This window comes from Phaseolus vulgaris, chromosome 9 (assembly GCF_000499845.2).
Source record: "Phaseolus vulgaris cultivar G19833 chromosome 9, P. vulgaris v2.0, whole genome shotgun sequence".
NCBI lineage: Eukaryota > Viridiplantae > Streptophyta > Magnoliopsida > Fabales > Fabaceae > Phaseolus > Phaseolus vulgaris.
The window spans coordinates 212,691-284,779 of record NC_023751.2 but is presented as its reverse complement, the minus strand read 5'-3'; the positions used below and the strand labels follow the sequence as shown (position 1 = coordinate 284,779).

Genomic DNA, 72,089 nt, shown 5'->3' with positions numbered 1-72,089 from the left:
AGTCTATCCAGGCCTTTTGCCTTATCTATGATGTATTTCGTCTTTCTCCTACTCCTTCGACTTTTCTTAGTTATTATACTTCTCATCCGACCAAGCTGGCCTTGTGGCATTCGTTAGTTGGTCGTTTGGGCAACGTGCTCTTTGGCTCCTTTACCACTTCTTATAAGAATTTTAAAGAAAAATTTCTTAAGGTTTTCGTTCGTCCTGAGGGTATGATAATTTGCTTATTCTCGGTCAATTTTGGTCTGTTTTCTTTGCTTGGGTGATTGTTTGGTGATTTTAACTTGTCTTAGCTGACTTTTGCAGAAACCATGAGCTGAGAGGTGTCGCAGACCAAGAGCCTTGTGAATGCTTTTCGTGCAAAGGCACTCGAGCGGGGAAAAGGTCGCCTGAGCATTGATACCACAACTGGGGGTATCCATGTGGCTGGTGATGGGGGTCCTTCGATCCCTCCTGCTAGAGGTAAGAAAAGGCAACGGGACGGGGGCCAACACTGTGACCACCTTTTGGTCTCCGGGGTCCCTACCGACACCTCCTCCTCTGCGTCCCTCTCCTATCCGGGTGGACTCGCCGCCAAGTAATGATTTCGATCGTCCAATTGACACCGCTATTGTCGGGGTCGCTGGCGGATTGCTGTTGAAGCGCCTAAGTCACTAAGAATGTTGTTGAGGGCTGATGTGCATTTTTCCAAAGGAGTGAAGGTGGGTATTGACTCTTCTTCACGTGCCATGGTGACGGCTATCGCGAAGGAAGACCTGTTGGACAGTGGCTTGGAGTTATTCTGTCGTGGCCTTGTCTTAACTCGCCTGGGTGCTGATGCCTAGGTTCAACGTAAGAAGGAGATTGCCCGGTTGAAGCATGAGTTGGCCGAGGACAATTACAACCTCAAGCAGGCCAATGAAGCCAACTCATCTTATGGGGATAGGTTGGTTCAGTCAGAGGCTGACCGTGAGTTTGCTGAGGCCCAAGTGGCCGAGCTGGAGAAGGAACAGGAGACGGCGGCTGAGAACACCAAGCTGAAGGAAACCCTTGAAAGGTATGCTAGCTGAGTCTCTTTGCTGGAGGCCGAGAATCAGGATCTGCAGGCACCAAAGACATTAGTCAAGTGCGAGCTTGATAAAAACATAGATGAGACCTTAGTCGTGCTAGGCCAAAGCTTTGATCAGGCCGTCCAACAGGCCCACCTTCTCTATGGCGGCCCTCCTCCATCTGCGAACTTTGATGTTGAGATGGATGTGTAAGATGGCCAAATGTTGCCTTGTGGGGAGGTGGAGTCCTTGAAGGCTGCTACTGAGGAGACTGTTGTTGCTGCCGAAGATGAAGATTCTTAGGCTTCTAGGTTTTTATTCTTGAACTTTTGGTTGGATTGTGGCCCTTTTGTATTTCTTAAATGCTACTTATGCGAGCCATCAAATAAAAATTTCACAAGTTAAACCATCGGTCGGTTATACGAGTCTTTGAATTAATGAATTAAACAGGCGATCGACGTTTGCTTTTGTAATTCCTTTTGGTTTGTAATTAACGAGACATTGCGTTACATAGTGTCGGCAAAAGGAGGTGTCGGTAGGGTATGCCTGTTAAGGCTTCCTCCAGACCGAATCATGTTAATCGGTGTCAGCAGGGTATGCCGGTTAAGGCTTCATCCAGACCGAATTATGTTAATTGGTGTCGGTAGGGTATGTCGGTTAAGGCTTCATCCAGACCGAACCGAGCGTCAAAGGTATTGGTAGGGTATGTTGGTTAAGGCTACATCCATACCAAACCAAGTTAAGCGGTGTCAGCAGGGTATGCTGGTTAAGGCTTCATCCAAAATGAATTGAGCGTTAGAGGTATTGGCAAGGTATGCCTGTTAAGGCTACATCCAGACCAAACCAAGTTAAGCGGTGTCGGCAGGGTATGTTAGTTAAGGCTTCGTCCAGACCGAACCGAGAAATGCGAGCAGGACACATTGAAGAGAATTGCCTATTTAAAACCTCCCTGATTGACATGGCTGGGCGAGGAAAGAGGGCGTAAACTTTATTTCTTTAGTTGTAATAAAACTTGAGATGCGTGGCATTCCACGTCCTCGGTACAATTTTTTCCGAAAGTCATTCTAAATTATATGCTCCCCCAGCTGCTACTTCTTGGACTCTGAATGGTCCTTCCCAGTTGGACGAGAACTTCCCTTCACTTCTTCTTGCATCGCTCCGCATTCTCCAGACGAGGTCTCCCTTGTGGAAGCTCCTCGGTCGAACCTTGGTGTTGTAGCGTCTCACTGCTCAAAGCTTGCGTGCTGCCTATTGGATTTTGCTTTTGTCTCGAAGTTCGTTTACCAGGTCGAGGTTGACCGATAGGCTTTTCTCATTGAGGGTAAGGTCGAATATTTACCTTCAGACGGTAGGCTTGCCCACCTCAACTGGGATCATTGCTTCAGTCCCATATGTCAAGCTGTATGGTGTCTCTAGAGTGGTTTTTTGGGGGGTGCATATGTATGCCTATAAGACTTCTATTAGCTCTTTTGTCCATCGGCCCTTCGCCTTGCTAATAACTATCGTTTAGCAGTCAAATTAAATGTGATTCTAGTGTAGATTTGTCTAAAACTAGAGAGATGATAATATAATTGTGGTCAAATAACCCCAAGTCGTCTCCTAACAAATCCAATAATAAAATCAGTAGATCAGTGTTTAGAATCTATCTGCAAGCAATAAAAGTTAGCAATAACAATAATAATAAAAATGGGATTGAGATAGTTATGCAGAAAATATAAAAGAGATTTGAAACAACAAATAAAAAGCGATTGATCCCCAAGTTCTTCCACCATTGAATTCTTCACAGGTTCTTTAAAGATTACTCTTTTCTCAATCCTCCAACAGAGTTAAACCAGATTGAACATGCGCTAATCTAATTCAACTGAAACTCGCCAGTAAAACATGCGTCTACTGGTTTAATCAATACCCACTTTGTTTCATGCGTATACTCCATGGGAATTCTTACCTCCTCTCTCTTGAATCATGCGCCTAAGAAATTAATTAGAACAATGCGAACTAACTAAGAAACCAAAGTTTAAGATAAGGAAGACTCTCAATCATGCGTTCAAGTACAACCTCTCACAAAAACCATTTTTCCAGGAGATTAGACTATTAAAACAACTGCTATAGAGAATTAAAAATCGAAACTTTTATTAAACAAAACCTCAGAACTCAATGGGAAATTACAAAAGAACCAACCAAAAAGGTTTAGCCTTCCATGCGGAGGCAAAACAAAAGAATTACTAAGAAGAAAATAAACTAAGAAAACCCTATGAAGCTCCCTTTTTCTCCTTGATGCTTGTGTCCTTTTATAGGTTTTTCTGCTCCAAGGATCTTTGGAAAATATTGTAGTTTATATTTTGTTAATAGTTTCCAAGTTTCCAGAATTCTTGTATTTTGCAGAAGATTTGCTTCCAATTCTGTTTAAGATATTATAGATTTTATTTTCTCTTTCTTCCCCTTAGAATTTGTTTTCTGTTTTGGTTTAAGAAGCAACTTGGACTTTTGTATATTTGGCCCATTCACAAAGGTAGATGCTTCCTCCATATAATTTACTCTAAACACACAAAATTAACAAAAATAATAGTTAATGCCCAAAGAAACCCAATTATATGAATCTGAATTAAAACAATGGATTTATTTATTATTATATTCCAATAATTCATGATTAAAGCTATTGAGTGTGAATAAATATATGCTCCTCACTTGTCGAGACGCTTCTTCAACTCCGTCAGGATTACCTTATTGGCAACCTCGGCCTACCCATTGGTCTGAGGATGCTCGACCGAGGCTATTATGAATTTGATGTCGAGGTCGACATAAAAGGACTGAAGCCCTTGGTCGATGAACTGCCGACCATTGTATGTTATTATCGTGTTTGGTATGCCGAACCGACACACGATACTTCGCCACAAGAAGTTTTGCACATTCTTGGGGGAAATGGATGCGAGTGGTTTGACCTTGATCCATTTTGTAAAGTAATCGACTCCAACAAGGAGGAACTTGGTCTGCCCCTTCCCTGGTGCGAAGGGGTCGATGATGTCCATTTCCCAAAATGGCGAACGGGCATGGGCACGTGTGGCTGTGCAACATTCTTGGTTTAGCATGGTGGAGGGGGCCAAATTCTTGGCATTTGGCGCATTTCTTCACATACTCGGCCTAGTCTCCTTGAACGGTTGACCAATAATAGTCGGCTCTAAGGATCTTATCAGCCATCGTTCGTGCCCCCGAGTGGTTGTCGCACACTCCCTCATGTATCTCGGTGAGGACATACTCGTCCTGCTCTCTGGTGATGCACTTAAGCAGGGGGGGCGAGTAGCCTCTTCGGTACAGATCTTCATTTATCATGGTGTACCGTACACACTGTTGCTTCATCGTTTTTTCTTCTTTTGGCTTGTATGTGTCATGCTTAAGGTACTAGATGACAAGGGTCATCCAATTATCGGTTTTGGTCTCGACTATTGCCAGACATTCGATTTCTGACACACTGGGGTATCTTAGCCATATTTGCAAGACTGATCGCTGATGACTTTTCTTTTTCGTGACCGAGAGCCGAGACAAGGCGTCGACCCTTTTGTTCTCCTATCTCGGTATGTGCTCCAAAGGTTCCTTGTGGAAGCAGGCGATGCTATTTCAGGTGGCATGGTAATACTGTTGCAGTATGCCAGTAGGGGTTCTTTTACCTCAAACTCTCCCTTGATATGACCGACCATAACCTGGGAATCACTTTTGCATGTAACTTCGCGAGCTCCCATGTTGTAGGCTAAGTTTAACCCAACGAGTAGGGCCTCGTACTCGGTCTGGTTGTTAGTCACTTTGAACCCGAACTAGAGTGCTTGCTCCAAGAGGAGGCCGCCTGGTCCCTCTAGGACGACTCCTGCTCCGCACGCTGTTTTGTTGGAGGAGCCATCCACGGAGAGCATCCACCCAACAAAGAGGTCTGATAACGGGGTGAGCTCGACCGAGAAGTCAGCCAGGCATTGGGACTTGTTGGCGCCTCTCGTTTGGTATTTGATGTTGAATTTGAAGAGTTCGACCGACCATCCTATCATCCGACCTACAAGATCGGGTTTAGATAAAATTTTAAAGATGGGATAGTCGGTCCTTACCGTGATGGAGTGGTTTTGGAAGTACGGACGCATTTGTTTTGCTGTTAAGACAAGGGCGAGGGCTACTTTTTCAATCATTTGGTACCTCGTCTCAGTTGCATGGAGCGTCTGGATGACAAAGTATACTAGTTCCAGTTCTTGTACCAACGCAACGCTAACTGTCTCCTCCGAGACCACTAGGTATAGCAAGATGGGCTGGTCCGTCATCGATTTCTGGATGATTGTCGGGGAGGCCAAAAAATCTTTCAGTTGCTTGAAGATTTCTTCACATCAGTCGTCCCAACTGAACTTGGCCGCCTTTCGGAGTAGTTGCACCATCGGTCTGGTCTACTCGGTCAGGCGGGGGATGAACCTTGAGATGGTTGTTAGGCGCCCTAAGAGTTATTGCACCTCCTTGATGTTCTTCGGGCTCCGCATATCAGTGATGGCCCGACATTTGTCAGGATTAGCCTCTATCCCCCTGTGGGTCAGCATGAAACCCAGAAACTTTCCTCCCTCGACCTCGAATGTGCACTTTTCAGGGTTGAGCTTCATGTTAGCTCCCCTGATGGCCTTGAACACCTCCTCAATGTCCTCTATATGTCGGCCAAAAGATTTAGACTTCACGACGATGTCGTCCACGTAAACCTCTACGCACCGACCGATCAACCCCTGAAAGATCTTGTCCATGAGGCATTGGTAAGTTGCTTCGGCATTCTTGAGGCCGAACGACATGACCTCAGAATAGTAGTTGGCATCGATCGTCATGAAGGTCGTCTTCTCTTTATCCTTGGGGTGAATACTTATCTGGTTATGACCAGAGTAAGCATCTAGGAAGCTAAGGATCCTATGGCCAGATGCCCCATCTACTAGGCGGTCGATGTTGGGTAGAGGGTAGGAGTCTTTCGGGAAGGCACTGTTGAGATTCCTGTAGTCGACACACATCCTCCAGTAACCGTTCGGCTTGGTAACCATGACGACGTTGGCCAGCCAAGTTGTATATCGAGCCTCGCGTATAAACCTGGTTGATAGAAGTTTCTCGGCCTCTACTTTTGTCGCTAGGCATTTTTCATCGCTGTAATCTCTCTTCTTCTGGGCGATCGGTTGTGCTTCCTTAAACACTGCCAACCTGTGTGTAATGATGTCTAGGCTTATGCTTAGCATGTCGGATGGCGTCCACGCGAATAGATCTACGTTCTTCTTAAGCGTGACATGTATTACCTCAGCCTCAGCAGCCGCCATGGTCGTCCCAACACAAGTACTACGATCCTTATCCAGGAGTGGTACTCGTCACAACTCTTCTCTGGCCTCCAGCCTATCCTTGGTCGTTCGTGGGTTGAGGTCTACTAGAGCGACCATGGATTCAACTGGCATTGGCTGGTCCTCTCGGGGTGATCGATCTCTTCGAGAGGACTTGCGTCTAGGAGACTGGTCGTTCCTTAGAGGCTCTACCCTGAGGCTTTCAACATAGCATTTCCTTGCCTCCTTCTGGTCAACATGGACCGTGAGAATGTCTCCTGACGATGAGGGAAATTTCATCGCCAAGTGGGGTATTGATACGATCGCCATCAGTCTATTGATGGACGGCCGTCCGAGGAGGATGTTGTAAGAGGTATTCGTGTCGATTACCAAATACCAGATCTTGATCGTCTTACAGCTCTTCTCCTCACTGAAGGTGGTGTAGAGCTCAATGTAGCCCTTGGTCCCCACCCTTTCGCCCGAGAAGCTGATTACATGGTCGTCGTAAGGCACCATCTCCGCCTCGGTATCCTCATGGCCTTGAATGTCTTCCAGTAGAGGATGCCTATTGAGCTCCCTTGGTCTACCAAAGTCTTCCTGATGGTGAATCGGTCTATATCGACTGATATCACCATCAGGTCGTCTTGTCGATAGTTGAAGCCTTTGAAGTCGTCATATGTGAAGGTGATGAGTGGTATCCTCGGCCGGAATGTAACCGCATTCTCCTGGTGTACAACCCGAAGATGCTTCTTTCGGGTGTTGTTTGTGCTTCCCCCTCTAGAGAAACCGCCGGCTATCTTTCAGCCTCCCGAGGATGGTTATCCCTCCGTGGAGGGTCATCTCTTATGGGTCGTCCGTCGTCCCTGAAGTCTCGATCGTCCCTGGCTCTTGGGGGTGAACGCCTTCTTTTGGTGGGATCATCTCTGCGAGGGGAGTGCGTCGTGTCTCGACCGCCCCTGATAAACCGGCGTAGGTGACCGACTTGGATGAGCTCTTCAATCTTATCCGTCAGTGCTTGGTACTCTTTGGTAGAATGCCCGCTGTTCTGGTGGTATCGACACTGCTTTCTTCGATCGGCGTTGCTCGGACTGGCTACCCTCCTGGGAGGAGGAATCAACTTGGCGTTGAGTGCTTCATCCAGAATTATCCCCTCTTCGACCGTTAGGGGGGTGTACCTTGAGAACCTAATTCCCCGATCTTCTCGGTTGTCCCTGCGTCTATCGCCACGCTGGCCCGATCAGCCTTGGCGATCCTTCTCGTCCTTATTTTTCTCCTCACAGGCCTCTACTCGAGCCTGGTTGCAGAATTCCTTGAGTTCCTCTAGCTGCATGAACTTAGCTGCTCTTTTCCTAAGTTCGTCAAGGCTGGTGGTCGACTGCATACTCAGGTTATCAGCAAACAGTCCCGGTCGCAGGGCTGTCAGCATATGGTGTATGGCCACGTCCGGGCTGAGATTCTGAATGCTCATGGCCACCCTTTTGAACCTGTCAACGAAGGTTCTGAGCGACTCTCCCTTATCCTGGCGAATGCCCACTAGGGCGATAAAGGTTAGGTGATGCGCTCTGCTAGTGGCGAACTGAGCCTTGAACTTCGACACCAGTGTGGTGAAGCTGTCAATGAAGTTAGGTGGGAGCTTGGTGAACCAGCTGAGGGATGCTCCTTTCAGGGATGTAGGAAACACTCGACGGATCGTTCGAGGTGCAAAGACTCGTGTGGGTGGTATAGGCGTCCATATGCTCGTCCGGGTGGTGGAGTCATCGTACCGATCCCTGTTGAATCCTTTCCACTTGTCTGGTAGTGGAACTTCGATGACAACATCGTCAGGCCGAATCCAGCGTGACAGTCGTCCTGATTGACTTGTTAACGTTAGAATATATGGCCTTAAACGAGAGGGGGGTGAATTGTTTAAGAAGGATTTTTGCAAACTTTTAACCTTAGAATGAAAATTCTTTGAAAGAACCTTGATTAAGGATTCAGTTTTTCCAAAACAAACAGCAAAAGCACAAAGCTGGAAAAACAATCGGTTGTTTTAGCGAAACAATCTGTTGTTTATACCAGTTCCAAAATATCAAAACTGAATTAAAGAGATAGGGATAGAGAAATTGTACACAGTTGTTTATACTGGTTCACTCCAAACAAGAGCTACATCCAGTCTTCTCAGAAACCCTGAGGATATCCACTAAGCAATCACCACTTGATCACTTACACCACAACCAATAGAATGACCTTGAACACCTCAAGAAACACACTCTCCTTGGCCAACACTAAGATTGCTGATCTTGAACACCTCAAGAACACACAGCCAATCTCAGCAAAACACACACACGAATTGTTCAGCAGTTTACAAAGATTACACTTGTTACAGATGAATATCTGAAATCAATACAAGTAGAATCCTATTCAACACCTTGATCAATCTCTCAACTCTTAAGCAATCTCAGAACTCTTTGAAAAACTCTTAGATCAAAACTTTGTTTCAAGATTCTTAAAACATAAAACAGTTTTTCAGAATATATCTAAGAATATAGTTTGTTATCAAATCTTAACAAACTCTTAATTGCATTTAAAACAGATTGGTCAAACCATTTAATGACTGGAGCGTATTCAGTTAAAGCATTTAAAGCTCAGTCAAAGAAAACAGTTTTTCTGTTATGGTTTCAAAACAAACAATCGATTGTTTCCTCGAATCAATCGGTTGTTTTGTTACTTAACAAAATTCACCATTCAAAAACATTTTTCAAACTTTCTCAAAACACCTAAGTGTAAACAATCGGTTGTTTCGACAAAACAATCGGTTGTTTCAACTTAGTTTGAAAAACATTTTACTTTGTTAAAATTGAGATGCTAATTGCTTTGAGATTTAATCTAAGGGTTGATTACAACATTAAACTACCCCAGAACAAAGCTTAAACCAGCACAGCAGCATCAAGCAAAGCAGAGGCTTCATCATCCTTCAAATGATTTGGATTCTTCAAAACATTGAACACCACTTGGTTCAACAGTTAAGACAGGATTTGCCATCCATCTCATGGGTGGGAGCCTTGTCCCTCGTCTCCTTAACCGGCCTCGAGTTGGAAGGGGAGGTGTAGGACCTGCCGACAATATTGGTCGGTCCTACATATGGTCCTCCCTCCATCAGCTTCTTCTTCATCTCTTCATTCTTCTTTCGGAGAGCCTGTATCTCCTGCTCATTCTTTTTAGTGACCTTTTCAGTCTTCCTCTTCATCTTGACCATCTCTCTGCAGAGATAGCAACAACATCACCTGATCGGTTTCGGTCATCCTCTCCATGCTTTGAGTTGATACCATCTACTTTTGTTCTTCAGCTAGTTTCTCTCGGCCTCACGATGGGGGCCAATTGTTCCTGCTATGGAGATGAGACCTAGAGAACTGTTGGTTGACTTCGTCTCCTCCTCTCTTGTCGGGCAGTTGACTTGTTCCTGAAGCTCGCTCCTCCTCCTCTTGTACTGCTTCTTCAGGTCTCGGATTAATGCCGAACGTGGGGTACCTGCAGAAGGCACTCCGACGCTCAAGTCAGCAAAAAGGGGTGTTCAACACTCAAAAGTGTACTGTCATTAATGACGTACCTGCTCCTTAGAATACGTACTATTTATATTACCTGTAGTGGGCCAGGTTAAGGTGTGAGTATGTGTTAAGGATTGTATTACCTAGTTGATAACCACAAATTAACTTTGTTTAGTACGTTTAGGTGTAGTAAGGTTTATACCATCGGTCAACCCACTAGAACTGGACCCTAGGTCGATCGGTCTGTGATGAGCCAAAACTCTGATTAGTCGCTCGGTCCATACCAGTATAATATATAATTAACATTTATAAGAAAATGTTCTACATATGGATTACATTATAATTGAAAATTATAATAAATAAATACCATCCTTCAATATAGTTATTATAATTAAAAAAAAATATTCTGTAGCAGAAAAATATGATATGTTTCTAAAAAGCTTCTTCATAACAATTTCTAAAATATATTAACTTCTATATGAACCAAAATGATTTAAATACAAAATAAAAAATAGATAAATTATGAATAAACCTTTTTGATTTATGAAAAAGTTAATTTCAATTTTCTTTTTCCTATAATTCCACAAAAAAAAAGCTTATCCACACATACATATACCTATTATATTAACTTTGATAACAACTATATTAGAAATCACAAAAATTATTTTTTTAATTAGTTAACAATATAAACTATTTTACAAGCAATGATGTACATCTATTGCATTGTGTTATAATTTACTAAATATATTTCCTTTTAAAAAATTTCTAATATAATATTAATCCTTCCAAAATTCCATCTTATTTTTTCTCATTAATTTTGAAATACTATAACTTTGTTTTTCGCCAACTTAAAAAAAAAACACTTGAGAAACAAAAGTAGAAAAAAAATGAAAACTATTTGAAAAATTTATTGGGCGAAAATAAAATCATATTTTTTTTATATATACATATATATTATTGACTGTGGGGAACAGAGATAGAAGAGAAAAGTCGGAGGAATCTGCAACAATAGTCATGGCTGCGCTTGGAGACCAATCAGATGCTCCTTCTGCTTCTGACCAGCAAGCCATGGCTGCCTTGAACAAACCCATTTCTAACATCGTCATCATCGTTGGTACCTACGATGTTATGTTATCTTCTATTTTCTATTCTATTTGATCGTACTAATGTTAATGTTGTATGGAATGAATAACAGCTATGCAGACGGAGGCACTTCCCGTTGTCAACAGGTTTCAGCTCACCGAGGATCCTAACTCTCCGTATGTATCTCTCTTTCTCTCTTTTATTTTCTTAGGTTTTAAGATTTCTTACTCTAATTTGTTAATCACCTTTTTTTTTTTATTGTAGCTAACCTTGCTTGAAATGAAATATTGTATCATGATATGTTGCTTACAAATTATTTTTTAGTTTCGTGCAGCATCTTAGAATTGCTTGGACGAGTTTTTTGTTATTTTTTTCAATTAATTATTGATTTATTTGTTACTGAGGGGGTTGAAGTAAAGTGGACCTTTACTTTTCACGTATTTTACATTGATCGAAGTGTCTGTCTGTGCACAATGGTGCAGGTTTCCACAAGGGGTTCCTTGGGTCCGTTATCATGGGACATACAAAGATCTCAGTATAAGCTTGATCTGGCCCGGAAAAGATCCTGTTTTAGGTAAGGATGTTTGTTCTTTTCAATTTGATTGCTTGGAAGAAATGTGATGAGATGGGAATAATGAAAGGGTTGCTATGATGCTTACCCCAATCCAAACTTCTAGGAGCAAATATAAAAACAGGATTTCTTTCCACTTTTATGAAACCTGGATTTTGTTTCCTGATTGTGTTTCATGGGCTGTAGTTTGAATGTCTGTCGGTGTAACTACAACATGCCCCATTGCCATGTCTTCAAGGAAGATAATGAAAGCGGCAATTTTGTTTTGACTGCTAGTTTTCATTTGACGAGTTATGATGTATTTCTTTCAGGGGTTGATAGCGTAGGCACAATATCATCTGCTCTTGTAACATATGCTGCTATTCAAGCATTACAACCAGACTTGATCATCAATGCAGGAACTGCTGGTGGCTTCAAGGTAAGCACTGTCTTCCCCTGAGCAGTAGCCTTAGGGTTGCTGATTTTCTAGTTTTATACCCCCAAAAATGTCTGTATCTTGTGTTATTTGTTGTTCTCTTCTTAGTTTAGCTAGCTTTGATCCTCCTTCCTGTGAAATTGTAGTCATATTCATTTTCAATATATGAATTAGTTATCTGTTGCAATATTTTCCCTTTTTTTTACCCTGGTGGCGTAGTTGATATAACTGTTTTTTTGTTACAGGAAATCGTTGTAACTGTATATGTTTTTTTGTCTTCTAAAAAATGTTTTTATAACTTACAATAAGTGATCAAACAGAGCTAAACTAAAATATTATTTGCAATCAATAATCGCCATTGATTGTGTTATATAATTTTGTATGTAAATTGTTTTGTAATCAAGAAATGAATTGAACTAAAATGTATGACTATTTTAAGTGGATTGACTGACCATATGATTGTAATGGTAACTCTTTATAGTAAATTAAAATCTTATAATGATCATGTATGTAGTTAAAAATATTATGGAGCAGTCACAGATAAATGGATTTGTAAATGCATGAACATATTTACCTAAGTAGTGTTCATTACTGGATGCTTTCAGGCCAAAGGAGCTAGTGTTGGTGATGTGTTCATTGTATCAGATTCTGCTTTTCACGACAGAAGAATACCCATACCCGTAAGTTTTTTGTTATTCCTCTTGGTATCTCTAGATAGCTTTGTCTTTGCCCCCCTTCTCTACTTGAAGTATGGTTGACTATGTCAAGTTCATATTTAATACTGCAATGAATATAATATATTGTTTGACCTATCAATATCATTAATTTTGACATATTAACCTAGCGGCTTAAATGCTATGCTTTCTTTTATAATTTTCAATTGGTCCAGTTAAGAATCTTGAATAGAAACTATTTGCAGAGTTACGGTAACATATTTTAATATTTTTCATTGATACTTTGTTTCATGCTTGCAATGTAGTGCGGCAGAAATCTAGACATCAACACCAATAATATGTGTGATGTCTTTTGCAGGTTTTTGATCTGTACGGTGTTGGTTTACGTAAAGCCTTTGAGGCACCCAACCTTGTAAAGGAGCTTAATCTAAAGGTGAGTGTTATTTGCTTATATGTATTTGCTCCTGAAAACAAATCACTTTAATTTAAAATTCACATTGCCAACAAATACCTTGATATCACAAAATGTTGTCATCCAAAATTATGACTTAGGTTCCATTTGTTAACAAGATTACCTGGATTGAAGAACTTCCCGCTCATTTTGTGAAGTTTGTACCTTTGAGCATACAAATTATCTCTCTTTTTAGGACTGTCGTGGCTTGATGCTTTGACTAGGAGTTCATTTGAGATTAGTCACTCACTCCTGCTGACATGCGTACCAATGTATGTTTAGCCTAGTTTATGACGTGGGCATGCCTTGTAGGATAAACATTTCTGCTGATAAAATGGAGATGTACATGTGTGATTTATTTTTTCTATCAGACAATGTCAAGCTAAAATTAATAAATCATAGATGAATGGGAAAAACATGAACCCTTTCTTATGACAATCTAAGAAATGTTAAGTTTCCAGGTTGTTGACCTTTACTTTTGTCTGGTCATTAATGTATTTATCTCTGTTATTGCTTATTACTTTTATGTGTTCTTTAGGGGACAGACAATAAAATCTTAGCGTAGTTTCATAGCCTATAGAGTAAACTGAGTGGAATAGTTTTTTCTTACACATTCGTGACTGATTACAAATGCATTGCCGGTTTGCATTGAAAATCTTGCAAATGAATAAATAGCTTTAATTTCGGTCATAATAATAGTAGTTCACTTTCACTCGAGATAAACATCCTTGTCTGAAGCATGGTGATGTTCCAAAAATGTACTTTGATTTGCTTCATTATGTTATTGTGGCCAGTTCTTTTGTTTAGATTAAATGTGCAAAACTTGACCCAATTAATATCTGTGCGAATTTCAGGTGGCTAAATTGTCAACAGGTGACTCTTTAGATATGTCACAGCAGGATGAATCATCCATCATTGCAAATGATGCCACAGTTAAAGATATGGAGGTAACCTGATATATTGGGTATACTCTAGAATGTTGGATTTTCTGTTCATCTATGGGGAATGGCATGTGAATCTGCATTTTCACAAATCACACCTAGTAATAGTAGTTCTAATTTTTCCTTTGTTGAATATTGGTTTTAACTCCCCGTTTCAACTTTTTCTCCAGGGAGCAGCTGTTGCTTATGTTGCTGACCTTCTGAAAGTTCCCGCAATTTTTGTAAAAGCTGTGACTGATATCATTGATGGTGACAAACCAACTGCAGAAGAATTCCTGCAAAATTTAGCAGCTGTAACTGCTGCACTCGACCTGGCAGTTGAACAAGTTATCAATTTTATTAATGGAAAGTGCATATCTGAACTTTGACAACCCAATTTCAGATTGAGTTTTGTTATAAGCAATGTTGCACGGTGGGCTCCAATTGTACACTACCATCATTGATTGGGAATTTGAGATTTAAGAAAAAAAATAAAGACTTGTAAACTGAAGATATTGCAGCCCCGCCTCTCATCTCTCTTTTGTACCTGTTTTGGCCTTGCAGGCTGTGTAAGTTGTCTGGCAAAGATTGTGGCAATCATTGTAAACATGTACGATGATTTATACTTTTAAGTGAACTACTTAAAGGAATATGCTTGATTATGAACTACCACCATGGGTGGAATGATTTTAATAATGAAGTGTCCTAATTCACTGTTCCCGTCATGTGTTTGGATATAAATTTGCCATTATTGCCTCTCAGGATTCGTTATTCAGGCCTGAGCCAATCCAAATAGCCTTATTTCTTATACAAACACAAGCTAATGAAATTCAGACAGTAAACAAGGACATTGTGTTAATATTAAGCTCAAGCACAAGCCTTCCATAGTCATAATGTGCGTTTGCCGTTATTGAAATATATATGTTAAGCTTACATCCTCTCTTCTTCCCTTCATCTTCTTAATAGATGAATTGCCTGTGTCTACTCCTTCAATTCTTGTTTTAGACCCACTATTGAAATTCTTTGTTGTTGTTAGGAGTCATCCATTGCTCCATTGCATCGGTGTTATAGTTGAAGATGTTGGTTTTTGTAAATCATTTTCATTCGTTTTTTTATTAGCAATAAACAATAAATTAAATATGGACCACTTTAGGGGTGATTCAACCTTTATACAGATCTTGATAACCCTCGCAACACCAACTCTAGAACTACCCGAAAAAAATACATCACTTAATCAACTTCATACAAATCAATGGATCAAGATACCCGTCAGAGTAGGAAAAAAAACCAGAATATGACTTAAAAGTAATCCAAGACTCTAAACAATCAACCACCCCCTTTAAAAATGACATTATTCATGTGCTTCCAAATCTCGCTAACTACTGCAATTCAAATTGCTCCTCAAACATCATTAACAGAATCAGAGGCGTTACACAACCTAAACTAAAAAAAATTTAACAGTGGATCATTGTGACTCACTGACATTATACCAAGGCAAGCCAAGCAATGACTCCATACAATCCAAGCAATTTTGCATTCAAAATACAAATGACGACAAGTCTCTTCCTCTACCCCACAAAGACTACACAAAAGGCTTTCAACTGCAATCTTCGCCTTTCTAAATTGGCCTTAGTTGCAATCTTATTTTTCAGCACCCTCTAAGCAGAGACAAATACAGAAGACACGACTTTACTCCTCCAAAACTTTTTGTACACAAAGACATTCTCCCCTTCGCGTGTCCTCCTTAAACAATTGTAAGCAGAATTCACCGTATAAACAGGGAATTCCCCATCTTTCCAAACCCAACTGTCCTTCTCTTCCATGTCAAACTCAACCCTTGAAGACCCTGGAAAAAAATACACACCAAAGGCTTTTCCCATTCAAATAGACTCCTCCTCCAAGTTATTTGCCACTCCCAAGAACCATTAATCCATTTCCCAAGCTCAGTCACCTTAGCATCTTTGCAAGAACTCAGGGAGAACAACCTCGGATAAACATGCTTTAGAGCCCCATTATCCGCCCAACAATCATCCCAGAATAAAACACTATCTCCATTGCCAATCTTCCACTTGAAAGCATCTTCGAAATTCCTTCCCCATCCTTCTGACCCCCAAACCTCCATCAAATCTTTCCACCATAAAGAGGTTCTACTAATGTTCACACCCTCTTGCAGGCTTCTCCATCCACCATATTTAGAATCAAGTATCTCCTTCCACAGACCGCCTTTATCCGACCCCAACCTCCAAATCCATTTACCTAATAAAGTCGTGTTAAAGACTCGCTAGTCTAGAATTCCTAGACCGCTAGCCTCACGAGGCTCACAAACCTTACTCCAGGAAGCCCAAGTGATCTTTCTCCCCTCAACACCCCAACCCCATAAAAAAATCCTTTGAATCCTCACTAACTCGTTAGCCACCACGGAGGGCATTTTCAATAGAGACAGATAGAAAAGCGGGATAAATGTAAGTACAGACTTGATCAGACAAATTCTCCCTGCCAAAGACAAAAACCTACCTTTCCATCTGCACAATCTAGCCTTCATTCTTTCAATCACTCCTCCCCAAAACGCACCTCTCTTATGACACCCTCCTACCAACATTCCCAAATAAACAAAAAGGGTACCCATCACATCGTAATTAAGAATCGCCGCAAAACGCTCAAGCGTTATTTAGTCAATCCCCAACCCGCCAATCCTGACTTTCAGAAAATTTACCTCAAGTCCAGAATAGGGTTCAAAACAGTTCAAAGCCGCTTTGATATTAAAAACACTTTTAGTGTTAGCTTTGCAAAAGAATAAGGTATCATTAGCATATTGTAACATGTTAACCTTCACTTTTTTCCTTCCAATCTCCAAGCTATCAATCAAGTTTTTCTTAGCTACCATCCTTGACACTCTAGCCAAGCTCTCAACTACAATAAGAAAACAAAAAAGGGGTTAAAGGATCACCTTGGCGAAACTCCTTTTTTTAGGAAAAAAACTCCTTAGTTGGACTGTCGTTCACAAGCATTGACACAGAAGTTGAATCTAAGCAACTTTTAATCCAATGGATCCATTTGTCACAAAAACCAACCATTTTTAACATATACAGAATGAACTCCCAACTAACAGAATCATATGCCTTCTCATAATCGACTTTAATGAAAATACAACTTCTCTTCTTTCTCTTTACTTCATCCAACACTTCATTAGTTATTACTACACTATCCAGCAAACCCTTTCCTTTAAGAAAAGTCAATTGTCTAACGTGAATGACTCTGCTTATCACCTTTTTCATCCGTAACGATAGTAATTTCGAAACCCTAGGCCACTTATCACTAACCGTGAAATCCATCACCGCGGACACCACATCCTTTTTAATAACATCCCAGTAAAACTTAATGAACCCAAAATTAAAACCATCTGGGTCAGGACTCTTTGTACAATCACAGCTCCAAACAGCTTCCCTGATTTCTTCTTCGATAAAACCACCGACCAACATTTCATTATCCTCTCCTGAAATAGAATTGAAACTAACGTTGTCCAATATGAGCTGGGGAGTGTCATTCTTGATAAATCTAGCTTAAAAAACTCTATGACCTTTTCTTTGATCACATCTTTATCCTTGCACCGCCGACCATTAATATCAACCCCATGAAACTCGTTCCTTGCCCTCCTCCATCTTACAGCAAAATGAAAACACTTTGTGTTTAAATCACCATGTTTCAGCCACTTTTGCCTTGCTTTCAGGTGAACTATCGCCTCTTGCTTAAGGAGATTTATGTTAAATTCACCTAAAAGAGACCTTTTCCCCACCCTCACAGACTCTTCTATCTCACTTTCATCGTCTCCCGTATCCAACTCATTAATCCTCTGGCATTCCCAAAAACTTCTTTGTTCCAAACTTTTAAATCAGCTTTCAGTTTTTTCAATTTTTCCTTAAAGATATACATTCCCCCTCCTTGCACTTCGTAGTTGGTCCATTCAACTCTCACAAACTCTAAAAACCTATTGTCGCTTTGCCATACGTCCAAGCTCTTAAATGGTTTCAGACCCTATTTAATAACCACGCCCCTGAGAAAGGTGTATACATGCCTGAAATTCAGTTAGTTGGGTCTAAAAGAAATAAAAGAAGCAGTAGAATTAAGGTTCGAGGAATAAAAGAAATAAGAGGGAGTGGCAGGAAAGAAGGCTCTAATCATTCCATTCTTCTTACCATTCATTCCCTTTCTCCTCCACTCTCCCAACAACCCCACTACCGATTTTTTTTAAAATGTCAAACCTTTCACGAGAACGATCAAGAGAATGAGCAAGAATATTTGACTTTTGCAGGTGAGGGTGAAAAAGGTGGGTCCCTTTGATCCCCAGAAAAATGAATGGTACCATATTATTTCTTCACAGATGCAATGGAATACAACTCCGATTTTGCTAACCATGTGCAGATGCCACTCACAGGCAAACAAAACGATAACAATGATCTTCATAATGACAAAATCCTAACTGCCCGATAAGTACATAACAGAGACACAATACTGCTGAGCAAAGACTACTTTGTGTTGTGTTGAAGGAACACTCCTCAAAATGATCACTATATGCTCTTGGACTCCTTTGAGTATGAACCACTTGAACGCAATGTTGTTTGAAGTGAAGGCACGAATCCCTTTTTTTCTTGGTATTTTAAACAAAACTTTTGAAACATGCATTCACCATGACACTTCAAGGGATACTAGGCCAAAACGAAGGACATAATCCTAACGTCCTTAAAATACTTTATTACATAGTGAACAAATAATGAAGAATAAGCTAACAAATTGCAAAAATATCACTGGCCATCGTGCTTTGCCTTGTTATGTTGTTTCAGACCACTATCGGAGTTGAAAGTCTTGCAGCAGAAACAAGCAATGCAACAGAATATTCAGAGGGAAGGAAGAGACTCGCTTTTTGCCTGCCTTTTCTCTTGCTCCCCACCTCTTATATTCACATAGTCCCTTTTCCATTTGGGCTCCAACCGTTTTCTTTTGGATCTCCTCAATCAATCCATCAACTTTTGAGAAGTTTGTTATGCCCTCCTGGCCCACATGTTTCTGTTGAGGTGTATTTTCATTTTGGCCATATTGTTGCGTTGTATCACGTCCTTAAAATACTCTATTAGATAGCAAAAAATAATGAAGAATGAACTAACAAACTGCAAAAATATCACTGGCCACCGTGCTTTGCCTTGTTATGTTGTTGCAGACCATTATCAGTGTTGAAAGTCTTACTGCAGCTTTTGCAACTGAGTCCACCAGACTTGGGACTCTTGACTTCACTATTGGGAGTCTTTCCACCTTTCTTCACGGAGTGTGGAGTTCCTGCATTTTCTGTTTTCTTACCATCAGTCTTTTCTGCAGTAGCAGTTTTTGCTTTCTCAACAAGAAGTATGTTTTCCTGGGGAATATCTCCTAAATATATTCGGTCATGTATCGTATACACACTGACACAGTCAGCACATGAAGACAATTCAAGGTTTGATACATTTTATGTTATATTATTTTTATAATCCCCTAATATCTCAATCAGTAACTATAAGTTATTATATTGTATAGATACAAAGACAATGATGATGGTGGTCAATATAAAGACCTACCCGTAGTAGTGTTTCCGCCCGGCTAGGGGAAGAGAGATTATGTTGGCAAATATCAAGGTTGGTTTCATTCGACATGACTATTCTCACTCTTTTGATTTTGGTATTGCTCTTCTAATAGTTTGTGAAATGACTTTTATGCAAAGCAAAATCCAAGTGTCTGTACTATTGTGTCGACATATAATTTTTGGTTTCAATTTTTTTTTCAATTTGTGCAGAGGGAAGCAGTTGTTAGGCAAAGGCTTGCTAAGCTGAAAAAGAGTGCTTAAACATAATTCTATGTACAATTTCCTAATTCTATTATGAGTTTCTTTCAATTAGTTTACTTTGGTTACATAGGTTTTATTATGTATCAATGACAGATTTCCTAGAAATGTTTATTTTGAGATCATTTGTGTTACTAGTGAATTGATGCCAGTTTTCGCAATCTCATTGTTATAATATGGGGTGCCTCTTTTTGCACTTGTTTGATTATTGGTTTTTTAGGATTAATAAAAATTGAAATTGTAAATATTTTACTAAATATTATTGTATTATTGATTTTTGATCATTGTAAATATTTTACTACCAAGTTAATAAAAGTTTCAGTAGGGTGGTTGATCAACTATTAATGCAGCTAACGAGGAATAGGGAACAATGGAGATTCAGACACGCACTTTGGTAGGTACATCAACTGGAAACAAATTTCTAGCGGTTGCATTGAATTCGAATTCACTGAAGATACATAATTTTCAAATCAGAAGCATGCACAGCTGGAGAGTACTATCTGCCAGATATATTGGATGAAAAACTCTTCTGGGTGACTCTCTTGTTCACAATTTATTTAATATTTTTTGTCGTTATTTAATTATTATACAATGTGCAGATGTACACTGATCTTCATAATGACAAAATCCTAACTGTAAATATTTCAGTACCAAGTTAAACAAAACTGTATTCAATGCACCTATTAATGTAGCTAACGAGGAAGAGGGAATAATAGAGATTTAGACACGTACTTTGGCAAGTATATCAGATGAAAACAAATTTCTAGCGATTGCATTGAATTCGAATTCACTAAAGATATAAAATTTCAAATCAGAAGCATGCACAGCTGGAGAGTACTAGCTGCCACACATATGGGATGAAAAACTCCTCTAGGTGACTCTCTTGTTCACAATTTATTTAATATTTTTGTCGTTATTTAATTATTATACGATGTGCAAATGTACAGTGATCTTCATAATGACAAAATCCTAACTGTAAATATTTTAGTACCAAGTTAATAAAAAAGTGTATTTAATAGGGTGGTTGATCAACTATTAATGCAGCTAACAAGGAAGAGAGAACAATAACAAATTTCTAGCGATTGCATTGAATTCAAATTCACTGAAGATACAAAATTTTCAAATCAGAAGCATGCACAACTGGAGAGTACTAGCTGCCAGACATATGGGATGAAAAACTCCTTTGGGTGACTCTCTTGTTTACAATTTATTTAATTTTTTTTCGTTATTTAATTATTATACGATGTGCAGAGATTTTCATAATGACAAATCCTAACTATAAATATTTTAGTACCAAGTTAATAAAAATTTTATTCAATAGGGTGGTTGATCAGCTATTAATGCAGCTAACGAGGAAGAGGGAACAATGGAGATTCAGACATGTACTTTGGCAGGTATATCAGCTGGAAACAAATTTATAGTGGTTGAATTGAATTCGAATTCACTGAAGATACAAAATTTTCAAATCAGAAGCATGCACAGCTAGAGAGTACTAGCTACGAGACATATGGGATGAAAAACTCCTGTGGGTGACTCTCTTGTTCACAATTTATTTAATATTTTTTGTTATTATTTAATTATTATACGATGTGCAAATGTGCAGTAATCTTCATAATGATAAAATCCTAACTGTAAATATTTTAGTACCAAGTTAATAAAAATTGTATTCAATAGGGTGATTGATCAGTTAGTAATGCATCTAACGAGGAAGAGGAAACAATGGAGATTCAAACACGTACTTTGGCAGGTATATCAGATGGAAAAAATTTCTAGCGGTTGCATTAAAATCGAATTCACTGAAGAAACAAAATTTTCAAATCAGAAGCATGCACAACTGAAGAGTACTAGCTGCCAGACATATGGAATGAAAAACTCCTTTGGGTGACTCTCTTGTTCACAATTTATTTAATATTTTTTTTATTGTTATTTAATTATTATACGATGTGCAGATGTGCAGTGATCTTCATAATGACAAAATCCTAACTTTAAATATTTTAGTACCAAGTTAATAAAAATTATATTCAATAGGGTGGTTGATCAGCTATTAATGCAACTAACAGGGAAGAGGGAACAATGGAGATTCAGACACGTACTTTGATGGGTATATCAGCTGGAAACAAATTTCTAGTGGTTGCATTGAATTCGAATTCATTAAAGATACATAATTTTCAAATCAGAAGCATGCACATCTAGAGAGTACTAGCTGCCAGACATGTGGGATGAAAAAATCCTCTGGGTGACTCTCTTGTTCACAATTTATTTAATATTTTTTGTCGTTATTTAATTATTATACAATGTGCAGTGATCTTCATAATGACAAAATCGTAGCTGTAAATATTTTAGTACCAAATTAATAAAAAATGTATTCAAAGGGGTGGTTGATCAACTATTAATGCAACTAAGGAGGAAGAGGGAACAATGAAGATTTAGACACATACTTTGACAGGTATATCAGCTGGAAACAAATTTCTAGCGGTTGCATTGAATTCAAATTCACTGAAGATACATAATTTTGAAATCAGAAGCATGCACAACTGGAGAGTACTAGCTTCCAGACATATGAGATGCAAAACTCTTCTGGGTGACTCTCTTGTTCACAATTTATTTAATATTTTTTGTGGTTATTTAATTATTATACGATGTGCAAATGTGCAGTGATCTTCATAATGACAAAATCTTAACTGTAAATATTTTAGTACCATGTTAGTAAAAAGTGTATTCAATAGGGTGGTTGATAAACTATTAATGCAGCTAACGAGGAAGAGGGAACAATAACAAATTTCTAGCGGTCGCATTGAATTCAAATTCACTAAAGATACAGAATTTTCAAATCAGAAGCATGCACAGCTGGAGAGTACTAATTGCCAGACATATGGGATGAAAAACTCATTTGAGTGACTCTCTTGTTCACAATTTATTTAATACTTTTTTTCGTTATTTAATTATTTTACGATGTGCAGATGTGCAGAGATTTTCATAATGACAAATCCTAACTGTAAATATTTTAGTACCAAGTTAATAAAAACTTTAATCAATAGGGTGGTTGTTTCTATTAATGCAGCTAACGAGGAAGAGAGAACAATGGAGATTCAGACACGTACTTTGGCAGGTATATCAGCTGGAAACAAATTTCTAGTGGTTGCATTGAATTCGAATTCACTGAAGATACAAAATTTTCAAATCAGAAGCATGCACAACTGGAGAGTACTAGCTACCAGACATATGGGATGAAAAACTCCTGTGGATGACTCTCTTGTTCACAATTTATTTAATATTTTTTGTCGATATTTAATTATTATATGATGTGCAAATGTGCAGTGATATTCATAATGACAAAATCCTAACTGTAAATATTTTAGTACCAAATTAATAAAAATTGTATTCAATAGGGTGGTTGATAAGCTATTAATACAGCTAACGAGGAAGAGGAAACAATGGAGATTTAGACACAATTTCCTCGCTATTAAACAAACTTAGATAGATCAATGTAATGTTTTTTAAAAAATAAATGTTTTTACATTAATATATGAATAATGATAAATGATCCTGCCTGTTGACCAGAACGTAGGAGCTTGCCTCGTCAAACTTGGATCGACGTGTGCACCGCTTCAACCTCCGTCCTTCTTCAAGATCCACCTCAAGAACCTGCAAAAGAACAGAGCGGCGCCGCTGCGGCCGATCGCACTCCAACGCCCAAGTCAGTGACCGAACCACCAAATACTAAGAGCAATAACATTCAAGAACTCTCAAGGAGTCGTGCAATGTTCTCTCTCACAGTATGCTCTAGGAACTCGCAAGCGTAAAGAGTATAATCTGAACGCACGTACCTCAGAAAGTTCGTTGAGAACTCTTATATACCTGGTCACTTTCTCTCTCCTGGCAGTTACAGACTTGGACACGTGGCTCGCATCCAACTGTACACGTGCCATCATCTGGAGCCTCCTTGACTTGGACGTTGCTTCTATCTCTTATTTGGCTAAGTTACTTATGCATGGTGCTACTCAGTGCATAGCTAACTTGGGAGTGCGATCTCTACTGGAATTGGCGAGTTAGGGTGCCTTCATACACCTTCCCTGTGGTCTCGCCGGCCGCCTTCATAATCTGCACCACCTTCATCTTCGGCGATGTGCTTGCTCTGGCGATCTCCAATCACTTGGTCGCCTGAGTTTACGTCTGGCGACTTCATCTTGAACCGGGTGATCGCCGGTTCTGGTATACTGGAGATCGGAACACGCCAACTTGATAACTGGCGACTTCCCGAGCCCCCCGACCTTCTTTCCTTCTGCCAACCTGGCGCCCCGTCAGCGCGCCTGTACTGTAGCTGGGTGCCACGTCATCACTTCCGACTACCAGGGCGGTACACAAGCCCCCCAGTCTTAAGCGAAGACTTGTCCAGCGAAAAGACTAAAAGAGTCACGCCAGTACCGATCTACGTGGCACTGACGCAGAATTCCAAGCGGTTGTACTTTCTGCTTCTTTGACGCTCCACCAAACCCCTCACCCATCGCTCGACACGTGGCTTCATCGACGGTTACCTTCAGTTAACGTTTGCGCTTCCCAAACCCATTTCGAAAAACCCTTAAACCCATTCGTGCTGCACTGTTCCATCACTTTCCTTCGTATTCTCAGACGCTCCAACTCCCTTCTGCAAAAAAGCTCTCAGCGTTCTTCAACATTCTGAATCATCAACATCTTTCGTCGCCTTCCCGATCATAAAAAGGTATTTCCTTTCCTTCTCCTGCTGGTTTTTCCTGCATTTTAATCGATTCGCATCATCCTTTAACTGTCTGGTGCATACGTTGTGGGTTGTTTTTTCCATTTTTCCTTCTTCGTAACTTAGGGCTCCGTCAGCGTCACAACGAACCTATGTTCGTTCGTCTTTCATCCTTCGTTCATGATTAGAGTCAGCCCCTGCAAGTCCTGATTGCCTTTTCCTTTCTTCTTCCTTTGCAGCTTCCACCATGACTCGCTCCAAGATCACCCCGAATCCTCCTCCTTCATCGCGAAACCCCCCTTCTCAGGCATTCAACCCACCGCGAGCGCGCGGCGCCTCATCTTCCCAGGCTGAAAGGCCTGCACCTTCCCGCCCCAACCTGGCCCAGGCGACTCCACCTATCACTGGAGGAGCCCCTGTCCCCCCACCAGACTTCAAAAAACTCTATCCCTGGGCCAACTCGACCCTGTTGAGGGAAACGTCTTCCGTGAACACTGCTGGGGCAGTTTTGCGATTGACTAAGGGGGATGAGCCTCACCAAACATTTCATAAGGAGCACGATGAGAAGATGATAGTTCTACCTTGCCCCCCCGATCTGCCCGTTTGTGCCGACGATAAGGCGAGCAATGACGGGCCCTTCTGCTTCGTCTACACAACGCTATTCAAGAAGGTGAAACTAAAGTTTCCCTTTACTCGTTTCGAGAGGGAGCTCCTCACCGAGCTCAACATCGCCGCCGCCCAGCTCCATCCCAACAGCTGGGCGTTTGTGCGAGCGTTCCAAGTGATGTGCGACCATCTGGGGTTGCCCGCATCCGTAGATGTATTTCTGTTTCTCTTCGAAGCCAAGCACCCAGGAGACCGCCTGTGGGTTAGCTTGATGGGATTGCTGGGAGGTCGATCTTCTCCATCTTCCAGGAATCCTATAAAGACTGGAAGGGAAAGTTCGTCCAAGTGCGCCCCAACGACAAGGACGCTTCCCTACTCGACGGTTTCCCCTTGTACTGGGTGAACAAGGGGAACAAGGAGTCCAAGAGCTGCTTCAGGAGACCCAGAAGTCCTGATAGCATGGGAGCGTTGGACAGAGATCTCTGCCTCTTTTGGAAGAGTGTGGCGGGTGCCAACATCACCTTCCTCACCACCACCCTGATCTGCTTCGAATTCTTCGAGGACCAACCCGAAATTCGAATAGGTTAGGACATTTAAGCCTTTGTTTTAATACTGCTTCTGTTGACTGTTTCTGGGCGTCTTGTGCGTTGTGCACAAGACTTTGGTTTTATTTTTCTGCACCATTTATCTGCTTTGCTGCATACTGCCTTATGCACTTATTTTCTCTCTGAGTTAACCCATACATTTTCGCTCTATGCAGATAACATGTTGGGCAAGGATATGCTCGCTGAACTGAGGGCGCTCGCCCGAACCCACGGGTTGGCAACGAGCTCTCAAACAGTACCAAATTCGGTGGTGGAGATCGCCGCCGCACAGGGCCGATCGCCACCTAAGGGCTCAGCTCCCTCCGATGTCCAACCCGCCGCCCAACGCAAAAAACTTGTCCTCAAAAGGCCCAAGAGGAAAACTCCCCAAGTAGTCCACGAGGAGGAGGAAGAAGACGACGAGGTCACCGAAGATGGCCTTGTTACAAAGAGGAAGAGGGTGGCACCTTCTTCACCACCTGCCCCACCCCCTCTTCCAACCTCAACACCTCCATCCACGCCTGCCCCACCTCCAACTTTGCCTTCTCCACCAGCTCCCGCCTCACCTGTCCAAGCCGTTCCACTGGCAACTGCGCCGCCTGCGGTTGAGGCTCCCGAGCCAAATTTCATGGAGGACCCCCCGAGCGCCTCCACGCCATATGTATCAGCTGGAGGGGGTCCTCCTTCCAATGCCTCAGACGCAGATGTTGCTCCAATCGGGGATGAGGTTGCCCATACCTCTCCGATTCTGATCACCGAATCCCCGACGTCGCCACCACGAGCAGAAGCGCCTACTGAAGAACCATCTAAAGAAGGTGGCGACGAAAACCAACAACAGGCCCACCCAGCACCTCTACAAGCAGCAAACCTCCCTCTTGAGGTTACGAGGATGTGGGAGCCTTTATCTGCTAAGCTGAAGACGATAGCAGAAGACATCCCCGCCATCATAACTAGAGCCGTGGAGAGCTCCACCAGGAAGCTCCAGGACGACCTCTTCAACCTTAAAATTGAAAACAGCACCATGAGGGTTGAGGTGGAGAAGTTGTCCTTCAATCTGACACTTGCGGAGATTGAACACTCCCGAGTAGAAGATGCGATGAGCACCGAGCTCCGGTTGGCGCGCAAGGAGGCCACCGACCTCCGCCATAAGGTGCAGCAACTGGCTCAAGAAAAGATCGAACTGGAGAGCAAGATTGTGCCTTATCGCGTCAAGGTGGCTGACCTGGAGGCTCTCATAAAAACTGACGCCGTCAAGGTGAGAAAACTGGAGCAAAGGTCAGCCGAGCGGGAGACCCTCCTCGGAAAGGTGGAAAAGGCGAGGGACGACGCCATGGCTGAGCTTGCTGAGGCCAACAAAGAGAAGGGGAAGATCGCTGCTGAATTGGGCCAAGTGCAAGCAGAATCCAAGAAGGTTGCTGAAGACCTTCTCCAGGCTCAAGAAACCATCGAAAAACTCAAAAAGCAAATTGAAGAGCTGGAGCAGCAGAATAAGGAGCTGAAAGAACAAACTGAAGATCTCAAGAAACAGATTGAGGAACTTAAGAAGCAGACTGAAGAACTTAAGCTGAGTTCTGCTCAAATTCTGGCTGCTGGATTCGAAGCTGCAGGGGAACAATTCGCCTGCTTGTTCCCCGATCTGGATCTCAGCATGGTGTCTCTTAACAACGAGGTAGTGGATGGGAAAGTGGCTCCCGTCGAAGACTGATCAAATTACTCCATCCACTGCCTTTATACCTTCGCTTTGTATATAACTTGTAATAACTTCTCATTTCTTGTACATGCGTTCTGAACTGATAGCTACTTAATGATAAAGTACTTTGCACTTTTCTGGTAACCTCTTTGGCTGTTTTAACTTTCCTTGCACAACTTTCTTCAAAGAAAAAAAACTTGGTAATCTCGTAAGCGCCGAAATTAACTTAGCGACTTCGTAAGCGCGCTCATATACTTAACTGCTTCGAACCACTTCAACTTCGAATAATAATCACTTTAACAACTCGCAACCTTAAGGCAATGAACCTTAACGTAAAACAGCTTCTCACATAACGAATTTTAACCTAACCAACGGCTTAAGACACAGCTCACCAGATCTGCTTCATCAAAACGGGCCTTAGCTTTCTCGCCATTGTTTGCATTTCTCCTGGTCGCCAAGGACTCTTTGACGATATCAGCTTCTTCCTGGCTTCATAACTTGGCCATTGTTCCTTCCTCTGGGGTAGAGGCGCCTTTCGGATCCTTCTCTACCTTCCTCAACTCCAGAACAAAAGACCGGGTGGATAGGCGTTCTCTTCGAACCTACCTTAGCCACCTTCCAAACTTCTTCCACCCTCTACACCATACCTGAACTCGTTCGAGACGAGAAGGATTTTATCTTGCCTGAACTCGCGCATAGGCGAGAAGGTCTTTAACTCGCCTGAACTCGCACATAGGCGAGAAGGTCTTTAACTCGCCTGAACTCGCTCATAGGCGAGAAGGTCTTTAAACTGTGCCTCTACATTGCCCCAGGGGTTACATCTCCTCCCCCCAGAAACACTGAGGACTTTTGCTGGTGCCTCTACATTGCCCCAAGGGTTACATCTTCTCGCCCCCAGAAACACTGAGGACTTTTTACTAGTGCCTCTACATTGCCCCAGGGGTTACATCTTCTCGCCCCCAGAAACACTGAGGACTTTTTACTGGTGCCTCTACATTGCCCCAGGGGTTACATCTTCTCGCCCCCAGAAACACTGAGGACTTTTTAATCTTCCTCGCCTGCACTCGCTCGACGGCGAGGAGGTCTTTAACTCGCCTCAGAACGCGCGAGGGCGTTGAGGTCTTTTAACTGGTGCCTCCGATCGCCGAAAGACGATGAGGACTTTTACTTTAACTGGTGCCTCCAATCGCCGAAAGACGATGAGGACTTTAAAACTTTTTTAGAAAGCATGCAATATATCTTTACTTGCCTTAAATCACGTATAAGTGACAAGGTCTTTCTTCAAAACTTTCTGAAAACAACAAGCACGCAATCTGAAACACCTTTGAACTTCGAAAACTCTTCTTTTATTGGGTGGCCTCATTAAAAACCCTCCTTAGGGAAAAAAGAGTGCCCCCTTCAAACTGTTTTAACAGAAACATTGTAACGTAACTTTATGTTTGTCTTTACTTACAAAGCTTCTCAACTGTAATACAACTTCAGGTGCGTGGCGTTCCAGGTGCGAGGAATCGCCCCTCCTTCCAATGTCTTTAAGCGGTAGGCGCCGTTCCCGAGCGCCTCGGTTATTCTGAACGGTCCCGTCCACTTAGGCGACAGCTTATTCTCCATCTCGTACTGGTGGGCCTTCCTCATCACCAGATCGCCTTCTCGAAACTGCCTTGGCATCACCTTCGAGTTGTATCTTCGTTCAATCCTTCTCTTCACCGCTTCAGCTTTCAATCTCGCCTCTTCCCTGACCTCATCCAGCAGATCCAGGTTCAGCCTTCTCTCTTCATTTGAGCCTTCTTCTACGAAGTTCTGGAATCTAGGCGAGCTCTCCTGGATCTCCACTGGAATCATTGCATCACACCCATAGACCAAGTTGAACGGGGTCTCATGGGTTCCTGACTGTTCGGTGGTGTGGTACGCCCAGACTATACGGGGTACCTCTTCAGCCCAACTTCCTTTGGCTTTCTCTAGCCTTCTCTTCAACCCTCTCAGCAACACTCGATTGGCTGACTCTACTTGGCCATTCGTCTGGGGGTGCTCGACGGATGCAAACACTTGTTGAATACCCACCCCTTCGCACAGCTTCTTCAACAGGTAACTTGCAAACTGGGTCCCATTGTCCGACACCAGGCGCTTGGGCACACCAAACCGGCACACAATGTTCTTCCACACGAAACCTTCGATCTTGTGTGCGGTGATCTGGGCCACTGGTTCTGCTTCGATCCACTTGGTGAAATACTCAATCGCCACCACCAAGTACTTCATCTGCCTGATCGCCAGCGGGAAAGGTCCCAGGATGTCGATTCCCCACGTATGAAACGGCCAAGGGCTGTAGATCGACTTCAACTCCTCGGGAGGCGCCTTGTGCCAATCGGCGTGCTGTTGGCATTGTTTGCAACATTGGGCATACTTCTTGCAGTCTTCTCTCATCGATGGCCAGTAGTAACCTGCACGGAGAGTCCTCGCGGCCAGAGCTCGACCCCCGACGTGGCTTCCGCATATACCTTCGTGGAGCTCTGCCATGATTCTCGTGCACTTCTCGCCATGTACGCATTCCAGGAGTGGGTGAGTGAACCCAAACCTGTACAGATCGCCATCAATCAACGTGTACTTGCTAGAATTTTTCTTTACCTTCCTAGCCTCTGTCGGATCCAGTGGGAGAAGGCCATCTGCCAGGCATCGCTTGTACTGTGTTATCCAGGTGTCTGGCTCATGGATAGCGCACACCTGCGTCATGTTCACCTTCTCTCCTCGACATGCTCTAATTCTCGGCGATCTCAAAGTTTCTTGCGTCTGGGACTTATGACTTCTCGCTGCTTTCTCCGTCGACTTGCTTATCTGAAGAACCAGGTGATCTGCCACAAATGCTCTTGGCGTCTTCAGAGTTTCTTGAATCACCGTCCTCTGTCTACCCCCCTTGCCTGAACTGGCGAGCTTAGCTAGCAAGTCAGCTCGGGCATTCTGCTCTCTGGGCACATGCACTACTTCAAAGAAGGCAAAGGAACTCTTCAATTCCTGCACATATTCCAAGTAAGCCGCCATTTGTGGATCTTTAGCCTGGAACTCGCCTGTTACTTGCCCTGTGACTAGCAGCGAGTCACTCTTAGCCATTAGCACCCTGGCTCCCATCTCTTTGGCCAGCAAAATCCCAGCGATCAGCGCCTCATATTCTGCTTGATTGTTACTGGCTTTGAAGGCAAATCTCAAAGATTGTTCGATCAGCACGCCGTTGGGTCCTTCCAAAATAACTCCAGCACCGCTACCCTGCTGGTTCGACGATCCATCCACCGAGAGTACCCAACGGAAATCGTCCCCTTCAACTCGTGTTGCCTCAGATGAGAGTTCGACCACGAAATCTGCAAAGATTTGCCCCTTGATCGGGCCTCGGGGCCCATATTTAATATCAAACTCTGACAATTCTACTGCCCACTTCACCATCCTTCCCGCAACGTCAGGCTTCTTCAAGACCTTCTGGATGGGCAGGTCAGTCATCACCAGTATGGTGAAGCTATGGAAATAGTGGCGCAACCTCCTCGCCGAAAATACCACAGCCAGCGCAGCCTTTTCTAGGGCCTGATATCTCGTCTCGGGGCCCTGCAACACCTTACTCACAAAATAAATAGGCTTCTGAGCCTGATCTTGATCCTGGGCGAGCACCGCACTCACCGCCCTCTCAGTTACAGCAAAATACAACCTGAGAGGGGTTCCCACCAGCGGTTTGCACAAAACCGGCGGGCTCGCCAGATACTCCTTCAGCTTGACGAAGGCTTCCTCGCACTCCTTCGTCCAAACAAACTTATTATTGCGCCTCAAGCACTGAAAATAGGGATGGCCCTTTTCTCCGCTAGCTGACACGAAGCGAGACAGGGCTGCCATCCGACCTGTTAGCTGCTGGACTTCTTTCACCGTAGCTGGGCTCCTCATCGCCAAGATGGCGGCACACTTATCAGGGTTGGCCTCTATGCCTCTTTCAGTCAAGAGGAAACCCAAAAACTTTCCAGCCTCCACGCCGAAAATGCATTTCTCTGGATTAAGCTTTAATCTGAACTTGGCGATCGTCGTGAACAATTCCTCCAAGTCTGCCACGTGCTTGCTTTTTTCCGGCGAGGTCACGACCATGTCGTCGACGTACGCTTGCACGTTCCTTCCCAGCATCGGTGCAAGTACTCGATCCATCAACCTCTGGTACGTGGCCCCCGCGTTCTTCAGCCCAAACGGCATCACCTTGTAGCAGTAGCACGATCTCTCCGTCATGAAGGCGGTCTTCTTTTCATCCATGGGATGCATCTTGATCTGATTATACCCTGAGAAGGCATCCAGGAAGCTCAACAACTTACACCCTGCAGCACTACCTACCAGGGCATCTATGCTTGGTAAAGGATATGAATCCTTCGGACAAGCTTTATTCAGATCGGTGAAATCGACGCACATGCGCCATTTCCCATTACTCTTCTTCACCAGCACGACGTTTGCCAGCCATTCAGGGTACTGAACTTCCCTGATGTGGCCTGCAGCGAGGAGTTTCTGTGTTTCGTCCCTGATCGCCTGCCTCCTCTCCTCGTTGAACTTTATTCTTCTTTGTCGCACTGGTCTCACCAAGTTGTCCATCGCCAGATGATGGCACAAGAAGTCGGGATCGATCCCGGGCATGTCCGAAGCGGACCATGCAAACGCATCCAGATGCCGTTCAATCACCTTGGCGATCTGGTCCTGGAGCTCAACCTCCAGGGATCTTCCCAGCTTGAAGATCTTTCCCCCGATTTCTCTCTCGAGCCACTGCTCGACGGGTTTTGGCCTGGTCTCTCTGGCGATCACCGCCCTGGTGATTCCCAGTTCTCTCGCTTCCTCAGGGCGATTCCTTGCCTCTTCTTCCTCCAGGCCAGCGCTCTTCTCCCCCAGCTCAGCGTCCACCATCTCCACGTCCCTTCCGGCGGTCTCTTCTGTTACCGTCGATCTGGGCTTCACACCAGGAGGCGGGGTGGTCGTTACGTAACTCACCGATCTCTTGTTTTTCAGGCTATTCTCATAGCACTTCTTTGCTTCCTTCTGATCGGATTTGATGGTGATAACCACCCCCTCCATGGACGGCAACTTCACCTTCATGTGTCGGGTCGATGGTATGGCACCTATCCTGTTGAGCGTGGGCCTTCCCAACAGGATGTTGTATGCTGAAGGAGCGTTTACAACGAGGTATTTGATTTTCTCCGTTCTTGAACCCGCCACATCTGTAAACGTTGTCCTCAATTCTATGTACCCCCTGACCTCCACCTACCAGCGAACCCATACAAACACCCTCCATAGGGCCTCAGCTGGTCAAGGGGCAGCTCTAGCTGCGTGAAAGTCGGCCAAAACATCACATCTGCCGAGCTTCCTTGGTCCACCAGCACCCTGTGGACCTTTCTTCCTGCTGTTATCAGCGAAATTACTATGGGATCGTTGTCATGAGGCACAACATCCCGGAGATCTTGCTTGGTGAATGTAATATCCACTTCTGGCGAGTGGTCTTCAAACATATCCACCGTCATCACAGACCTCGCGTACCTCTTCCTTTGTGATGCGGTGCATCCACCTCCTGAGAAACCCCCTACAATGGTGTGGATTTCCCCGTGCGTAGGCATCTCATGCTGCTGGGCTTCTCCACCTGCTGGTTGGGAGCTCGACGCACCTCCCGTCCTCCTGTCCAGCAGATAGTCGTTTAGGAACCCGCTCTTAACTAGATCATCGAGCTGGTATCCTAAAGACAAACACGAGTCCAAAGTGTGGCCAAAGCCCTGGTGAAACTCACACCAGGCATCTGGCTTTGGTCCCAGCACCTTGTCGCCCACCTTCTCGGGCGCTCTCAACCTAGCAGATATATTGGGGATGGCGATCAGGTCCGCCAATCCCATAACAAACTTGTGCTTAGGCGGGCGATTGTAGTCCCGGCGTGCTGGTTGCTGGCGACCTTGGCCTCTGCCCTTGTTCTTCCTTGGATCATAAGTAACCTAGGCTGGATCCTCGTTTGGGCGCGTGGCCTAGCGGGGGCCACGCTTCCTCTCTTCTCGGCGACTTCGCTCTCGTCGGCGATGTGAGCCACCGCAAGTCGCCTAACCTCAGCGAACGTGGCGGGGTGTGCCCTGATCAACGCCTCGCAGAATGGTCCCGGCAGCACGCCCTTCTTAAATGCATAGACCAGCATTTCTTCATCTTTGGCCGGCGATCTGACCATCTGCGCCCCAAAGCGATTTAGATAGTCCCTGAGGGACTCTCCCTGATATTGCCTTATATCAAACAGGTCGTAAGACACCCTGGGCGGTGCCTTGTTCACGATGTACTGCTCGACAAAAATCTTCGAGAATTGCTGGAAATTGGTTATGTGACCGTTAGGCAGGCTCACAAACCACTCCAACGCCGTTCCCTGGAGCGTGCTCACAAACATCTTGCAATACACGGCGTCTGATCCCCCCGACAGCATCATCTGCGTATGGAACGTGGTGAGATGAGCTTCAGGATCCTCCACGTCGGTGAAAACAGCCTTAACCGGAACCACGCTCACAGGAATGGGCGTGTCAGTAATCGCCTGATCGAAAGGCATAGGAAAAACGCGAGGTGGCGACGACGGCGCGACCTCTTCAGCAACAGAACGCCCCTGCTGCTCCTGAAGAGCTTGACGCAGCTCCTCAGTCACCTTGCTAAGCTCGTCATTCCTGGCCCGAGAGGCGGCCAGGTCCTCGTGCATTCTCGCCTGCTCTATGCGCGAGGCTTCCACAGTTGCCTGCAACGAGCGCATAATCTCCACCATCTGCGCCATGGTCATGGCAGCGGCGCCTTCAGCAGCGACGGGTGCAACCGGACTTGAACGATTGCTTCTCATTTTTCTCATGAAACTCAGCGAATCACAGAATGCAGCGAACAACACTTACTTCAGCTACGATCGATTCAGCGATCAATCGAAAAAAACTGTGCGAAACTCCGCAAGAAAACTCAAGAACACCGCAAACCTTCAAACAAACCTGCAACTCCACCAGAAACCACCGCTTCCCCCGCGGATAACCAAACGAGCGAAAGAACTCAGACTCCACCGAACAAATCACGCGTAGACAGCAGAAAACCTCACTTCACCGATCAAAAACCCAAACGAACGGTATGAAACGCGAAATTACCGAACAAAACTAGATGAACAGCGAGCAATGGTTGCACCAGCACACAACCACGCAGAAAACTACGAAAACCTCCAAGAACTCACACTGTGGATGGGAGCAAGTTTTACACGGCCCCACGGTGGGCGCCTGATGATCCTGCCTGTTGACCAGAACGTAGGAGCTTGCCTCGTCAAACTTGGATCGACGTGTGCACCGCTTCAACCTCCGTCCTTCTTCAAGATCCACCTCAAGAACCTGCAAAAGAACAGAGCGGCGCCGCTGCGGCCGATCGCACTCCAACGCCCAAGTCAGTGACCGAACCACCAAATACTAAGAGCAATAACATTCAAGAACTCTCAAGGGGTCGTGCAATGTTCTCTCTCACAGTATGCTCTAGGAACTCGCAAGCGTAAAGAGTATAATCTGAACGCACGTACCTCAGAAAGTTCGTTGAGAACTCTTATATACCTGGTCACTTTCTCTCTCCTGGCAGTTACAGACTTGGACACGTGGCTCGCATCCAACTGTACACGTGCCATCATCTGGAGCCTCCTTGACTTGGACGTTGCTTCTATCTCTTATTTGGCTAAGTTACTTATGCATGGTGCTACTCAGTGCATAGCTAACTTGGGAGTGCGATCTCTACTGGAATTGGCGAGTTAGGGTGCCTTCATACACCTTCCCTGTGGTCTCGCCGGCCGCCTTCATAATCTGCACCACCTTCATCTTCGGCGATGTGCTTGCTCTGGCGATCTCCAATCACTTGGTCGCCTGAGTTTACGTCTGGCGACTTCATCTTGAACCGGGTGATCGCCGGTTCTGGTATACTGGAGATCGGAACACGCCAACTTGATAACTGACGACTTCCCGAGCCCCCCGACCTTCTTTCCTTCTGCCAACCTGGCGCCCCGTCAGCGCGCCTGTACTGTAGCTGGGTGCCACGTCATCACTTCCGACTACCAGGGCGGTACAATAAACATAATATTAACTCATCCTAGAAAAAAAATGTATTTTTGGGATATCAAATTTTTATAATAACTAGAAATTATTCAAATTAAAAATTTAAGTTTTATGTCAAATTAAATAAATTAGTTTAGTTCAAATATTTAAATAATTACATCACAAGTTATATAATTGATGATTTGTATAACCTCTTTCATGTAAGAAATTTTGATTATTTGGTGGCGCTATAAATAAATAAATTCATTACGAATGTCATTATTTTTCTAAACTCAGTAACTAATGTATAATAAAATTCATCAAACTTGTGTTTAAAAAATGAAAATTTCAACCGAACTAAATTTATTGATAATTTTAATACAAAAATTGAATTTATTATCTTAATAAAATATAAAATAATATTACTTTTTATAAACTATTTTTAATATGAAAATGATTATTTCAATTAATTATTTTGTAATGATAATAAAGGAAAAGAGAATAAACAAACTATTTACAATGCGGCCAAGCTTCCAACCATTCTTTTGACACAAAAACCTTGTCAATTTTGCTCTTCACTAAACCATTGGGTTTATACCAAGTAAATTTTCTGTCAACCAACGGGATATCAACCAATTCAGATTTTTCTACGAAGGTATTAAAATAATTTATTTCTCTGTTATAGTCTGACATAGAAATCAAACTCTTCCTCTCCTCCCGTTTTCTAATTGAATTAAAGTTCTCAATAACACACCAAACCTTTGAAAGATGATTGAACTTGTAACCACTAATCTCCTCCCAAACCAACTTCTTCTCCCTTAGAGACCCAGAACAATATACATTTACAATTTTGACTTGTACCCCGTTCCCTTTCTTCCAAAGCCCTTCAATAATAGAAAAAAAATCATACCATTAAAAAAACTAGACATCTGAAAACAAATTTTCCTCCAAATCGTAATTAGCCCACCGAAACTGTTACTAGCTCCATTTACAACCCAGTCGATATCATTAGATCCCCATAAAAGAAAAACACTCTCCTTGCTAAATTCAAAACATTTCGTCTCTTGTAAACATACAATTTCCACATGTTCCTTCCTAATCAGATCTCTTACATAATTTCTTTTAATGCTTCCTCCTAATCCTCTTACATTCAAGCTAATTATTTTCATTATCAGACGCGCTGTTCTCCCTCCTGAAACCTTACCGTTGTCTCGATTTTCTATAGATTGAAAACTACTAATAACATCCTTTTTTTGGCCAGCAAGAGAGAACCTCATTTCCTTACCGTTGTTCCAAATTCTAGTAGCCTCATTTCTTTCATTTGTCACCCTGTAGATTCTATTACAATTCTCGATTTCACTATATTAAACTCCATAAAATCACTTGTCTACTCCATCTCCTTTTAAGAGATTAAGGACAATCATAGGAGAAGAAAAAACTTAGCAGAACAAAGAAGAATCACATTCAAACCACACATAAATATACCCACTAGCCCATGATATCTCAATAGTTAAAATAACTTTCATAATCTCATCATATAATATAATACATTACAGATTGTGTGATCCATTTCCAAATCGAAAATTGTACTTTAGATTGCATAATCCAGAGTATATTATGTTATTGAAAAATACATTTCATATTATACCATTCAAAATGTATTTTTAGATTGATTCAGAACAAATGAAAAAGATATACGAAAAGAAATAAGAAATATTCCTTAACAAATTATGCTCTAAGTATTGCAGACCAACCTTTTGCATAAGACAGCTGAGAAAATTTAGTGTTGCTTTCCTACTAAAATTCCAATTGTTCAACTTAATGAAAATACACTATTAGAATATCATTCTAGTGAATCAATTTTATTTTTTTTTTATAGAAGTTGTTTATACAGGTAGGTCCAATCAAGATTGCTTGAACATAATTTTAAGTTAAAATGAGAGTTTGTGAGTTCTACAATTAAAACTAGTTAGTGCAGTTAAATTTTATACGACAATAAAAAAATCACCTAAAAGAATATTGAGAATCCAAATTAAGTTCTTGCTTAAAAAATGATTGTACATATTAAATTTGAGTTTTTAATTCATGTTTTTCAGGTAATATTATACTCATGAAATCATATAATTTTTATAGTGAGACATATTGATATTTAACAATAAATTTAATCAAATTAACATTTTTTTAATTATTCTATTAAAGAGGACAACACAAAAGTGGATTATGTGATTTTCTTGTCTCTTCCTCCTTTGTCTGCTCCCTTTATAGGTGTTGCTCTTTTTCCTTCTTTTATTATGTTCTTCCCTTCGCACTTCCCTCTATATTTTCATTAATTTTTTCTGTCATTACAGAGATTTAAATTTAATTCTTTTGAATTTTTTTTAAAAAATATTTATGTAGAATAGACTGGATAACCAAATAGCTAATTTGTTGAGTTCCAGGACCATGTTGATACGATGAATAAAACTCTCAAATAAACCTTTAAAAAAAATACTATTATCTAAATGTTATGGAGAAAATAATCCCTTCAAAGTTGAAAGAACTTTATGACTATTCTCCCCTGTAACGGCACCTTTTTTTAAAGACACCTTTTTTTAAAGGAACAGAAACAGCGTGCCACATTCTTCTTCACACCACAGTACCAACTTTTCTTCTTTCTCTCTCTCTTCAATTCTCTTCTCTCCCTCTCTCTTAATTTCTCTCCCAATCTTTAGCAGAGGAGTTAAGGAACATTTCTACCCGATCAGATTTTCAAACAGAGTAAGTTCATTTTTACTTTAAATATCCTTTGTTCTCTGTTTTTCCTAGGATTTAATTATCAATCTTGGTGGGGTCAGTTGAGAAGTTTAATCCTCTCAACTTATTCTATTATATACTGAAATTTTGTTCTGTTTGGATAATTTGCATTAGGCCCGTAAATCTCGAAGCTTATCCAAACGGTGGGGAATAAAATTCTAAAAGTTGCTTGAAAAGCAAGCAATTGAGATAAGGGAAGCTAAATTTAATTTTTAATAGCACCCTAGGATAGAATATTTGAATGTGGAAGGGAAGTGGTCCCAATATTGAATTTCTCTTGCATGGGTGTTATTTGTTTATATATTGTGTGTTTGTTTATATATTATTTAAATTTGTGGAAATATTGGGTTTTGATGATTTAGTATTAAAGTGTATTTTTTTTTTTATGTCAAATAAACTTTTGAATATTGTGGATAACTTTTTGAATGATATTGTATGACGAAATGGCATGAAATTGAATTCATACATTTGGGATAATGTATGGACTGATGTTTGTTGTGTATTAAGTATTGATGTCGGGATAATGTATGGACTGATGTTTGCTGTGTATTAAGTATTGATGCCTATGTGGTAACAGAGATCTCCGAGCTTCACTGATGATCTAAGTCACATAGACTAAGATATCAGGTGGTGAGAAGCTGATGGGGGAGTTCATGCACACCGTGACATATGAGATGCACGGCTTGGGTTGTATTGAACTTACCCTGATCCTTTCTGTTGGATTCGCTGGTAATCTTTGGATCAGGTGTTAGTCTCTGGTAGGACTTACTTAATACGGGTCTTCCGGAAGACGTTGTTTGTTGAATATTCTGGATGTGTAGATCCATGTGAGATCTATGTGATTGTTTTAATGTTGGGAATTGAAGAAGATTGTGTAATTTGAGAAATTGATCATGTAACTTGGTTTTCTCTTTGGATTTAAGTGTGTATATTATAAAATTCTATTTTCAGTAGCTTACCCTTGCTTTTCTTGGTGTGTTTGAACTGCGATGACTGTACTATGTACATGAGCAGATGACCATACAGGTGCAGGAGAGCCTTAGAGGTTACAGAGTTTTATTTTGAGCTGTGGATATGTAAATATTTGTATTTCTATAAATCCTAATAATGTATTAGGAATGTTTTGAAAAACTCCAAGTTTGTATAGAAACTGGTAGAACTTTTATTGTAATAGTTATATGTAAATTATGGAGTGTTACATCCCCACCCACCCTCATTGTCTCAACTCAAGCAGTTAACAAAGCTTAACGCAGAAATGTTCTGTCAACAACTGAATTTGAAGAGCTGAGCAAATAGACACATTATGTGTATTATAGCATTTCCAACTACAAATAATGTCCCTTCAGCATAAATATCTATTTTTCCTTTAATCTCTAACTTTACAATGAACCAGATTCTTCCAAACTACAAATATTGCTTGATTAAGTTCACGTAAATGCAAGTATGCAATGAAGTGAATCGTGAATCACACCACTCCAGAAGGTAGACGGAGAACAAGCTGTCCCCCGAAAACACTGCAAAAGATTATATATCATAAGGAAGAGAATCACTTTGAAAAGGTAAAAAAGGAAAGAGACCACTATATGATGCACTCAACCAACCTTTGGACATAATAGTAACAGAAATCTGCTAAGATAAAGGTCTGGACAATTTCTGAAATAAGCACCATTGATGGCCATAAACCATATCCCAAGGCAACCAACAAATGTCCACGACTATCCAACACCTGTTACAAGAAATGGTAACTTGGTAAGAGACCAGCAATTTGCAAATCCAATAAGCTGCCACTAAAGTAGTGCTGACAAGGCCAAGAAATTGGATTTAATTATAGAACATACAAATACAGACAAAATACATGGTCCTGTCATACTTAATACTTTTAGAAGAAAGCTGGTTATTATGTCATTGGAAATGAAACCAAACTTAAAATTACAAATTATTATTATATTCACATTTCACTACGCGATCAACCAGGTAGCCAATCCAGAAAATGTCCATCTCACTGATAACAGACACCACCGGGACAAGCCAGCAGCAAACAAGTGACAATTGAATTTGAAAATGGCTCATAGAGCTGACTAATGCATTCACAAGTTTGGATGAACTAATTATCATACCTGAAGAACCCAATGAGCACAGCTCAAGAATCTTGCCACACCCAGGGCAAATACATAATGTGCCGTGAATGGCTCAACAATCTGAAAGCAGAAAATGAAATGAAGAAGGAAATAGTATAATTATATAACGTAATAACATGTATGATGCATATTATTACATACTTTGGTGTTCTGCATGACTCGCAGCTGGGGCAGTACCGAGACAGCTTCAAGATATACACAGAATGCCCAGAAAATCCTGTTCAATAAATGATGTGAAGTTGATGGATGAATAAACAAGGCTAACACAGCACAGGGTACCGCCTGCATTCAGTTTCAAAAATAGAACAGGTAAATGCACAAGTTTAGAACCTAACAAAACAATATAGAAGAAGCATATAATTTTGAAGTGAAAGGGGTAGTGGGGGAGATTACCACATAGTATATAGCAAAATTGTCTTTCTCCTGCATGTAACTGGATCTCAATTTAAAACGAATCATGTATATAACCCACAATGTTGTTGCAAAAGTAGCCAAATCAAGCAGGGTGTGTATATCATATTCCATGACAAAACTGCAGTACAGCCTAACAGCTAAAAACAGAGCTGTCAATTCCTGGGATTTGAGTGATAATCCTGCACCTCACAAGGAATATACCAAAATCAAACAAAATGGCATTTCTTCTTTTCATGCAACAACACAAGCAAATAAAATCAACCAAACAATGCCATTAATGATCCAATGGGAACGTTCTGAACCAAACAATAACTTGATGCCATAGGTATGCCACATTAAGTTAAATATTAATGCGTAGCGCAGAGCAATTCCAAATTTTGATAAGGAAATTGGCAGACATATTAAATAAAAATGTAAAGAAATTGGGATTTAATAATTTTAGCTTGAAAGATTAGGGGACTAATCCTTAACAGAAAAAGAAAGGAAATTAAAGAAAGTTGAAAGAAGGGATAAGTGACCGGCACAAGTTTTTTCTTTGATGAGCTTGTAGATGAGAACAGAGATTCCAATAGAATGAACAGCCTCGGCGGCGACGAAAAGATTGTCGTGGTCGTGAACGATGATGCGGAGAAGGACGAGAGCCGCCATGCTGGACACGACGGCGATAAAAGCCTTCGCCTTTGGTGGTTGCCGCCGCATCCATGTGATGATTGCGTGGATCGATTTTTTCCCACCCCTCATGATCCCTTCTTTCTCTTTCGCTTTCGCTTTCTATTTCCTCCGATTCAATTAATTTGTTCAATTGTTTATTATTTGATTTGAATTGCGTTTCTTCCTAATTGAAATGGTTGCATGCGTTTCTTTCCCCAAATTCTGAATTAGGGCACAACTCAATCAATTTCAACGTCAACGTCGACTTTGAGTCGCTGCAATTCCCCACCCAAACTGCCAGGGACAAAACCCGTTTTACGCACTTCTCACGGTCACAAATATAACACTGTTACTATTATTTATCTTAATTATTTTAGAATATTACATTTTTAATTCAACGTTCGTACTACGTTCTTGATGAGTACTACCACAGGTTTCCTTAATATACAAAACTGAAAATAAGACCATGATGATAAATTTTTTAAGTATCATCTTTTGTTTAATAATATTTTCCTAAAATATAATACGCATATATAATATCACACGTTATATAAATTTGTATGTTTTCGATTTATAAAGTTTCTTTTTTCTGATTGAAAAAAAAAATAGTTTCCTGTTACAGTGTTTGAATTTTATTAAAAATTCATAATCAAATCCGAAAATAAAATAGAATTAAGTTAGTCATATTTTATTTAATTTAAAATTTAAATTACAATTTAGTTTAAATTGATTTTTATTGGGGGACAATTTAGTACTTCACTCTTCTCAGTTTTATTTTCCATAACTATTAAATTACTGGATTCATAGACAGCCTAATTTTTATTTTATTTTTTTATCAGAGTAGCAAAACAAATTTATGACTATTGTTGAGTTGTTAGAATTTTGGAAAGGATTACTTATGTGCCTTAAAAATGTATTTTTGGGCGTTGGATTTAGTCATGTTGGTTGAGTTTTTTTTTTTTTAATGTAGTGAGTTATGATTGAATTGGGTAACAATTTCACGTCAAATTAATTAAATATAGCTCAATTCAATTACATAATAAATGTGTAATAAAACATTAATTATCTACTAATTTTGTCGAACAAAAGATAATTGTATATTATATAGACGTTGTTTTAGGAATATTATGAGTATATAATAAAATATAACAACAAGCAACATGTTCCCACTAGCGATTGCATTACTTTATTTTCTTAAAATCTTATCTAGTTACTATAATACAAATTTATTAGGAGTGAAATGCGGTTGACCCATCCCTCATATAGGTTCGTTTCGAGTTGGGTTGGTCGCTTTGCGGTAGGAGTGTGAGTTCATTTCACTAGTCTGTTCGTAAAAGAAGTAACTCGTAGATTTGCGGGCTAGCTTGTATAAGATTTTTTTTTTAAATTAAAATTTTATTCATTATAAAAAAATTATTCCTATTTGAAAAAATTAAAATTTTATCCGTGTTTCAATTCATTTAATTAACATAAAATTATAAATTCAATTATGAGGATGGTTAGGAGGCTTCATTAAAAATAATTAAAGTTTTGCTTTGCATTTATTTTTTCTATACATGTATGTAAATGTATAAGAGTATCTTATCAAAGTTTTGCTACAAAACATTTTAATAAAGATGACTAATTTTTTAACTATCCTATTGAAATCTCTTCTTTATATTATTTTTTTATTAATAAATTTAAAATTTAAAATTTTACTTAAAACTAAATTCATTGTCACTCTTAATACTAAAGGTATAAATTTTTTTACAAAAAAAATTAAATAATTATTTTTTATTTACACGGACCAGTAGGCCAACCCGTTCCATAGTTGACCTGCGCGGACTGCGACTTATGCAGGACATGCCAAAACAGATCAACGAGCTAAAATAGTGAGTGCGCCTCACATGACCCGTCATGCATTGTGATCTAAAATTTATGATTACTAGTTTTAGCTTTTTAGTATTTTAAAAAAAAATTGTACTGCTATCGTCTAAGAAACATTAAAAATATTGATTTTGATTTTTTGAAGTTAATGAAGTGAAAATATTCGTTAACTACTCAACTGAATAATCCAGTCTCAATTATGGTTGGGTTAGGTTATCAAGAAAGGTAAATTTAAATAGTTTGAATTGAAAATTCAATTAAATTAAACTCAACTGAATCACTAACATCTTTATAAAGTTTAATAAAAAAATCTTGATAACAATACGTAAATTGTAGTAAAAGATAAAATTTTAATCTTATTTGAGAAAGTAAATTTGCTATACTCTAGATCAGAAATAGAAACGTATGACTGGGATCTGGTATGAGAAAGTATAATTGTAACCTTTGTGCATGAAAGAAATTGGCGTTAAGCTTTGGACAGAAGCAACAGGAGAAGACAAGAAATGCAACATAGAAAGCATAAAAAATGATGAGCTGGTCCTGTGATTTCCATGAGTTGTGTTTTATCATTGCTTAGGTTAAAAAGTGAAGAAGGAAAAAAGAAGAAAAGTGAGTCAGAAAGTCCATGAGTTTGATCTCTTGAGTAAAGGCTTGAGTTGTCTGTCTTCTTCGAGAGCAACAAGACCAACATGGGATGGATCATCAAGCATCATCCTAGCGGCCAAGTAGCCAGCAATGGACCAAGTCTGGAACTTACGGGCCTGCTTTCCAACGTATCTCCCCAACGTTCCATCGTAATACTCGGGCCAGTTGTCCTTCAGCAATTTACTCTCAGCTATTTGAAGGGCACGTCTTGCAATTTGGGGTCTCCCAGTCTTTATCGCGGCAGCAGTCAGAAGCCACACCAGAACTATAACCACCACAATAAATGAGCGTGTTTGGTTTTATATCTGACTTAATCTAATGTTAAAACAAACTTGTGAGAGTATTATCATTGATTCTCTTAATGAGGAGAGTGGTAGCATATAAAAGAATGAGAATACCTGGCCAGGATCCCCCGTTATGGTAACTCCATCTAGTATTTTTTGGGTCACACCCTGTTATGATCGTCCATTCATGGTTTTCTAGAGCTGGATAACAAACTTTGACAGGCATCTCTCCAATCAATTCCTCCCAGCGTGATTCTATGAGATCCATTATTGCAGTTGACTGCTCAGGAGTTGCCATGCACGACAAAATTGCAACGCAGTTGCCGAGGCAAAACCACCGGAAATCCATCCTAGCTGGGCTCACATTCCCAACAAAGTATCCACCGTATTGTGGCATGAAATCAAACACCCAATCTGGCAAAGATTCCGGAATAACATTGAACTTGTTCACTGCAGTATGTGAGTACTCTTCTGTTTTGAAGCGGTATACATCATTGAGTTGCTTCAAATCCAACCAAAAGTGGCTCTTCATATGATAGCTTAAGGCATGCAGCCTTTTCACAATTTTCTCCATGAACTCTTTCCCTTCATCATCTTGCTTAAGCAATTGCAAGGCACATCTTAGAGCCATGAAGAACAATGCTTGAATTTCTATTGGATACCCATAAACACCCTGAAATCATATACAGATTTTATAAAAATGGATAAATGTTTAGTTTCGAAGACAGCAGACAAGGCAAAAATGAAGGTATCATGAACATCAGAAAACTCACCATTCTGCGATCAATCATGCAGCATCCATCAGCACATAGTAAAGTTGGAAACGTGTCAAACCCCTCTGACAGACATAGACTCAGGATCAAGCGCATACCCTTTTGACATTCAGGTTGTTCAGCCAGTGAAGTGTCTCCCGTAGACTTTGTGTATGCACGAAGTAGTATGATCCACCAAAATCCAGAATCAACAGGAGCAACCCTGCCTATTGCACTTTCACCAAAATCTGCTATAAGGGTTTCGTGGTTTCTGACGGGATCATGGAATACTTTAAAACTAGCAGGCATCACCCCTTCTGCTAACTGGAATCTGTCAATCTTTTTCTCCCACGATTGAAGGCGAAGGGTCTTTAGAATAAAATTTTTGACAATGTCCGGTTCTCCATGCATCAGAAAAGCCAAAGCACTTGGGACAAAGTCTCTTACAAACACCTAGGCACAAATACGGTAATACCTTAGATTAGAACAAACTTAAACATTAAAATGGGGAGAGAAGGAAAGATAAATCTATAATGATCAAAGCCACTGGCTGATCAGCATGAAAAGGAAGTAAAAACTAAAATGACGAAAAAGACTAAAAGATTGAGCTGTAGTATAAAAAGAAAACATGGCCTACAAGTGTAACCAAAATTAAAGTACGTGATGAAATTGTGCCTATTCTCCACCATCCCCCAGGAACATAGAAAAAGAAGACAACATAGAAGAAACAGAAATCTCAAGGATATGACAAGGTCTACCTGATCATAATTAAGATTCTCTTCGGAAGAATCCAAAGCAGCAATTGTACCAACTGGCTGGCCACGGAAATATACCAAGGAACGCCTCAGAGCTTCCCAAGCTTCTGATGTTAATGAATCCCATGTCCCTGATCTTGGAGTATTAATGCCAGACTTTGACAGAGGGGAATGTAAATGCTCAAGATGTTCTACCAGGCGAGATGTGATATCAGCTTTTGAGACCAAATGACGTGGAGAAAAGCCTACGGATAGATCAGTCAATGATCTATCATCACATGATCTCTGTCTGTCTATATTCAGTGCCCTTGGCCTATCTAATGCTTTTGAGAAATTAAATTCCTCCTTTTCGGCCACGCTAGCTCGTGCCTCTGGACTCTTTACACTTCCTTTCTGAGACCGTTCTATCGGAAAGGAAGACATCTTCCAAAATCTTAGCACTTGCAATAGTCTTGCTCAAAATTCTGCTCAATAAAGTATGTTGACATAAAATTCACATAAAAGTAAACCACCCCCTCGAACTGCTAAATTTCTTGTTTCTCACAATTCATAAGCCAAAGGCATATAATTCCAAACTTGTGCACCATTCATTTAATCCGAAATTCAAAATGATTTGAGTTCAGACATACAGATTCCCAAAAATGATACTACATGAAGATTATAAACACCAATCAACAGGTGATTAACTTTGAAAATACCATCACACTAATCAATTCAAGCAGTTTGTCGTTACCAAAAAAAAAATACAAAAATATCAAGTGGTTTTAACCTCTAATTGTATATTCCAAACTTTCCAATTCCAGAGCGCTCTATCAGAGGCACAAATTATTTCTCCCTGTTGTTTTTCGATTAATTCTAGAAAGGGTCACTTCTTAATTAACTATAGCAGGTCAAAATTCTCCCAGATGCTAAGTGAAAGTCTCATATACGATTTGACAATCGGAAAAAGAAAACCACAATGAGCAAACAAGACAAGCGAACCACAAAAAAAGAAGGAAAAACATTTAAAAGAAAGGAGGTAACTGGTGATGAAAGTCAAGAAATACATATATTTTGGTAACAAAATATGGTTAAGCATAAGAAACAGCATTGTAAAATCTCCACGGTTGTAGAACGTGATCAGAAAAAAAAAACTACCACGTTGCCATCAAACCAATTAAGGATCAGAATGCTTTCAAGATTTTCGTTTATGCATCATGTTCATCCCAAAATAGATTCATTCATGCAAGCTAAAAAATGTGTAGGATGCATTGCAAAGAAGGATGATACTGGCTAAATGGGTGAAATCAGATGATTATTTAAAATTGCAAAGAATTAAAGAAGAGATAATAAACTAACCTCCCACAAGTTTGGAGATATTATTTGTTTTTTTTTTCTCTGGGTTTACAGTGTAAAGTTGTAGAGAAAGAAGAGAAGAAGTTGAAGCACGTGAAACAAAAAGGTCCTTTCTTGCTTTCTTTCTTTCCCTGTGTGTCTGTGATTGTGATTTGTGAAGGAAACGAGGAGTGAATGGGTGTGTTTGTGCATCTATCTATGAAATGAAACAATGCATGATGAGGCATTTGGGTTTCCACGGAGGGGCTGATATTGTGGTGCTACGTCGGATCTGAAACTTCTTCATTTTCTCTTACCATCTCTCTCACTCAGCCACAAAGTCTCATTCAACCTTCAACTTATTTTTCATTTTATTGGATTCATCATACCTCAGTATCTCTTTTTATTTTTCTCATCTCATTATATTATTTATTATATTTATATCTCTTTTTCACTATATTTTATTCACACAAAGTAGTAGCCACACATGTTTCTTCACAAAACGATCTACAGTATCAGTCCTAGTAATATTTATTAGTCATTTTTTAAATACCTTATATAATTTTTTTTTGGATCTTATTCCTTAGGAAATATTATAGTTTAATAAATCTAGTCTAATTCAATGGTTTTCAATAAAAAATAATATTTTGAAAAAAATGTTCGAAGTAGTTTTATTTGATACTCTTAGATGATAATAACTGTTATTAAGAAGAAATTTTCAATACAATTATTATTTGCACAAAAAAGTTATTTAATAATTTTAAACAATTTAGAAAAATTAAAATAATTCAATAAGGCTTTTTATTGACAAGATTCGTGAAAAAAATATTAAATAACAATTTTTCTTTCTTAAAATAATAAAAAAAAATATTAGAGTTCTGACTAAAAAGATTTACATTGGATAAAATAATCAAGTTGAGTACGTAAAATATAATTGAAAACTAATATTTATACTCTTATTGTGCACATGAAAATTGAGTAAGGTACAAATAATTTATATATATACACACACGCACAAATAAAGTTTCTTAAGATTAATTTAAAAGATAATATAAAAATAATTACTAGTTTAAACGTAATATAAAAAATAATCATAATATTGTTCTTAAAAGGCCGTGTTCTTTCCTAGAATGACTTTTTTTGTTTTATGGATTTCTCTTGTTCTTTAAGTGTTATGTTCAGTCAAATCTTTGTATTACCAAATGATTGTGAAAGAGCATGCAAAGGTACTCCGACGATTAAGTTAGTCTGAATAGAATATGCATGTTAGAGTTGAGTGAAAAATTATTAAGCGTCTGATTGTCTATGATATTTATACATTACATTTTAGATAAGACCCTACTATCATAGGTCCGCTCGTAAGTTCAAAAGAGGATCCAATTGTGCTTAATCACGCTTTACTGATAAATTGACTTAATTATAATTAAATAAAATTTTAAAGATTCTATTTGGGTTAAATGGCCTGAAGGCGGTCAGCTACTCAACTTTCCCAACCGTACAAATACATTAAAAATAAAAATTAATTATATATGACTATTTTATTCGTAGAAATAGTAAATATTTTATTTAATTATACTATAGGCTTAAAAAGAATTTAATTATATTAATGAACACTTTACAATTTTAGGGAGCTTGGACCTGAGAACTTTTTGCCTGAGAACTTTTAGGTAGCTTGGAGAGAAATCCAAGCTATTATTAGACAGTTGTCTCGGTTATAAAATCCAATACCTTTGTATGTTTTGCTTTCGTCCAGCGTTTCTATAATGCAACCATTTTGTCTATGTTTATGTTACCTGCTCTGTAATGATGGTTGGTAAAGATCTATGTTTAGTGGTGGTTATGCAGGGGTACTGAGAAGCTTCGCAGGAAGCCTGTACAAATCTGTTTTTTTCTTAGGCTTTGCATGCCCAGATCCTCAAAGCTTCCATCTGAAAAGCACATTCTTCTGAGCAATGTTGGTCATTTTTTGCTGCTGATATCTCTATCTTCAAAGGGGAAGGGACACTACTTGGCTGAAGTTTGTAGTCACAATGCTTTTTGGACAACTAAGGGTACTTTTACTTATGGACTGCTGCTGGTATAAACCCAGACATGCACGAATCTATGTAGGTTACCACTCCTCTTAAAGTCTCTACAATTTCATGTATGCTCGACTACAAGTGTTGATGGAGGAGGGCCAAGCACACCTACCCAAACAAGCCAAGGAGAGCGTCTAGACCAAGACCAAGATCAAGGTGAGCGTCTAGGACGTGAAGGTGAGCGTCTAGGACGTGAAGGTGAGCGTCTAGGACGTGAAGGAGGGAGGCTACCTTTGGAGCTAGACCGTCTAGGTCCCCTTACAAGATCAATGGCCAAACATATTCAAACACAAGCAAATGAGGCCACGGATGGAAGAGAAAAGGCTTTGTATATGTTTGCATAAAGGCCCATTGGGGGTACTGAGTAGATAGGATAGTGTAGGAAGCATTTTAGATGGAAACCTTCTAGAAACTAGGGTTGTGTATGACCGGCCATTGCACCCTAGAATTTAGATTTAATTTTGGTTTTCTTTTCCTTGTAATGTAGCTTATCATTTACGTCCCAAACTAGCCTATAAATAGGAAGGCTAACTCATTGTATTTTTCAAGTTTAATTGAGTATTGTTATGCTGCCAATTTTGTGCACTAGCTTTACTTCTCCTAGAAATCTAGGCTATAAACTTCAATCCTTCACCTTTCTCCCTTGAGCTGGCCAAACCTCTCAAACCCATACTCATCATGCACCTTCAAAGCCAACACAACTCCTAGGAGGGCTTTGTTTCACTCACCCATTGCTTCCGCATCTTTTCTACTACTTTGATTCAAGAAGAACACATGAAATGCCATCATTCCCCTCCCCCTTGGAAAGGATTTGTCCTCAAATCCAGCTCGTCATCGTCATTGGAACCTACAAATGGAGAAAGATCAATTACATTAAAAGTGTCATGTACTCCATATTCAAGAGGTAGGTCCAACTTATATGCATTGTTGTTGACTCGCTTGAGAACTTGGAAAGGTCCATCACCTCGGGGACTTAGTTTGGACTTCCTTTGATTTGGAAATCTATCTTTTCGAAGATGAAGCCAAACTAAGTCTCCTTCCTCAAAAATTATTTCTCTCTTCCCTTTGTTGTTGTATTTTGTGTACTTCTCATTTTGTTGTTGTATTTGGATTTTAATCTTCTCATGCATTTTCTTGACAAAATCAGCTTTGATTACTCCTTCCTTATGCACAAAATCTTGTGGATTAGGAAGGGGTATTAAATCCATAGGCGTGAGAGGATTAAAACCATATACGACCTCAAAAGGAGAAGCGTTAGTAGTTTTGTGAACTACTCTATTGTAAGCAAATTCAATGTGGGGAAGGTACTCATCCCAAGATTTGTGGCTTCCCTTCATGATAGCCCTAAGCATAGTTCCAAGAGATCTATTGACTACTTCGGTTTGACCATCCGTTTGAGGATGACAAGAAGTTGAAAATTGTAGTCTTGTTCCAAGTTTACCCCAAAGAGTTTTCCAAAAGTGGCTTATAAACTTGGGATCTCTATCGGACACTATACTTCTAGGAAGACCATGGAGTCTCACCACTTCTCTAAAGAAGAGTTTAGAAATATTTTGAGCATCATCTACTTTGTGGCATGGAATAAAGTGGGACATTTTGCTAAAACGGTCCACTACCACAAAAATAGAGTCATGGCCTCTTGCAGTCCTAGGAAGTCCTAAAATGAAATCCATGCTAATGTCTTCCCAAGGAGCATTTGCAATCGGCAAAGGGGTGTAGAGTCCATGCGGCATTGTTCTAGACTTTGCTTTTAAACATGAGATACATCTAGAACAATGTCGTTGGACATCTTTCCTCATGTGTGGCCAACAAAATTTTGCTTTTAAAAGATCTAGAGTCTTATCGACTCCAAAATGGCCCATGAGTCCCCCTTCATGTGATTCTTTGACAAGGAGTTTTCTATGTGTTCCTTGGGGAATGCAAAGTTTTCCTTCTTTAAAAAGATATCCCTCGGACACATAGTAACCTCCTTGTGCTCTATGTAGACATTGAGCATAGATGGATGAGAGTTCTTGGTCTTCTTGGTAAAGCTCTCTTATGTGGTCAAATCCAAGAATTTGGGCACCTAGTTTTGAAAAGAGTGTGTGCCGTCTTGAAAGAGCATCGGCCACTATATTGATGCTCCCTTTCTTGTATTTGATTACATAAGGAAATTGTTCAAGAAATTCCATCCATTTAGCATGTCTCTTGTTGAGCTTGTGTTGGCCCTTTAAATATTTTAAAGACTCGTGATCACTATGGATAACAAATTCTTTGGACACAAGGTAGTGTTCCCAAGTCTTTAGGGCTCGCACAAGAGCATAGAGCTCTTTGTCATAGGTGGGGTAGTTGAGGGTGGCACCATGGAGTTTTTCACTAAAATAAGCAATGGGGTGTCCACCTTGCAACAAAACCGCACCTATGCCTACCCCCGATGCATCACACTCTATCTCAAAAGTTTTGGAAAAATTTGGAAGAGATAGAATGGGTGCATTGGTGAGTTGAGCTTTGAGCCTTTGAAAGGCTTGCTCATGCTTTTCATTCCAACAAAATGCGACATCTTTTTTCACAAGTTCATTCAAAGGAGAAGCTAGACTAGAAAAATTAGGTACAAACCTTCTATAGAAGCTAGCTAACCCATGAAAACTTCTTACATCACTTACATTTTGTGGAGTTGGCCACTCGCGGATGGCTTTGATTTTCTCGGGATCTACATGCACCCCCTTTTTGTTTACTATAAAACCTAAGAAGACTACACTATCTACACAAAAGGTACACTTATCCCTATTGGCAAAAAGACTATTTTTCCTAAGAACTAGAAGAACTTCCCTAAGGTGACTTAGATGGTCTTCTAGGCTTTTACTATAGACTAAGATATCATCAAAGTAAACTACTACATATTTACCTATACAATCTCTCAAGGTGTGATTCATAAGCCTCATGAATGTGCTTGGAGCATTAGTAAGCCCAAAGGGCATCACCAACCACTCGTATAATCCAAATTTGGTCTTAAAAGCGGTTTTCCATTCATCACCCTCCTTGATTCGAATTTGGTGATATCCACTTTTAAGGTCAATCTTGGAGAATAGAGTTGACCCATGCAATTCATCAAGCATATCATCAAGCCTCGGGATTGGATGCCTATACTTGATGGTGATGTTGTTGATTGCTCTACAATCACAACACATACGCCATTTTCCATCTTTTTTTGGCACCAACAAGACAGGTACAGCACAAGGGCTTAGGCTCTTTTGAACCCAACCCTTCTCCAACAAGTCTTGAACTTGTGATTCTATCTCCTTTGTTTCCTCGGGGTTGGTTCTATAAGCAGGCCTATTTGGTAGGCTTGCCCCCGGTATAAAGTCAATTTGATGTTCTATCCCCCTAAGAGGAGGAAGCCCAATGGGTCCTTCTTGGGAGAATAGATCTTCAAATTCACTCAAAAGGTTTTGCACTTGAGGAGGTAAAACCATGAGTTCACTACTCGTGGCAGTGCATGTAAGTGCTCCTTTACACAAGATAAGGCTTGGTTGTTCAACAAGAAGCAAGTTTTCAAAAACATTTTCAAGAGGTTTTTCTTGTTGACCAACCTTGTGGGAAGGAACACTCTTCTCCCACGCCTTTCTATCCCTAAGGATTTTCTCTTTTTCTAGCTCTTTTTTTTTTTTGTTTTCCTCATCCCTCTTTTGTTTCATTTGTATTTGGTCTTTCACCACTTGAGAATGTGGTAAAGGACTAAGTACAAACTTCTTATATTTATGGGTGAAGGAAATCTCGTTAGTGAGACCATCATGCAAGGTTTTCTTATCAAATTGCCATGGCCTCCCTAATAAGATATGGCAAGCTTCCATAGGCACTACATCACATAAAACTTTGTCTTTGTAGTTCCCTATGGAAAACTTGATTTCCACTTGCTTGTCTACATGTAGTTCCCCATTTTCATTAAGCCATTGAAGTTTGTAAGGTTTTGGGTGAGGAACTACTTGTAGCTTAAGCTTTTCAACCATCCTAGCACTACAACAATTACAACTAGATCCACTATCCACAATGAGAGAATATATATTTTCTAAAACATTGCATCTTGTGTGAAAGATGTTCTCCCTTTGTGTTTCCATGGATGTGCTAGGGTGATTGTTGAGGGTTCTCCTAATCATAAGCAATTCGCCCTCTAGTGGAGCTACCCTCTCATCCTCTCCCCCTTCCTCTTTCTCACTAGGCTCATCCTCGCCACTAGTGTACTCGTCTACACCTTTTAAAAACAAAGTCCTTTGGTTTGGACATTGTGCTTGCACATGCCCCCTACCATAGCACTTAAAACACTTGACATCTCTAGCTCGGATGGGTGGGGTTGAGGTTTCTTTGGTGAAGGGCTTGGTAGGCTCTTTTGGTTTTTCCTTGGATGTACTACCCTCCCTTCTAAACTCTTTCTTGGGATAAAAGCTAGAATAGGGGCTCACCTTTTGACTTGAGGTTTTGCGCAAGTTTTGTTGTTCAACTTTAATGCAAAGTTGAACCAAATCATTCAAGTCTTGATAAGGTAAGAGCTCTACTCTATCTCTTATCTCAAGTGATAGGCCACTAAGGAACCTAGCTATGGTGGTTTCCTCTTCCTCTCTAATAGAGGCTCTCATCATATAGAGCTCCATCTTTTGTCTATACTCCTCTACGCTCATATTTCTTTGTTGGAGTCTTTGGAGCTTGTCCATCAACTCCCTATGGTAGTAAGAGGGTATATGTCGACGTCTTAGGGCTCCCCTAAGGTCATTCCAATATGTAATGGAAGGTTCCCTATGAAGACGTCTATCTCGTTCGAGAGAGGTCCACCAATACATGGCATTCCCTTGGAAACTAAGGGTGGCTAAGGGTACTTTTCGTTCCTCACTTACCCTATGGCAAGCAAAAAGTTGCTCTACCTTCATCTCCCAATCTAGATATACTTCTACATTTTCTTTTCCATGAAAATGAGGTAGGTCTACTCTTGTTTCCCTTGGCACCTCTTGTTCCCTTTGCCTAGTTCTTCTAGGGGGTGGTTGGTAATAATCATTGATTCTACGGTTTCCCTCCCCTAGAGACTCAATACTTTGAGAATGGGATGCATGAGTTTTTTTTTATTTTTGTGATTTTTGTGACTTCTCTTCTTGAGCTTTAGTCAACTCATTGATTTTGTTCTCATTCTCCAATTGCCTAAAAGAGATTAATTGTACCGCTTGGGATACTTCTTTTAAAAGAGTTTTCAAAGATTTTACTTCACTTTCTATAGACTTTGGAGAGTGAGGAGAAGAAGACATGGCTAAAACTTTGTGTATATAGGTGTTTTACTTGGAGAAAGTTTAGGAAAGTTAGAGAAGGGAGTTTTCCAGGTAAGGGAGGTGAGTCACAATGGACTACTTAAGTACCAAGCCTTTTCCTTGCCAAAAACTTTCCTCCAATGACTTCACACAAAATTTTCTCTTAGTAGAACACTTAGAACACAAGAAGTTGAGAAATCAAAAAGCAAGAAAACTATGTAAGCTAGATATGCAGCAAAACTAGTCGGTATAGCACAAAATTAAACAATACTAAACATGCAAAACGTTTCTACCAAAACAAAAGAAATACAAGTTCAAACAAGCAACAAATTACTAAGCAAAATTACTATGCTATTCGGCCCTAGGTGAGGCTTCTTGGACACTTTGAGCCCTTGAAGACACACTCACCGTCTAAAACGTAATTTAAAAGAGGTAATTAACAATAAACCAAGTTGTAAAGGAGATAAGAAAACCCCCTTTGTTGTTCCTCGTTTTGGTTAGTGCACTTTCTTTGTTGTCTTGATTGTTGATCTTCTAGGTGTTTGTAGTGTTTGTTTCAAGAAGCTTGTTTCGGCCTTAGCTTGACTCCTCCTTAGAAAGTTGGCTTTAATTCTCCAATTTCCAACACCTATTCACAAGGGTTTAACCTTAAGCCAAGTCAATTTCCATGCACATAAGCACCAAGAGAGAATTAAATTCCAGCACCCAAAATGAGAGGTCAAGAAACAAAAGCAAGAAACAAATTTAATTGAAAGAAAACAGTACCACCAAAAGGATTTATAATATGACAACTTAGAAAGAGATCCAAGAAATTAAAGCAAACAATTAAAGGTACTCAATAAAAGTTGGCACACAAAAGGAATTCCTAAAGAAAAACACTAGATTAGATGACCAAATAAAAAAAACAGCACCACTGGAAAATGTTGTGGGCCAGAAAACGTGTTTGTTCCCCGATTTATGCTGAGCTGTAATTGTAAAATTTGTTTCTGAAATTTGGATGCAAGAAAATTCAGGATCTTATCTAAATTTTGGCTTTGGAATCACCTAAAACGCATGCACCATATTTTTTTAATAATTTTTGCAAATTTGGTGTGTAGTTAGGCCAGCTGGAGCGCTCAAGATTTGCACTCTGATTTTGTAAGATTTATCATTTTTTTTCTGTTGCTTCTTTTGACCTCATTCTTTTTTTGTCTTTTCTATAACACCTTAAACTTGCATTTTACAGAAATTCAGAATTTTCCTATGGGTGGAAAAATTTTGGTAAACAAAACAGCCCAAAACAGAGAGATGATACAGGGGAAATCTGGAAAACTGGAAGAAAACAGCAAGATAACCAAAATTAACACAATGGAAATGTAAGAATGGAAATTGTGTAAGAACTAAGACACAATTATGAACTCAAACTAAAAATAAAAAGCACCAAAGGATCAAAATAACAGCAGATTTAAGCAATATAAAGAGACCCAAAAACAAGAAACAATCAAGCCAAAAATAGGACTACTAAGAATTGATGACAATTATGGATTCACATGACTTGACACAACATTTATAGATTCAGAAAAAAATAAAGACTCAAAGCATAAAATGAAGCAATTATAAGAAAGCAATAAGGACTCAATTTCCTAAAAGAAAAACAGCCACACAATGATGTAAGGAATCCTATCACAAGCTGCACAGAATTTGTTCAAGATCAATTGAACAATTGTGCTTTGGTTGGATCTTCCATAAGCACACCAAGAACAATTTAAAATATAAAAACAGCAAGACAAGTAAGGAATTGAAATGACAAAGATGAAATAAAGAAGAACTGAAATTAAAAGACCAAGCTACTCATCTTGAAGAACCAAAAGCTCATGATACCAAATGATGGCATTTCATGTGTTCTTCTTGAATCAAAGTAGTAGAAAAGATGCGGAAGCAATGGGTGAGTGAAACAAAGCCCTCCTAGGAGTTGTGTTGGCTTTGAAGGTGCATGATGAGTATGGGTTTGAGAGGTTTGGCCAGCTCAAGGGAGAAAGGTGAAGGATTGAAGTTTATAGCCTAGATTTCTAGGAGAAGTAAAGCTAGTGCACAAAATTGGCAGCATAACAATACTCAATTAAACTTGAAAAATACAATGAGTTAGCCTTCCTATTTATAGGCTAGTTTGGGACGTAAATGATAAGCTACATTACAAGGAAAAGAAAACCAAAATTAAATCTAAATTCTAGGGTGCAATGGCCGGTCATACACAACCCTAGTTTCTAGAAGGTTTCCATCTAAAATGCTTCCTACACTATCCTATCTACTAAGTACCCCCAATGGGCCTTTATGCAAACATATACAAAGCCTTTTCTCTTCCATCCGTGGCCTCATTTGCTTGTGTTTGAATATGTTTGGCCATTGATCTTGTAAGGGGACCTAGACGGTCTAGCTCCAAAGGTAGCCTCCCTCCTTCACGTCCTAGACGCTCACCTTCACGTCCTAGACGCTCACCTTCACGTCCTAGACGCTCACCTTGATCTTGGTCTTGGTCTAGACGCTCTCCTTGGCTTGTTTGGGTAGGTGTGCTTGGCCCTCCTCCATCAAGTGTGGCCATGTTTATCATTATTACTCCTTTTGGTCTTTTAGTTGTGTAGGGAAGATGTTGGTGAGGTGTCATGATATAACCATAGATAGATGTAGGGGTTTTTTGGATAGCTGACTTTTACTGATGTTTCTAAGTGTTTTTCAGGGTTACGCAGCATTTATAACTTTTCAAGTTGTAGAATATTTAAAATACTTAATATTTATTCATTCTTTTGCTAATAAAAAAGGGGTTTGGGTTTATAAGTAAAAACTATTGCAGAAAATTTCATTCCCAATATCTACCTCACAAAGAGGATGATAACAAGGATCACATTACAGTGACGTGCAACAAAAATAGTTTATAGTGCGGTTTAAAGCCAAATTCAAAATTGAATTCCTTTTCATAATAAAATGGTTTGAAAACTTTGAGGTAACTAAAAGGTAATCAGCTGCAGAGCATTAACCATTGGGGCCCCTATAACATTTTCTGGTACTTAGCTGTTCTCAGCTTGTTGATTAGATTACCTTAGTAGTTTTTCTTCTTAAAGCTCTTGCTATGAATAAATGTTATACTGTTTTGCCTATGCAAGGTGGTACTGCACTAATGTACTATTCTAGAGGGACAGTTTTCAATTATAATGTCATTGAAACAGGTACACTCTTAAGTGAAGCTTCTTTTTACTGTGTAAGCCGGAAAGGAGGTTAAATTAAAAGAGTATCAACAATTCCTCAATGGAATAGCTGAGGGTCTATACATGAACCAGGAAGTCAGCACTTTGAACTTAAGCTGGGGAATTCACCACAGCATTCTTGGCACCAAAACAATTTTTTCGGAACATTTGTATTTTTTAACCTATAGTTATGTGCTGAAGCTATCTAATTAGGACTCTGTGAGTGTGGGTATGGTTGGGAGTAAGACTCAGTCCATATTAATTGGGGAAATCTATGCTGATTTTATTCATAGAAGCCCGGTGCAGCTACTTTACTTTTGCTTAGCATATTAGATTTTATTTAATAGAAATGCAGAAGGTAATAAAACTTCTTTTGGCTAGTACTTGGATCATGAGCACAGCTCTTCTGTTACAGGGTTCGAGCATCTTCAAATGCTACAATTAATTATTTTAACTTTTTGCTGATAAAAAAAATAGAAAAGAAGTTCAATTTTCAAAAGTTAGTTCATATCACAATCTTAAACACATGGCACACAAGCCATGAAGTTGACCCCACATCATGGTGCCTGTTTTAACCATTATTGCTGAATGTGATGGCTTACTAGAAAAAGTTGTGAGAGCAACAATTATCCAACTATCGAAAGTTGTGAGGTGGATATTAGTCTTGGATGTGATGAGTGATTGTTCTATAAAAATCTATAGGGGCAAGGCTTTTCCTTGCCATTAATTATATGCTTGATTCACTTAAGAATCTCTAAAATCCCTTCCAGATTTCTGAGGATGGGTTACTACTGCTATAAACGAAAGACTTATAGTACTCATACATCAGATGTTATTGTGATGTTGGCCGTGGCCTTGATGCTCCTGTGCATACCCTGGCTCTTCACGCGTGAACAAGTGGTAGTAGTTGAAGAAAAGAAGACGAATTGGTCAGCTTTGGTCACGCCAATACTGGTACTATTCATCCTGCTTTTGCTGTCACTGATTGGAACTCCAAGGAGGGTTTATGCCAAGCCAACGTGCTATCGGTGTAAGCATGTCTGTTACTGTTACTGGTAGTGTCAGTCCAACACCTGCTGCTGGATCCATGATTGGTATATTGTGTTCAGTGCTATATGATTATCCCATATCCTAGCCCACTAGGTTGAATAATTGTGTTTGGATTGGAATACTATGATATGATCGTATAAATTATATGTGCCAATTTCATTGTCTGTTACCAGAACTAAAAGGGAGGGTCACGGTTCTGTGTTAATGATTTAAATATAATTAATGCAGACGAGAGCAATATCTTTTTCCTTGTATTGTTGTAGGTCGATGGTCATTATGATATACTTTAAGTTTTATATTACTTTTTTTCTGTATAAGGTTGAACTTTGGTGCTTGCTTTTATTGTCTTGGAAGAACCCAGGATCAACGCTATGGGCTGTTGCAGTGTTAGAAAAAGTTTGATTATAAGTAATTTGTTGAGATTATTCAAATTGTTTAAAAGAGGAAGAAAAAAGAGAAGAGGAGTGGAGAAGAATGGCTTTATGAGTTGAAATGCTTGTTACCTAATTTTGTCCCCACCGCACCTCAATTATTTTCTTTTGTATTGGTCATTACGCATCTTTTGTGCAACCACCGTACAGTAATTGGCATTAGTTTGATTCAAACGCTACTTCCTGGGATGCAATAGGAATTAGGAAAAGATTTTATTAGTAGTTCAGATACTATGTGAGTATCAGACACCGACACACTCGTGTATGATACTTAGTGTTCAATTCAAAAAATAATCTAAAAGATACTTGTGCACATAAATCTTTATTATCGATTTATATAATTCATAATTATATAATATATAAATTCGTGTCTCCATTTTCTACATTTTAAAAATTTTACGTATCTTCGTGTTCATGTTTTGTTAGATAGTTTGAAACTCAAAATTAAAAAACTTAGACTTGATATTCTATTATAATAATATAATAACATTTTAAATTAAAAAATAAATTAAACATAATTAAAATATTATTTTTTTTTATGTGAAGTGAATGTTTGGCACTGTAGATGATGTTAACTATCATCACCCTTGAAATTAATAAGCTTGTACTTTTGTCACTATGTACAACGTTCACTTTACTAATAATTAACATCTTTTTTTTTTCTTTACGTTCTCTTAGTCACAATAAGGTTAAGGTTTTATAAATAACCAAAATATTTCAGAAAAAAAAATACAAAGACAAATATAAAATAAATGGATATCATAAAATAAAGTCTAAATTTGTCTATAACTATCTGTTGAGCCTATATTATCATACTAATGCATCAAGTATAATTAGCAAATAGCATAAATCTATACATTGAGAAATAAGAAAGGTAAACTATTAATAATTGTGATTAAAATTTATGATTTAAATAAATTAAACTAAAAAAATTGATTCTCTGAAAGTATTGTTGGATATAAGATATGAAGTAAGATGTCTTTCAAAAATATTTGTATTAAATATAGTTCATAAAATTCTAATATCTAATCAATTTTAAGTATATTTGTTCTACATCAATTTTAAATATATTTGATAAACAATTATACAACCAAATAATATCTTGTCAATTCTAAGTATTTTTTTTGTCTAGACACTAATCTCAACACAAGTCATGATAAATTTATTGTAGTAATAATTATATAATCAATATTTAACAGTGATATAATAACTTTTTCTCAACTTTGATGTGATGCATTAATTTATGTCACTTAAATCATTAGTTAAAATATATTCTTTTTATTTCAAAAAAAAGAGTTTTTATATTTGATATTAAATCACATACTAACTTAGCATATCATTCCTATGTAATATTGATAATCTAAAACTTAATATAGTTACTCAAATATAAACTCTAATCTCATTTCAACAACACATGTATATTAATTTCATATATTTCAAATATAATTGCTACCTCACATTCATTATTCAGTAACTTCAGGATTAACTAATATTCACTACGCAAATCTAATACACTAAACTAAGTAGATACTTATAAGTAAAATAACTTTAAGAAATTGGTTTTCTTCAATTTTTATATAAACCAAAGTAAAAATATGTAATCAATCAAAGAAACTTTTTTAGACATCATTTCAGAAAACATTATTAACCACTTTCCAAACACAGGTAAACATTATAAATATATTTCAATAATCTCGTAAATCATTAATTCGTAGTGAAATAAAAGTAATTATCATTAAATAATTTAATAATCTCGTGATGATATTAACTACATCAATAATTTTTTATAATCACATTCATTTATTATTAATTATTTTATGAAAAAAATAATTATGTAGACATTTGTCAAGAAAATTTAATTATATATGACAACAATAACTTATAAAAATGAAATTAATTTCTCATACATTTAAATTAATTTATGTATACAATAATATTTTCTTATAACTTTATTTTTAATATATTTACAAGTTTTTTTTAACTTATAGAATAAATTAATTTTTAATTTCTTTTATTTTTTCTATCCTAAATTTTACATAAAGAAGTTGATTTAAACAGCCAGGTAGTTAACTATTTTGTACACTCAAATTAGCTATATTATATCAAGAGTATGTTTGGGAAAAGTTACATTAAACATAAATAACGTTGATACAAAAGTTCTTTCTTCATGTGATGTTCTGAAATTCTAAAACAAAATATGTTTATATTTTTTTTAGTTACAATAAATGTAATAATATAAAAATAATAATAAATGTTAGATTTTGACAAAGTGCCAGTACAATTATAGTGAGTGAGACCCCTCTTATATTAATACATGATTTTAAGATTTAATTTTAAAATAAAAATAATTATACTTTAAAAATTTAAAATTGAAATTAATATATATGGAAAATTTTAGCCAATAAAATAAAATATCATAATAAAAATACTTAAATACAAATACACTAACACCTATGTTTTGAATACTAAAGAATAAACCAAATAAAAACTAACTGCATATAAACATTTATATATAATCATGTTAACTTTTTTTAACCACTTGTATAATAAAATTAATCACATTTAAAGAAGTAAAAGAATTAGTCCAATTAGAATTTATTACGTAGATAACTTGTTTTCCTTTAATAGGTAGTTTTCACAGGTACAACTGTCTTAATTTCACTTGTGGGACCCGGACAACCCTCCTATGTGGTAATTAATAGATAAAGTATGCAAACTACCACTTCAAAAACCAATTAATTTAAAGGAAAATCTTAATTTGACAATTGAAATGAATTTTAAAACTATTTTATTTTACTACAAAGTTGTTTTTTTTTTAATTTTTGTAATATTGAAATAAATTTTAAAATTATTTCATTTCAATAAAAAATTATAAATATTTTTCTTTCGAATGTAATATGATAAAAAAAATTGCCATATAAGCATTCTAATTTAAAAACAAAAAACAAATATTTTGAGAACTCTAAAAAATAAAATAAAACAATAATAGTTTAAATTCAATTAAAAATTAAATATATTATTATTTTATTTTTTAAATTTTGTTTATTTTAATTTTTATTAAGAAAATTATAATATTTTATTATTAAAAGTGTTGTAAAGTGGGAAGTTAAGTGTAAAAAGAAACCCTTTTTCAAGAAAATAACACACCTTAAATCAGTTTTAATAATATAATAATATATATTAGAATTTTAAATTAAAACAATAAAATAAATATTATTAAAATATTATTAATTTGAATCGTTAGATAGACTTTCTTTTATGATGAGTGTCAAAATAGAACACTTGTTAAAAGTATTCTTTGTTCTACAGTACACACTACGCTTTTACCTAGTGTCACTAACTCTCATATTTGACTCTCTCATTTTAAAGGGTTACATACTTTGTTTCGCAAACCATCATCTTAAATCTATAAATAAAACAGAACACAAACTCAATTCCACAGCACAATTCTGACTTCTCTATTATAATGGGATACGGTAGAAGCAGAGACTCCTCTGTTTTGGACGGTTTCACTCTCAATCCCGTTCCATACCCTGTTCTGCTAATCTTATCACTCATCCTCCTATTCCTCGCCATTTCATGGTATTTCTCCTATGAAGAAGTGCTTGAAGCTGCTGAAGAACAACTGGGGTGGATGTTGTTAGCCACACCACTCGTGCTAATACTCATAGTTCGCTGCTTATCGTCTGTGGATACTTCAGAATGGTTCTTTTTCAACTCCTCGCCATGGGAGAGAAGAAGGACAACGCACCATATCCCATCAGAGGGTACCTCCCCTTGGGGTGTTGCTGCTTTCATCCTGCTAGTTCTCGTGCTTCTGCACTATCAGTCCACTTTTCTTGATGCCTGGTTTCTTTGATTTTGTTTTGTCTTCTTCAGAGTTTCTTTGTTTCTCTGTAGTTTATTTTCGCACCCTTTGTTTGATTTTATTACTTATTTACATAGAAAGAACGTAGCGAATTTGATGCAATCTGGTGAGTATTGTATACACAAATAGATGAATAGATTAGGGTGGTGGCAAACTAGCACAGAAAAAAAACATTTTTTTTTATATATATTATTTTTAAAAGATTTATAAAACAAATAACTATATTTTTACAATCTAAAGAACGTTTCATGCCTGTGTTTTTTTGAGATATTTGTTGGAGATCCTACGTCGACTAGAGATAAGAACATTTCATTGTATATAAGTGAGTGCAAACCTCAGCTCATGAGCTGATTTTATGGGCTTGAGTTGGGCTTAAAATTCACTTCCTAGTGAGTGTTTGTTGGACTTATCAGGCCACCCGCTATCGGGTCGTTATCGGACCACCCATAATATGTTATTCCACGCACGAGTTAGTGTCACACTCTCAACGTGAAGGAGTGTGTTGAAAATAAGTGGGTGCAAACCTCAAACTCATGAACCGGTTTTATGGGATTGAGTTAGACTTAAAGTCTACTTTGTAAAATACTTACGGTTGGTGGTCAAAACTTTTCCAGTATTTCTGCTGAAAAGATGCTAAAGAAAGGCAATTGTTGTTCATTTGTCTGTTTAGTTTTTAAAATAAAGTAATTCGGCACCATCAGTTTCTTGAGAATAGTTATTATATTCTTCTCTATTTGAGAGTAGTAACCGACAGGTACGAAAACTTTGTCTCTACATTCCTCAGACAAGTATTGTGCAAGATAGCTTCGCATCTGAGTTTTTGAACTATTTTAGAAGTTAATTCCCTATCGCCAGTCAACTTAGGGCATTGGAGAATGCAAACAATAAAACTAAAACGACAAACCATCTTTTTAATATTTTATTTGTTTAAATTGCGTTTTAAGGAGTAACCTTTAATCCCAACGGCTAAAACTGTTTCTATGATATACATGTTGCAAGAAATTGTAGAGTATAAGATATAAAATAAATGTGAAGTTGTGTATTTATGATTTAGTAATTACATAAAGAATGAAAGTTTCTCTGAGACAAGTTGGTATGAAGCAACCCCAGGTGGTGTCATGGTGTGAATGCGTTAAAGCTGAGGCTTGAGCCAGTAGCAGAATATGAAATGATGAAGAATATGAGGAGGAGAGGTAACAAGAAGAGGAATAACTGAAAGTTGATGGCAGTGGTATGGAGCTGAGCCATGTAGTCTTTGTAACGGGAGAAGGACAACAAGCCAATGACAATGCAAAATATGGTGAGCAAATGGCCTGAAAGTGCAGAACCATTGGCCATGCTCCCACCCAATTTCCATTCTGGACCCCTTCTCTTCGGGAAGAACATTTTCTCCTCTTTTTTGTTTTTGTCTCACCACAACAACAAGCGCATGTACAAACCAAGACTCTCTCAATCACAAGCACAAATCTCACAAATTCGATGTTTCTCATATAAGGTTGGGTTTGGCATATATTCTTTGAGTTTAATTGATGACGTCCAACCAACATATACAAGTTTGTGGTGGTAAAAGTATATAGATAGATAGCTAGGTTGGCAAGGTATCTATTGATTAAAAAGGATTGCAGGTCTGAATTAACGAATTATCTACTTCAACACTCATTTTCAAGATGCAAACATACATGCAAGCATTTCCATAGTTGTGTTGACCAAAGTTGTTCAAAGTAAATTGACAAAACAAAGTAGCTATAATATTTTCAGTAGGTGTAAGAGGGAATTTATTTGTGGTTTTTCTGTTTTCTTGATGTTAAGACTGTTTTGGTTGGTGAAATTTATAGAGTATACATGTTATTAAACAAACTCAAAAGATAGTCTTACTAGTCTATGACTTAGATGTGATTCTCTATTGGTTTGTGATACATTTACTACTAAGACTAATGTTTCTTAGATGCTTTGTAATAGCTGGAACACTTGTCAACTACGATGAGAAAATTCGATTTAGGGTTTCTCATATTTTTCGTTAAGGAAATACATGTACTGATAAATTTGTTATCTTGATTTTATTCACAGAAAGTATTTTCATTGATATAATAGACTTTCATATAGTCTTTTCTTAAAGTTCTTTATTAATAAGTATATATTATCTAAGTATTATTTTTGTTAATATATGAATTTTTGTCCTGTTCTTCCATATTTTTTTGTATTTTTATTTTTTTAATAATATTTTTTTTATGTCGTGATAGATTATTATTTTTAAGTGAGAGAAAAGGTTATAAAAAACAAACTATAAGAAGATTCCTTCTGCCTGGACCTGTCATAGCGCTGATGAAATCCCAATATATAATCTACATTTCTTAATACTTATGTATGCGAACAGCAGAAATCCAGAGACTCTTGATATTTATGAAACCACATTCTAAAAGATTGAAAACTAGTCACTGAATGCACACGTAATCATTTAAAAATCATCTTCATTTTAATTCTGATATTTTAAATATAATAGAATGGTTCCGAGACATACATTATATAGATAGATTGATAAGATTAAAAGTTAGTTATTCATCATCATGTATGTTTCGAAAATAATGCATATTTCTTTTGTCAAATATTTAAAAATACAATTTAACTATATGTTATTATAAAAAAATTAATCGATAATAACTAATATATTAAATAAGAGTACTGCGGACCTGCGGTACTCTAACGCTTTTGTTATAAATGTGAAGAGATTTTGTTTAAAATATTCTATATATATGTATATTTTCTCATACGAAATTGTTTCACCTCAAGTTTGATAATATTGGTAACTTTATTATGTTCTGTACTTAGAAGGATTAAGAAAAAAAATTATATATAAATAATTTTTAGTCTTAGAGATTAAGAGATTCTTTTAGACATACTGTAGGGTCATGAGTCAAGTCCGATATTGTATATAAACATGTGATATTCATATTTAAAGACATTAATGTTGTATAGCGCAAATCAAGGGATTCAGATAATCAACCTTAAATAGAAGGAGACAATATTTATTACCGAGTTAAGCATGTACTGGACCAGACATCGGACATTAGCACCGACATTGGACATCGACACCGACATCGAACATCGACACCTGTGTGGAGCAGGTCGGCTCGGTGGTCTGGTCGAGACGGTGGGCCATGTAAGTGAGCCCCCAAAGGTGAGTATGTTGAAACTCGTATATATGAAAAACATGGTTAGCGAATGTGCATGTGGTGTGTATAGTACATTTGAGTCTAACACAAGTAAGTACCCATTAGAAACGCTTAGGCCCAAGTGCGCTAGGGTTTCAAGAGTAAGCTGCATGCATGGTACGTAGAGGCTAGAACGCCTACAGTGATAGATGGGCCCCAAAGGGAAAGATTCCTGGCGGTTGTTACCCTAAGATTGTGAAACAATGTAACAGAATTTTCCCATCAAGCTCACTTTCACTCGAGATAGGGTTCTTGTGTGAGAGGGGTTGTTACAATGAGGTAACCTAAGCAGTCTATAAAAGGGAGTCGAGATTCTTGGTAAAGGTACACCGTTTCTAAGACTGAAACTACTTACTTACTTATTGCTTCTATAAGCCCTGAACGGACTTGATCGTCGAAGTGCAATCAACAGGTAGGGTCCCTCTGTTTCAACGGAGCCGCTTTCCAGCATCCAAAAGGAAGCACAAAATCCATCAGAAATAAGAGGAGTCATCGCTTGCCTTTGAAGTCAACCGGCGACCAGGTCAACCGGCAAGAACAAAGCCAATAATAAGACCAAATACAAGAAGGGGGAGAGCACTACCCTATATAAGGGAAAGAAAACAACTCACAGATGTTAGAATATATGGCCTTAAACGAGAAGGGGGTGAATTGTTTAAGAGGGATTTTCGAAAACTTTGAATGTATAATGAAATTCAATGTTGAATTACAAAGAAAAGAATCAAGAAAACAAATACCCAAAACTGTTTTAAGATGATATCAGAAAAATAATCGGTTGTTTTGTCGAAACAATCGGTTCTTTTTATCAGCAATTAAAAAAAACAACTTAAAACACACACACACACACACACACACACACACACATATATATATATATATATATATATATATATATATATATATTGTACCGTCCCGTATCCGGGCGTTGACTAAGTCAATGTCAAAGTCAACACCAGGAGTCAAAGTCAACACCAGGAGTCAAGGTCAACACAAGGCGTCGCCTGGGTAAAGAGGCGCCACGTACCAGTGACGCCAAGAGGAAGCATCGCCAAGGCAAGACGTTGCCTAGGTGAAGGCGTCGCCCAACCAGGGCGTCGCCCAGATCAAATGTTACTAAGGCAAGGCAATCACAGTGTAGTTCCCCGATATCCATGGGTAGGAAAGACCATGGAGGGAGCGACGCCGTGGGAAGGCCTCAGGTCCCGATGATTCGGGAGAGTGATAAAGAGAAGAGAAAGGTGGCTTCAAGGCCATAGTAACAACACCAGTGTAGGGCAGCCTGACTCGTGAAGTACCCCTGCTGCCCCAGAGACGCCTTTGGGACAGATACGACTCAAGAGGAAGGTCACGCCCAGGGTAGCCGGGTGCAGGGTACGAGAGGAAGGCAGATACGCTCTCGAAGTGAGTGACTAGATGATTGGGGGCATGAGTTGGCACCCAAAAAGTCACCCCTTGCGCAGTAGCACTCCCAGGCAGGAGGACTCACACGTAGAAACGTCCCCAAATGGGCAGAAACGCCCCCAGATGGGGTCATGGCGTCGTGAGGCCCTCCACGTGTACGACAGCCAGGTCAGAATAGAAACACCCTTTAGTCAGGTACCAGGTAATTAAAGTCATTCAATACAGTTTCTGTTTCGAGCGTTCAGGTACTATAATGGCTCCCAAGCGTTTCAACGTCTTAAATGCGCTACGTTTTCTAATTAGACGCCTTAATTGAGTGCGTTACGTTTGTGATTAAAAGCGCTTTAAGGCGCTTTAAATGCTTGGGTAGTTTAAATAGCGCTGAGAATGTTGGGAACGGGGTTCGGAGTTTTGGCAAATTTTCCCAGAATACACTCCAGTTGCTTGCTCGAAGTCGTGAGGCTACGCATAAGGGACTGGAAAAGAGGTTGTTTGCCAGAGCGAGAATATACACACACTACACAGTTCTTTTTACCACCTTCAGAGTGCCATACGCGGTGCTCAAATACGGAGGTGCACAGTTTTGGTGTTTCTTGCTGGCTGACTTAAGCGTCGGAGTGCAAACGGCCGCTAGGGCGCCCCTTTGTCCTCTTTTTGCAGGAATCCACAGGTAACCAGTGGGAAGGAGTCCCTAGCTGACGGTTGAGGTCGCACACAAAGACGTCACAGGTCAACCGGACGGAACATATATATATATATATATATATATATATATATGAGATCAGGGAAAGAGAGAATCACACAAACATATTTATACTGGTTCACTTTTACACCAAGAGCTACATCCAGTCCCTAGAAACCACTGGGTAATCCACTATGCAATCAAAACTAGATTACACACATCACACACCAAAGTAATGACCTTGAACCCCTCAAGAAACACACTACCTTTGGCAAACCACACCAAGAATGTTGATCTTGAACACCTCAAGAACACACAACACTCCTTGGCAACACCAATACAGAAATACAGTAATCAAGGAAGAAGGGAATAGAATACGCTTGGGTATTACAAAGCTTAAAGTTCAGAATTACAACCCAATCCTATGTCACACACTTAAGAATGATCCAAAGCTCTTTCAAATCTTGGAAAAACTGTTTTGATAAACTCTTTCTGTTACTCCAAGATTAGGAGCGTAAAACCACCTTGATATAGACCAACCAAGTGGTCAAAAAATTTAATAAAGGAGCCAAGTTAGTAGGATCATTTAAAACATATTAAAACCAGTTAACAAATTATGTTAAGGTTTACAGGAAAACAATCGATTGTTTTGTCGAAACAATCAGTTGAATTGACTTGACAACAAAGTCAAGCTTTTCAAAACCTTTTCAAAAACTGCTGAGGTAAAACAACCTGTTGAAATTTCAACAACATTTTAGAAAACTCATCTTTTCAAAAAGTTAAAGATTCAAATGAACTTGGATCATCTTAAGGAGTGAATTAACAAGTTCCAAACAACTAGACAACACACACACACCCAACAGCAAGGTCTTCAAGCTTTCCTTTTGGATTTGGAGACATCAAAGCACCTTGTTTAACAATCTCCCCCTATTTGATGAAGACAAATCCCTAGTTTGTTTGTGTTGTTGTTTTTGACCTTGAAAGGTCCTGCAAAACAGAATTTATGCATATACAAAGCAAGGATACCAGCAGGATACCAAGGCACACAAAACCAATTTTCTGCATAAGCCTTTAAGCAGAAAAACCAGTCAAATAACCATAAAAACCAGTGCCAAAATAAGACTTGTGTGCAATAGAACTATGGTGAATAAGAGCATGGCAGCAGCAGAAGTTAAACCATGATAAAACCAGATAACACCATAGTGTAGCAATAGCATTACAACACATAAAACCACACAATTCTCCCCCTATTTGTCTTCACAAATAGAATGAAAGAAGGGATACAAACAATAGAATTTCCAGCATTGAAAACCAACATATAACAACAACATAATAAACCAGAAAACCAGTGTGTGTAGCAGCACCATTGTAGCAACAAATCTTTGATACCATATCAGAATTGCAGCAAAAATCTATGGTGTATCAGAGCTATGACAGCAGCAGAATCAAAGTACCATAGACCCCAGAAATTCCAGCAAGGAGACCACAGTTTCTCCCCCTATCTTTTCTTCATCCAGCAGTTCAAGTTGGTCAAATGATTGCTCAAGAGGTGGATTTGGTAGAAATACTCTTTATTCTGTTAAGAGAAAACCTTACAGACGTTGCAAAGATACATTCACAAATATTCATCAACCCCATGAACACCAATGTGGTTGCCATTCATAAAAAACTTTGACTTTCAAGGATGACAAGAGAATATATCTCTTTATGATCTAATTTAGAGGCACAAAGAATGCACATTTGACTCATAATGGGTTATGAAAGAAAATAAACAGTTGTAATCATGCATAAGAAATCATAACAACTTTATTCAAATGTGCCAGAGGTAAAACAATCGGTTGTTTCGTGAAAACAATCGGTTGTTTTTCTGAGACAACAAGAAAATGTTAATTTTCAAAGCAAATCATCTTTCAAAGTGATGGGAAATGCATAATGAAATACATTCATACCTTTGCATTACCTCAAGCATGTTTAGAATCTCATTTGATCTTATGAAGCCAAAAGCATATGATGAACATATACAACTTACTTTACAAAGGATGAATATATACAAGTTACTAAGCCTTTCATACCACACTGCCTTGGAGCTTGCTTAAGCCCATACAAGGCCTTTTTCAGCTTGTATACATGGTTAGGATGTTGATGATCTTCAAAGCCCGATGGTTTTTCAACATAGACTTCATCATTGATGATTCCATTGAGGAAAGCACTCTTAACATCCATTTGAAACAATTTGAATCCACTCATACAAGCAAAGGCCAGCAACAACCTTACAGCTTCTAATCTTGCAACTGGAGCAAAGGTTTTTTTTTTTTATATAATTTATGTCTTCTTCTTGATTATAACCTTTAGCCACAAGCCTTGCCTTGTTCCTTGTAATTACTTCAGATTCATCCAGCTTGTTTCTGAAAACCCATTTGCATCCAATGATGTTCTCCATTGAAAAATCCCTTGGAATTCTCCATTCCTTTGGCAACTCTTCCTGTTGCAGAATTTCAACTAGTTGTTTCGCATAATCAATCGGTTGTTTATCTGTACAAGATTCCAACTTTTCCAAGGTGATGTTATGCTCATCTTCTTCTGCATAAACCTTTGTAGAACCCTGATCACTATGAACGATTTCATCAAATACCACATGGACAAACTTCTCCACAGTTATAAGCCATCAACAACAACAGATCAGACTCTTTATTCTTGAGGTTTCTTTACATAGGTCATGAATTTTTACTTGTCAAGAATATGAGTAAGGTGAATATGCTCTTGAACCATAAGCATCACTTTGATCATTCTTCATCATAGCACCTGTACTTGAAAGGTCCTGTAACACAAAATTGATGCATATGCAAAGAAAGTATAGCAGCAAGATAATAAGACACACACAAACCGGTTTTCTACATGTACAACATTAGCAGAAAGACCAGAAAAATTGAAGTAATCAAGTGTTTTCAAGTGCAGAGAAGCAACAACATAATGCATCAGTTTTTAAAGCTATCTTATACAACCAAATCAAGCATAAACAGCTCCCCCTATTTGCTCTCACAAATAGACAATGAGAAGGATTGTACAAAGCAGAAATCAGAATGATAATATAGTAGACAAGCAGTACAAACAATGTTGACATTTCTAGAATAGAAAATGATATAGTGTTTTCAAGACAACATGGGGATATAATTTTTTATTATCAGATTCTGAGGCACATTCAATGTATATTTGTCCAAAAGCAAGATTTGAAAAAGAGAAATAGGTTTAATCATGCATAAGCAAACTTGGCATCATTATGCAGAGGTGCCAGAGGAAAAACAATTGGTTGTTTCGAAAAAACAATCGGTTGTTTTACTGTGACAGTAAAAAGAACATTTTTCATAACCAGAAATTATCTGTGGCAGAAGGGAAGGAGGTCGGGGGGCTTGCGTGCTCGCCAGTTATTAAGTTGGCGTGCTCCGATCTCCATCATGCCTAAACCGGCGGTCACCGAGTTGAAGATGAAGTCGCCAGATGTGAACCCAGGTGACCAAGTGATTAGAGATCGCCGAAACAAGGACATCGCCGAAGATGAAGGCAGATGGACACTTCCCAGCTGGCCAGAGGATGAGGTCGGGGGACAGCTTACTTGAGCATATACGGTGAAACAGGTGGTGCAGATCATGAAGGCGGCCGGCGAGACCACAGGGAAGGTGTGTACGAAGGCACCCGAACTCGCCATCCAGAAGAGATCGCGCTCCAAGGCAACTATGCACTGAATAGTATCATGCATAAGTAACTTAGCCAAAGAAGAGTCAGAAGTAACGCCCAA

General features: G+C 39.0%; 3 protein-coding genes and 1 long non-coding RNA gene across 5 annotated transcripts; 2 read left to right on the top strand and 2 right to left on the bottom strand.

Moving 5' to 3' along the window:
• The first annotated feature begins 10,783 nt into the window (after window positions 1-10,783).
• Window positions 10,784-14,692, top strand: LOC137820393 (5'-methylthioadenosine nucleosidase-like). The gene is made up of 8 exons (XM_068624466.1): window positions 10,784-10,972; window positions 11,054-11,117; window positions 11,424-11,515; window positions 11,824-11,930; window positions 12,533-12,607; window positions 12,960-13,034; window positions 13,907-13,999; window positions 14,164-14,692. The coding sequence occupies exons 1-8, from the start codon at window positions 10,873-10,875 to the stop codon at window positions 14,359-14,361; spliced, it is 804 nt and encodes a 267-aa protein (XP_068480567.1). The 5' UTR covers window positions 10,784-10,872; the 3' UTR covers window positions 14,362-14,692.
• Window positions 14,693-39,548: 24,856 nt separating this feature from the next.
• LOC137820490 (uncharacterized) lies at window positions 39,549-41,833 on the bottom strand. 2 transcript variants are annotated; one of them, XM_068624608.1, is made up of 6 exons: window positions 41,344-41,833; window positions 40,805-41,004; window positions 40,553-40,693; window positions 40,391-40,471; window positions 39,875-39,999; window positions 39,549-39,787 (listed from the first exon to the last, which is right to left on the bottom strand). In XM_068624608.1, exons 1-6 carry the CDS (start codon window positions 41,564-41,566, stop codon window positions 39,739-39,741), a joined length of 819 nt encoding a protein of 272 aa, XP_068480709.1. In that variant the 5' UTR covers window positions 41,567-41,833; the 3' UTR covers window positions 39,549-39,738. The 2 variants fall into 2 exon arrangements, with proteins under 2 accessions (XP_068480709.1, XP_068480708.1); XM_068624607.1 differs by having other exon boundaries at window positions 40,805-41,010; window positions 41,350-41,810.
• A 1,952-nt stretch (window positions 41,834-43,785) lies between these two features.
• On the bottom strand, window positions 43,786-47,487 carry LOC137822022 (probable alkaline/neutral invertase B). The gene is made up of 5 exons (XM_068626902.1): window positions 47,117-47,487; window positions 45,782-46,242; window positions 45,045-45,476; window positions 44,386-44,944; window positions 43,786-44,252 (listed from the first exon to the last, which is right to left on the bottom strand). The coding sequence occupies exons 2-5, from the start codon at window positions 46,199-46,201 to the stop codon at window positions 43,957-43,959; spliced, it is 1,707 nt and encodes a 568-aa protein (XP_068483003.1). The 5' UTR covers window positions 46,202-46,242; window positions 47,117-47,487; the 3' UTR covers window positions 43,786-43,956.
• Window positions 47,488-48,852: 1,365 nt separating this feature from the next.
• Window positions 48,853-59,212, top strand: LOC137820327 (uncharacterized). Its single transcript, XR_011082606.1, has 2 exons — window positions 48,853-49,197; window positions 57,638-59,212. It is a non-coding gene; the product is annotated as an uncharacterized lncRNA (long non-coding RNA).
• The last annotated feature ends 12,877 nt before the right edge of the window (window positions 59,213-72,089 follow it).

Coding starts and splice junctions, on each gene's coding strand:
- LOC137820393 (XM_068624466.1), top strand. CDS start 10,873: ATGGCTGCGCTTGGAGACCAATCAGATGCTCCTTCTGCTTCTGACCAG. Junction 11,516..11,823: donor CGGAAAAGATCCTGTTTTAG/GTAAGGATGTTT, acceptor TATTTCTTTCAG/GGGTTGATAGCGTAGGCACA. Junction 13,035..13,906: donor TAAAGGAGCTTAATCTAAAG/GTGAGTGTTATT, acceptor TGCGAATTTCAG/GTGGCTAAATTGTCAACAGG.
- LOC137820490 (XM_068624608.1), bottom strand. CDS start 41,566: ATGAGGGGTGGGAAAAAATCGATCCACGCAATCATCACATGGATGCGG. Junction 41,005..41,343: donor CAAAGAAAAAACTTGTGCCG/GTCACTTATCCC, acceptor TGTGAGGTGCAG/GATTATCACTCAAATCCCAG. Junction 40,000..40,390: donor GTGCTCATTGGGTTCTTCAG/GTATGATAATTA, acceptor TTCTTGTAACAG/GTGTTGGATAGTCGTGGACA.
- LOC137822022 (XM_068626902.1), bottom strand. CDS start 46,201: ATGTCTTCCTTTCCGATAGAACGGTCTCAGAAAGGAAGTGTAAAGAGT. Junction 45,477..45,781: donor AGAATCTTAATTATGATCAG/GTAGACCTTGTC, acceptor ATTTGTGCCTAG/GTGTTTGTAAGAGACTTTGT. Junction 44,253..44,385: donor TAACGGGGGATCCTGGCCAG/GTATTCTCATTC, acceptor TGGTGGTTATAG/TTCTGGTGTGGCTTCTGACT.